The sequence below is a fragment of the Pan troglodytes genome, chromosome 3, assembly GCF_028858775.2.
Source record: "Pan troglodytes isolate AG18354 chromosome 3, NHGRI_mPanTro3-v2.0_pri, whole genome shotgun sequence".
Lineage (NCBI taxonomy): Eukaryota > Metazoa > Chordata > Mammalia > Primates > Hominidae > Pan > Pan troglodytes.
This window is the reverse complement of record NC_072401.2, coordinates 69,064,933-69,137,021: the sequence shown is the minus strand read 5'-3', so window position 1 is coordinate 69,137,021 and position 72,089 is coordinate 69,064,933.

The following is a 72,089-nucleotide window of genomic DNA, read 5'->3' as shown; positions in this document are numbered from 1 at the left end:
ACAGCGAATATTGCTGAACAGCAAATGTTGCTACCTGATCGTTCCACTGCAAGGTTCGTCTCAAGAGGGGTACTTGGCCATGTGAGGTGTCAGTCTGCCACTACTGGGGGATGCCTCTCAGTTAGGCTACTCGAGGATCAGGGACCCACTTGAGGAGGCAGTCTGTTTGTTCTCAGATCTCAAACTCCGTGCTGGGAGAACCACTACTCTTTTCAAAGCTGTCAGACACGGACATTTAAGTCTGCCTCTGGGGAATATTTTTTAATGTTGGAGAATACTTTAGCAATATCATTACAGGGAAAACAAAGAATAGTATCTATAAGAAAGCCCAAATAAAAATATACCAAAATTTTAGTAATAGTGTTTTCCTTTGCAAGGACATAAAGGGAAGTGAGTTGGTTATAGTTTTGTTCTTTGATTCTTAATCCTTGTATTCATTTTCCACTAAAAGCAATTATAATAAGGATAAAAACTAAAATTAGATGATTAAATATATTTTATTTATTTGTTTGTAACTTTGTAAAGGAAATTGCATTAAACGTACAGCTTTGAACTTTAACCTCTACGGTGAGTTTAAGAGCTGTCTCTTTTTTTTTTCTTTTAGATGGAGTTTTGCTCTTGTTGCTCAGGCTGGAGTGCAGTGGTGTGATCTTAGCTCACTGCAACCTCCGCCTCCCGGGTTCAAGCGATTCTTCTGCCTCAGCCCCCAAGTACCCGGAATTACATGTGTGTGCCACCATGCCCAGCTAATTTTGTATGTTTTAGTAGACGAGAGGTTTCACCATGTTGGTCAGGCTGGTCTGGAACTCCTGACCTCAAGTGATCCACCCACCTTGGCCTCCCAAAGTGCTGGGATTACAGGAGTGAGCCACCGTGCCCATTCAAGAGCTGTCTCTTGATTTATTTATGTACTTATATCATTTTATTCTGGCTCTTATTTCTCATTCATCTCACACGCCTTAGGCAACATTCTGAAGCATATTCTCTTATTTTACATGTAGTTCCTTTATCTAGGCATTGAACTGAACCTCATCACGGAGAATGTAATATTATACAACCATTAGAATATATGTTTCTAGGGAATATTTTTAAATGTTGGAGAATACTTAAGCAATATTATTATGAGGAAAACAAAGAATAACATCTAAAAGAAAGCTTAAATAAAAATATATAAAAATTTCAATAATAGTGTTTTCCTTTGCAACGAAGTAAAAGGAAGTGAGTTGGTTACACTTTTGTTCTTTGACTCTCAATCTTTTTATTCATTTTCCATTAAAAGCATACATATAAAGTATGGCTACATGTATATACAAGTATATAATCATACTTTATATTTTACCATACATAAAATGTGTTCATACTATGTATGTGTTTGTGTTTGCCTGTGTTTGTATTAACTTATATGTAAAATATTTTGTTTAGAAAAAGGTTAATTTTCATGTTTAATTCATCAGTATGCTTTCAACAACTAGCCGTGTTGTTTTGGTTACATCTTATTACTCATTCAAACTGTTGCATAATATTTGATGGTGTAATACCTTTATTATTTCACTTCTGTCAGTAATAGATTCCTAGGCTGCCTTCAAATCCCCAACAGCACAAACAAAACTGAAATGAAGATTCTCATTTCAGTGAGAATTTTACTAGAAAATGTGTATAGAAGCAGAATTCATGGATATATATGGATGGATGGATTAATAGGTAAATAGATAAATAGATAGATAGATAGAGAGATTTTGTTCCTGAAAAGCTGAAAAAGGCTATTTTCTCATCAGCTATACATGACGATTTTCCATACCCCTAAATTCTACCAGCACTTTCTGAAAATAATTTTTTCAAATGTTTACTAGTTGAAAGTGTGTAAAGGAGTGTTTTGGGGAACTTTTAAGATGACTGAAACAATGATATAGATATCTTTCTTTTAATTTTTCTGAAACTAGGGACAGTAACTAGGATACTAAAATGAACATATAATATGTACAGAGATGTCGATGACAATATATTACCATGAACTCAGTAGTATGTGTGAAGGGGGACAAACCACTGATCACTATAATACTTACATGGTAAATATGTAGGAGAAACAAATGAGAAAAAATAGCTCTTGTGAAAGATGTAGAAATTACAAAATTGTCGTTAGGTATGTATTAGTCAATGTTCTGCAGAGAAACAGAGAAACCAATAGTGTATGTGTTGTGTACTGTTGGTTCTGTTTCTCTGAAGAATCCTCATTAATGTGTGTGTGTGTATTTGTGTGTGTGTGTGTGAGAGAGAGAGAGAGAGAGAAAGATTGATTTATTATGGAAATTGGTTCACACGATTGAGGAAATTGAGAAATACCACCATCTGCCTTCTGCATGCAGGAGAACCAGAGACGCTGGTAGTATAATTTAGTATGAGTCCAAAGGCCTGAGAACAAGGAGCTACAATGTGTCAAGGCAAGAGCCAGAGAAAGCAAATTCGTCCTTCACTTGCTTTTTAGTTCTATCCAGACAGTTAAAGGATTGGATGATGCCTGTCCACACTGGTGAGCTCTGTGTCCTAATTTAAATGTGAATCTTTTTCTGAAATACCCTCATGAACATACAAAGAAATAATGCCTTACCGATTATTTCAATATCCGTTAACCCAGTCAGGTTGACACAGAAAGTTAACAAGTTACTCATTGTAAATCTCAGAGGGACAGTTTAAAATTAATAGTTGGAACTGGAGAGAATTTTATACCCTGCAACAGTAGATGAGTCTAAAACTAAAGCAGTAATATCTGTAGGATGCTGGAGCTTTCTGAGTCTCGGAATTCTCAAAACTAAAAAAGCTGCAGAGAAAAGAACAAAAAGTGAGCATCACAAGAACAATAGAAAAAAATGAAAGATGAGTTCCCCATAAAATTGAGAGAGGAGATCAGATCCAGAAGATTTTAAAAAGTAAGCTGCCATATTTATTTAAGTACATGAAAATAACGAAAGAGACAGCCAGGTTAAGCCAGAAAAGCTACCTTGAACTTTAATCTTCTGAACGCTGAGTAAAACCAAATTAATGTAAAAACTAATAGAAAAAGAAAAGGGTCAAGCCCGCAAAAAGTTATAATAAAAGAGAATAAGAAGCAAAATAACATATCTATAGATAACAAATTCATGCTAGGAAATCATGCCTATAGTTAAATTAAAATAATAGCTTATTATTTCAAAATAAAAAGTATCCATAAAAGTACAGGATTATGGAAAAATTACATAAATTTAAATTAAAAAATTAATAAAGAAGCGATATTATTCAAAGAGAAAACTAGAAAAAATGCCCACAGATGAAGAGAATGTTAAAAAGATTGCAAAGGTAAATAAACAGCGATTAGCGCCCTAAAACTAGAAAAAAAGAGTAATTTTAAAAATGAATAAAAGACATTAACTCAATTCAAAAAAAGAGGAAACATTTATGAAATAAATGACGTTTATTTAACAGAGATATAAGAGGGACTTTGAGAAAGAAAAGTAGTTTAATCCAAGAAAAAATGTCCTGAAGCTAATACAAAGATTCAGAATTACATCTTGAGAAAACACACTACATAAGCTGACTCTAAATGAACAATTACTTGACTTCAGGAAAAAATAAATCTACCTAAAGGAACAGGTCAAATGATTCATTTTATACTTTTGATATTAATGAGTGGTTCCAGAAGAAGATGACATAAACATTTTAGTATATTCAAGGAAAGAGATTGAAAGGTGAGGATTTTACACTCAGATTATACAACTTGCAAACAGTTGACAACAGGCAAGAACTCAGGTTAAATTAAGCTATAGGTTCTGCCTAAGGAATCTTCCAGGGAACAAGTTCTACACAATCAAAATAACGAGCCACATTGACAAAGTACTGGCAGAGAACATTAAATATATATTCTTCTGTATAACTAAGAGTATATGAGGTTAAACAGTATTATATAATGAGTATGCCTTAACAATATAGATCCCACAAAGACTTAAAGGAAAAATGATAAAAAGTTTGTGTTCTAACCACAGTAAAATTAAATTATAAATAATAGAAATATATAATTTCCAAAATATTTGGAAAGTAAACAATACATATTTAACTCAATGTTCAAAGAAAAAAATATTAAAAATTGGAAATTACTTTGAATTGAATGACAATAGAAATAGAACATAAAAATTATTTTTGTGTGATGTAGCTAAAGCATTAAATATCAAGCAATTGACAGCACTACACACCTAGACTGAAAAAGAAGTTTTCATTACAACAATCTAGGCTTCCATCTGAGGAGGAGAGAAAAAGAAGAGCAAATTCAACCCAATGAAAGCTGGACAAAGATAATTTAAGAGTAGAAATAAAATAAATGAAAGGCAAAATAGTAGACAAAATTAACAAGAGCAAAAGCTGTTTTTTTGAGGAGATAAATAAATAAAATGGATAATAGATGGATAACCCTTTAGCAGACTGATGAAAAGAGAATAAACATAAATTGCCAAGGTGAGGATAAAAGGGGGACACCATTAGAGATCCGGAAGCTACTGAAAGAATAATAAGGAAATATTTTTAAAAGTGTCATGACATTACATTTGGCAGCTTAGCTGAATAGAAAAAATTCCTTGAAAGTCTAAAATGACCAGAGTTCACTTAAGAGGAAATAGAAAACCTAAATAGACCTTGTCTATTAAAGAAATTATCTTGTAGTTAAAACCGTCCCTTAACACACACCACGCATGCACAGAAACACACACACGGTTTCACTATTGATTTTTACCAAACATTTAAGGAATGAGTCTGCAATCTATTTTTTTTCTCTGTTGCGTCAGTCTATCTATTTGTTGTTTCATCGATTCTGTGCTGTATTCATTAATGTGGCTTTGTAATGTGTCTTACCGTACACTCCCTTTCTCAGCATTAGCTTACCTTCACTAAGACCTTTATTTTTCATACTAATTTACATTTTTTTCAAATTTCTCAAATTTGAAATTACAGAATTGTAGAATTAGATAGCTACAAGTTAATTTTTATAATTTTAATTAATTTATATTTTTCTCCTCATTGATTTAAATTTTTCTTTTGCTCTATTTTTAAGATTTTTTTCATAAAAGACATTTTTTGTTGAGATCAATATTATTTTTATGAATGTTTGCATTAGTATCTTATTATTTATGATAATTTCTTGTCAGTTATTGCTACAGTAGGAAAATAAAATTTTGTAAGTGGTCTTACATATGACAACATTGAACTGCATCATTTCCATTTGATAGGACTAAACATTTTTCTACTTTTCAATACTTCTAAACATTTTCTGTAGTAAATTTACTACTTTATTGTTGGAAATAAAATAAAATATAAAAAACGTGTTCTAATGTAAACATTATCATACTTTACATACACTTGAATTCTGCTATCATTGTTTTTTATTAAAATAAGTAAGAGAACTATCAACTGCAGAACTAAAGAAAATCCCAGTTAACTAAGAGTCATATACTGCAATCCACACTGTCTTTAATATCTGGTGGAGTAATTATTCCAGTTTGTTTTCAGAATAGCTTTGAGGCCTTTAATATTATAGTACACTTCCCCTGCCCGGCATTCCACATCCCATTCACTCAGGGAACTGCATTGGAACTAATACTAAGCATTAGGGAAGAAAACATCTGTTGTTCTTCTAAAGTTTTTTTTCCTTGTAAAAGAATCTTCCATTACAGAAACTCTCCTAGCGTCTCGCCACCTATTTGCTCATTTCAGCAAAGAATTGACCTATCTGATTATCAAGTTTAGAAGAATGAGCTAGATGTACGATCAGGCTTCTCTTTATCTGAAATCTGCCTGGCAGCCAAAGTTCTGCTCTCTGTCCTTGGTCTCAAGTTCATTGCTAAATTTGATTAAATATAAAAGCTCTGACTATGGCTTTAGTTTTTCAGTAGTAAAATGTAGCTTCATTTACTCATCAGTGTCAGATTTTTCTTAATAAGAAGGAAACTTATAAGACTATCCTATCTACTTTTATTTAAGGAGATAAACAATGAAATGATTAGAAACCCAAAGGCTGACGAGGTTCTTACAAAGACCTGTGCTTGGAACTTCAGGCTCTGAGAATAATACTTGCTCAGAGAATCAAAGACAAATTGAAATGACTAGAAAAACTGCTTCAATTTTCCCATTAGGTAAGGAGCAGCAAAGAATCAAAACAAAAGAAAAGCTGACTATTTTAGGGAAAGAGATAGTTCCTCAAAAGGAATGTTAAATCTTAGGAAGAAATTAAAGAAGTTATAACTTACAAAATAAATTTTGGAAGGGCAGGACAGAGAGATAGACAAAGGGAAATGAAGTAGAAAGGGTATCTGAAAATAGAATGTTGTTTTAGTTGTTAACAGACCAGCTAGTACAACTAAAGCCTCAAATGTCAAGATCAAAGACTGGAATAACTTCCCAGGGGAGATTTAGGGTCCAGGGAAATACTAAGAAGTTATACAATAAAAAACAAGCAGCTAAGAATTGATACAGGTATCTCAGATAATTATATAAAACTGGTAGAGATCTTAGAGAAGACCAGAGAGACAATTGTAAGACACTGTAAGAGCTACTGGGTTAGTTCTAAGGGGACTTCTTCAAAATAGGTGGGATACAGGTATTACGTGTGCCCTGGGCCACCAGGCTGAAAAGTATATTAAATTAGGATTTAATAAAGAATCAAAGTTAGAGAAAACTTTAAGTAGGGCCCATGGCTATCTGATAGGCAAAATTTTGCCAACTGAAAACAAGTTGCTCTGTGCTTTGGGTAGACACACACCATGTAAGGGCACACAGCTCCACAACAGAGATACAGGTCGGATATCGTTTTTGTGTTGGTTTTTTTTTTTTTTTTTTTTTTTTGCAATTTACCACCTATAAAGCAAATATGGCTCCTGGGTGGGATTATCAAACTCAAGGTAAGAAGGAAGAATAAAATTTTTTAAACACTGGATATATTTGGCAGATCTATGGTTCTCACTAAGGGAAACTCCCAAGAAAAAAATCTATTAAAAAAAGTTAAAAACAAACAAAAAAGAATAATTACAGTGCAGAATGTGCAGAAATAGCACAACAAACTAGGCACTCAATTCCAGCAAACAATAAGCATATGTTGAAAAAAAAAATCAAAGAAGAGGGAGGTTAAAACATAAAGAAGAATAATTCAGTCATTTTTAAAAGAGCAGAAAAGTGCTTCTCAGCACATACTCATACCCCTAGGACATTTCAAAAAATAATTAAGGCTCCTGTCCTAGCTCATAGCTCTTGACTTTAAAACCATGGGGGGTGAGATTATTTTTAAAGAACTTCCTTCCTAATTCCTGTGTGCTGTCGGAGTTCAGAGGCATCACATTAGAGGCAGATTCTACTACTATATAATGATATGGATTGGAATGCTGCTGCACCAGATCCAAGTCATTCAGAGCTAGGTTAACAGAGTCTCCGGAAACAAGCATGGTAAAAGTATTGTACACTGCTAGGGCCCTAGTGGAAAAACTTTGGGCAGATTAAGAGTTCCTTCAATTTAGGAATCTTTGGAGGTAATTCTACAGCAGAAACAATTACAGGGACTGAGGACAAAGTTTCCCTAGGAGGCAAGTTTCACAGGCATAAGCAACAGCAAGAGGTAATAACAGCAGCCAACAGGCAGAGGACAGAAAATGCTTGATCATGAGACAATAGAAAAGCTATGTCACCAGGCAGAGTTCACACTGAATGCTGCACTAGCAAGACAGAGACATAGGGATTCAGGGAGAAATGAAAATTAGGCATCTTAAACCATTCTGGATTTAGATTTTGGGTTGAGGCTGCCAACATTGTACATTTCTAGCCAATTTCAGAAGACAGGAATGATTCAAATGTCACTCTCTAAGAAAGAATTAAGTAGAAATTATTTTATACATCACAAAACCAACTACTCTATTCCTGAAAATGGGGAACAATCAAAACAAAACGAAAACAGTAACATAAAAGTTCCAATTTTCCCTGTTTATGATGCAACTGCTTCTCTAATTTTTATGCATTGAAGAAATAAACCAGTAGGCTGGCTTTCTTTTCACTTAGATAAGTTATCTCTTTTCTGCCTCTAACACCTTTGCTTATACCTGCTCCAGAAACTTAAACTGCTGAAAGTCAGGATTCCATCCTTCTGATTCCTATGAACCTCATCTCCCCTCCACAGTAACTGAACCATTTCATCCTTTGGTGAGCCAGCAAATTCAAATTATCTTCAATTTGTTGTCCTTCACCAGGCTTTAGTTTTCTTCTCTCATTTGAAAATGCAGTAAAAGTCCTACGATAATGTGATATGTAAGATCTAAAAATTTAATCATTTTAAATGCTGGGTCACGTTGTTTTGAGGTTAATGACACGTCTTGAGTAAGCCTGTGCAGCTCCTTGATCAGGGAATCTGAGCCTGTGAGCCCCAACTCCATCCAAGGCCTGCCTGCAATCTGGTGCCACCTGGTGGCAGTTGTTCCCTCCAGCTTAAATAATAAATGGGGATGTTTCTGGGTCCAGTAGGAGGCTGGAACTTCTGGGACAGAAGCAGTGATTTCAGGAATGTACCTAGAAATGGACCCATTTTATTGGGCCAATCTGGAGTCATCAGCCTAGGAGAATAATGAGGATATGAAGACCCACATTCTCAAGATGTGATTGTCTGCTATTTTCCTACTTGGACTTGTCTTCGCTCCAAAAGAGAAACACTACTTCCATTTGAGAACACAGGTTGGTCACAGGCTGAGAGTTAATCACTAATTACATTATTTCAAAACTTGGATTAACCCTGCGTAGATTATTGCAGGGATTTGCTGTACTATTTTTCTGGCTCATGTCTTTTCCAATTTTAACTTTTAGCTTCCTTTACAAGAAGCTTCTACTAGATAATCACTGCAACCTTCAGTCTGTTTCTCCGAGTCTTCAAGATTCAGCTAAAATATGTTATCTTTTCCTAAATGCTTCTCAGTCTCCTTCCCCTGAACTTCTTGCCCTCCCTTACTCTGTGCCTCTTCAGGTCTGAATAAACATGGATGCAGAACACATCACCGTCTCATAATTTATTGATTACTTATCAGCCCTCTTGATCTTGAGCTGCTTTAGGATAATAACGTATCATCATTCTATTCCAAGAATTGACCACAGTGCCTAGAAAATTGTTGATGATTATCTAAGTATGACTTTATTTATTCCCACTATGTTACACACCCCTAACATTATAGATGATTTCTTTATTGGCCCTCTAGTTCCTTGAAGAATGCTTTATTCATAGTAGCAGAATCACAGCTAACTTGAGCTCATACTGAAAGCATCTTTGTCCAAAATTTTAACATTTACTTTATTTAATATAAAAGCTAAATTCAGACTGCATGATATTGCTTTCAGCATTACCACTGTCCACATAATGTTACTTTACCCCTTTATCTTATTTTCTCCTCCTTTTATTTTAAACCAATGTTAGCTTTTAATCTGAGAGTATTTTCTGTGACTCACTATAAACAAGACATGGTGCTGGCAATGTGAAAGTTAAAAAATAAATACCACGAGAGTGTGTTCTCAACCTCTTGAGCCCAAAACGTAAAGAACTAATGTTGATAATGTTGCAAATAATGATCTTTTAAAGAAAAGTGTCATGTTTTAAAAAGTAGACTACAATACTACGTATTACATTAATTATTTTATAATGACCTGAAACTGCATATATACTTCTCATACGTCATGGATGATGAATTAAAGGAGGTTTGGGAATATCAACAACCTGCCCAGGTATATAGAATGAGTAAATGTAGAATTAGCACGTGAACATTGACTCTTCAGTTCAATGACTCATGTGCTTAACCATGACATTATGCATCTACATGTGAAAAAGGCAATGCAGGCAATGTAGAAAATGCTGATATGCAAGATGAAGAGGAACAGATTACCTTCAAGTGGACTATTCAGAAAAAGTTTCACAAAGGAAGTAAGATGTGAGTTGGTTCTTGAAATATATGAAGAGGAAAGGACTGGCAGGGTGAATTATAAAATACATCTGGGAAAGAGGTGATTAGATATTCTATTAGTTCTTTCTCACACTTTTATAAAGAAATACCTGAAACTGGGAAATTTATACTGAAAAGAGGTTTAATTGGCTCACAGTTGTTTGGGCTATACAGGCTTCTGCTTCTGGGGAGGCCTCAGGAAACTTACAATCATGGAGGAAGGAAAAGAGAAGCAAGCATGTCTTCATATGGTCAGCAGGAGAGAGAGAGACAGAGAGTGAAGGAGGAAGTCCTACACACTTTCAAACAACCAAATCTCATGAGAACTCTGTCAGGAGACAGCACTGGGGGATAGTGCTACATCATTAGAAACCATCCACATGATTCAGTCACCTCTTACCAGGCCCCACCTTCAACTTTGAGAATGACAATTCAACATGAAATTTGGGTGTGGACACACAGCCAAACCATATTAGATATAAAGCTTCATACTGGGTAATTCTAAAGACAATCTTTCTTTCTTTGATTTCTCATAAATAAAGCTCTCATTTATTTTCTCTCAATATGGCATTCAAATTAATTTACTGTCCCAGTACAGATTTGAGTTCAAAGGGATTCATCTGTTAACTAACTTTTTGCCTGGAGCCTTTTACAGATACAAAAATAATGTAGAAAATAATGATTCTGGATTAGATCTAGTCTGTGATAAGGGACAGAGCAATGTAACTCTAGAGACCAAAAATAAACATCATTTTTACCAGGCTGACTTCAACCACTTACTGGTAAATTGTATAAGAAAATGTTGTGCACATATCTGTGCATCTTTTTACCTTACAATTACATAGTTTAAGAAGTAATAGAATTGTATATTTGAAATTAAGAAAGCAATAGTAATTTTTTGTGATCCTTAATATAGTGGCCAGCGAAGTTTTCTAGCTGCCTCAACCTTGTGCTAATAGGTCACAGAGACAAAAGAATGAGCAATATGAAAGCCCGTATTAATTATAAACTAACTGCAGAAGTAGTATAAGAATGAGTTTGAGAGTCATCATGTTTTGATATACATGTGAAATAGTTTGTTGCTAATAAAATATGCTTTATGGGAAGTAGGAAGCCTTAAGGGAACAGATATTTTCTCCTAAAAAAATACTTTCACTCAGACATCACAATATACAAGGTTCTACTTTTTGAGATTTGTTGGAGTAAGAGATGTTCAACGTACTTTCCAGCTAGTAGAGGTGACACAAAAAGTATTCAGGCAAAAGTTACAGATATACTTTTTATATTCTTGTATAATCTATTTGGTCAGTGTTAATTGCTGTTTACTAGCCCTGTGTTCTTACTTTGCAAGGGCAACATGTCCATAACCTTTCAGCAAAGTGAGCAACTCTTTCTGCTTCCTTTTCAGTTTATCTATTATCAGTATAACTTTTTAGTAGTCTGTCACCATATGACCATATCAAATGTACTGCTTGTGTGTGAAATATTTTTTAAATGAGGTGACAGATATAGAAGTACTTTGAAACAGAATGGTGATTGAAAATGAAATGGTATTGTCATTACTATTATTTATTATATTATCTTCTTATTGTACATACAAAACTTCCGCAAGATATCCAGTAATGATCCTTTCTCAAAAAAATAAAAATTGCTCAGGTGAATTCTCTCACTAAAAGCTCTGTTTGCTTAGAAATTTCTGTCTAGAATAAGTACATCCTGCCATTTCATTTTGCCCTCAAATGTGTCACAGACAAAAAAAGGCCACATTATATGTGAAAAGTTTGGCTGGAAAAAACAAAACTGGCTGGTCAAAATTTCACAATGCTAACAAAAATATTAAATTATTCTTCAGGTCTCTCAATTTTTTCTAAATATATTTTATAAAATATGTTCCTAGAATATTTTTTTTTTGGATGTTAATAGATATTATAAAAAATAAGGTTTTGTGGCTAAAAATGTGTTAGGTTCATGTAGTGATATAAGTATAGTGATAATAATTTTGATGAATATAATCTTTTGAATAGTTTCTAAGATATGTAATGCTTAGAAAATTTAGTATTTAGAAAAAAATTAACTTTAGAAGTATTATCTCAATCTTGACAAGAATCTCGCTAATTATGCCATTTTGTAGGTGAGGTATCAGAAATTTATTTAGAGCCATTAAGTAAACTGCAGAAAGTCACACAGTTTGTAGCAGAACCAAGATCTAAATCAAGGCTTTTCTACTCAGTTTGAAATTTCCTTTACATTAAAAGGTAAGGATGTTTTATTTTTTACTCCAGACTATTTTAGAGCTGCTAATATGTTAATGCGTTACATGCTATATTAGTTAGGATTCTTCATAAAAACAGAACCAGTGGGAGATTATATATATATATATATATATATATATATATATATATATATATATATGAAGATAGAGACAGAGTAAGAGAGAGATTATAGGGAATTGGCTCATATGATTACAAAGGCTGAGAAGTCTCAAGATTTGTAATCACAAGCTGGAGACCCAAAAGAGCAGATGGTGTAGATGCAGTCTGAATACAAAGGCTTGAGAACCAGGAGGGCCAATATGTAAGTTTCAATCTGAAAGTTAGGCAGGCTCAAGACCCAAGAAGAATGACTTTTCAGTTCAAATTTGAAGGCAGGAAAAAGACCAACGTCCCAGCTCTTCAGAAAAGCAGCAAGAATTACCAGTTTTTGTTGTATTCATTTCTTCATTTGATTGAATGATGCCCATCTACATTAGGGAGGGTATCTGCTTTACTCAGTCTACTGATTCAAGTATTTATTTCATCCAGAAACAGCCTCACAGACACAACCAAATAATGTTTGACCAAATGTCTGGGTACCCTATGAGCCAGTCAAATTGATACAAAAAACTAACCGGTATACATGTGTATATGTAAACCTTAGGGCTAAGGTGAGACAGGAAGATGGGTATTTTCCAAATACATTTGATGGCAAAATCTATCTTTTTGAAGAACAATTCTCAAGATCAATGCTCTATAGAACAGCTTTGAGATTTATCACTTAAGACTTTAGAAACTATTACATTACCTCACACTCTCTCCATAACCTTTGAAAGTTTTTACTCTTCCATTTCATTTTGAATCAATGTGCCCTCAGAAAGCAATAACTCTAATAGAACCCATCAGAACGGAGGGAATTTGTCTTTAAGTAACTACGGTATATTGTTCCAATTCTCAACTGAAAAATCACATGATGTATAAATTTAGAAAGGAAACTTTATTTCTTATAAAGAATTTTAGCCTCTACACTGTTTATCCTGACAGGCTGAGAAGCATAGCCTCTAGCAGAGACCATTAGCAGGTACTTTCAAGGAAGAGGAGTTGGCTCAGGGGATTTATGCTAAAAGAGTTGGCTGAATATACATATTCAACAGGTTATAGGAGCTATGCATATTCATTAAGGAGATCCTGATGCATGTGTACTGAACAAACATGCATGTTACATGCTTTACCTGTTCACTTTGGGGTGGAGGCTTAACATGTAAATGCATTACAATCAGACTTTATATGTCAAAAAGTAAAGCAGATACACGGAGGCACTCAGTGCCGAGCCTCTGTCAACCTGCCAGAATGAGTCCATTGTTGGTGATCTCTTCTCAGGTAAAGTTGCTCAGATCACTCTCTTGTCCAACAAACCTGCAGTTGTGGCTTATGGAAAAGGGGTCAGATAGTCAGTGTCTGGGGACAGATGAGATGCAACTGTTTTTATAATGTTTATCTTGAGACCAGTGCTTATTTAGCTGCTAGAGAATAGACAAACCTTGTGGCAGTCAGAACATAGTTTTTACTTTAAGTGTAGGGGTGCCTGACTTAACCTTTGCCTGCCATGGTCTTAGGTCCTGTTTATAATTTTATTGCTTACTGCCACAAAGAGTCTGTTCTATCAGTCTCATGACCTCTGTTTTTACATTAATGCTGGTCAGTTGTTATGTCTAAATTGAAAATGGAAGGGCTTATGATGAAGTGTGTCTGATCTCCCTTCCCATCATCGCTGGGAATTCTGTTTATAAGGTTTCTCTGGAATCCCCTTGGCCAAGAGACGGTCTGTTCAGTTGGTTGTGGGGCTTAGAATTTCAGTTTTAGTTCTCACACTAATGACATCAAGTTTGTTCACACTTCTCTGTACCATTGCCTTTGGGTAGTCCTCTTGTCCACTGACAATAGACTTGACCATGTCACTTTCTTTGATCAGTGAGACAAGCAAAGAATTGAAAAGTGATGGACCATTGGAACTTTTCTTCTTTTGTTGATTTTGGAAACCTGCTGGATAACAAAGACTGGCCCAGTTTACCCCTTCACCTCAGCTGACAGCCAGCCAGCCCTCGGAGCTGTGACACCTACTTGACTGCATCTGCTTGAGTAAGTCTGGTCATAATCAGCAAACTATCCATTCAGCTGAATCCAGCTCAACCTGCTGACCTGAGCCATCAACCATGTTGTTTTAAGCTCGTAAATCTGGGGAGACTTGTTACTAAGAATTTGGAATTAAAAAACCTGATTCTATGAAGTTTTGGCTGTGTGACTCAGCATCTGAAAACCTTAGCTCTTCCTCCTTAAAGTTAAGACAATAATAAAATGTACTTAAAATTGCTTTAATAAAGTAAATAATAAATGTGAAAAATATTTGATAAGCTAGAAACACTGTACATGTCAGTTATTATGTAACATCTTACGTATTATTATTTTTAGTTATCATAATGCTAGTTATCATGTGTATTGTTTGAATAATGTTATTTACTGCCCTATTAACCAAGTTCTCAATAGTTATACAGATTATCTTGTTCGTTGGCAAGACATATGTGGACCTGGTCCCTAGGCCAAGGCAAAGGGTTTAGAATGGACATGTAACCAGAATTTGTTATACCTTGTTCAATGAACCCCTTATGTTGTTCACACAGACCTTTGTTGGACATCTTCAGCAAGCTTCACACATGATAGAAACCCCTGCACAAAACAAAGAACTCCAAGGTCTGGCCCTACTAGTTAGTCTCTCTACTGCATGGGAGAAAGGAGAGGCCAATCTTAGTCATCTGAGGCCTCACAGTATGAAGCATAGCATCAAGCACTTTATTTCTTATGTTTCTTGATTTCTCTCTGCTTTCGTTTCTTGATCTACAAAACGTGGGAAAATAACAATAACTACAGCATAGTCTTGTGAGAAATAAATGAACTGATGCTTAGAAAGTGATCAGAACACTACCAAACAAGTTCTCAATAATATATATCATAAGTGCTCAAGAAGAAAAGAGCTGTCATTATTTTTACAATTTTTGTAACATCACAGTACAGTTGTACTGTTACTACTGTTTTATTGCATTATTTTTCTTTGGACTATGTAGTCTATAAAAAACTCTACTAGTTCTCTTGTTATTTTTGCCACATATAAGCTAACATGAATATACAAATATTTCAAACTGATCATCTAGGCAATTTTTAATATTATTTACAACATGTAGGTAAAACAATCCTTGATTATTTGACATATAAATTTAGATAGAAACTTATCAATACAGATTTTGAGAGGGAAAAAAGTATACTTAGTACACATAAATGATTATTTACAGACATAACAAAATATCCCTTAAAAAGCTGATGTCTAAGAGACATCAGCATTTTTGTTCATTGGCTTTTCTCTACTTAAAAACAATGGGAGGAAAATTTTTAACTGAACTGAATTATTTCAGAGGAGGGGAAGAGTCAGAATTTCTTTTTTTGTTTGTTAAATGCATAAGGACTTTTTTTTCTCATTTCTATTAAGTTCATGGCTTTTCAGATGTTCAGGAAATGTTATTTATGATAGAGCTTGATAAGAATATAGCTGCTGTGTTAGCAATAGACATATCACTGAAAACTCAACTTATTATTATAGAAAATACCATATCTACCAATCTTAAACTGCAGCCACTAGACAAGGGAATGAGGTCAAAGAAAATGGATGAAACAGTAAAATACAAAAACATAAGCAAGAACATTTTTATTTCATACCAGATATCCTGAATCCTTAGCTATCCACAGGATAATCATGTAAGAAGAGATAAATAGATGAAAAAGGGAGGCTAAAGCAAGTGAAACCCAAAGAATTCACCCCAAATCTGGAGGCCATACATTGTAAACATGGTTAATTCCCAGAAATCGGGCATTAACAAGAGGCAGAAAAGGAGTCCTTGAAGGTGTAGGAAGGGAAAGCCAAATGAGTCTATTCTACATTTTTGAATCTACGTTTAGAATTAGAGAAAAGAATCAAAAAGAAAAATGATAACTTGGGGAATACCTTTAGAGAAACAGAAATAAAAACAAAAATATTTAAAGTTATACAAGTACATTGTGCTAAATGTGTATTTTTTGAGTGGGAATATACTTAACATTTTTATTTACTGTAGTCAAAATATTACAGCAATTTACATGGTAAGATAGACATCTGTTCCTGTTTCTGGTTCTGGTTTCTTCTCTTCAAATATTAAGAACATGAAATAAAATTGAATGTATGGTAATCAAAAGTTTTTCCATAAGTTAATATTCATATTAAAGTAGTGTTACATAAGATATAAGTAAGCGTTACGTAAGATATAAATGAGAAGTAAAATATAACTCAAAATTTTTAGTAATTCTGACCAATTAAGAAGTTTCTTCTAATGTAATAGGAATAACAATATCAAGTTATTGGTTAACCAGGAACCCACAATATATGGATGTTTTCTATGGCAGAGTGTAGTATGACATTCTAACAGATTATTTTGATTAGTCGTAAAACAGGAACATTTTATTTTCTTCATTGTAAATATAATTAATCTCATTCTCAGTGACACCACATAAGGTGAAGACTCAAATTTTGAAAATTTTAAATTAGATTTTTGAAGATAGGAACAAATTCTGCCTAGTTTTTCAAAGCTAAACACATTAGATCATGGCTTCTCTTGAATATGAAAGCTAAAACTCAAGTTCTTCCAGGTGAAAATCACTGGAGGGCAGACCAAATAGACAAAGGGACAGGAAGAGGGAAGCAAAACAGCCAACAAACAGAACTCACATTTCAACACATACTTCCTCTGAAATTCTTTGCACTTTAAACTATTAATTTTTCACATATAGTTTTCAACTTGATTAATCCTACAGTGCTCAGATTTTATTCTATTTTTTTCTGTGGTGTTCTTTGCCATTTTACTTACCACTTTAGAATTTCTATTCATTATCTATTTTGCCTGCCCTTCATATATTAACTTGCATTTTTGTATGGTAAGTAAGTACACACAGATCAGTCATATTTCCTCTTCCTAAAATCAGAATTAGGCAAATAAAGACTCGGAAATACATAGAGGTCTTACGAGCAGTCACTCCCTACCTGCTACCAGCTAGTGTAAAAACTGATCATTTACTCTGCCTGGGTTTTGTGGTGCTATTGTATGCCTGCATGTTATGTACCTGGAGTAACCGCAGGAAAACCACACTCAGCTGAAGGTGTGAACCACACACACCGACACATGTTTTCTATACGTACATCGAGTGAATACACATTTTTTTTTTTTTTTGGTTTCAGACGGAGTCTTGCTCTGTCGCCCAGGCTGGAGTGCAGTGGCACGATCTTGGCTCACTGCAACTTCCGCCTCCCGAGTTCAAGCGATTCTCCTGCCTCAGCCTCTCGAGTAGCTGGGATTACAGGCATGCGCCAGCACCCCTGATAATTTTTGTATTTTTAGTAGAGACGGGTTCCTTCAAGTTGGCCAGGCCAGTCTTGAACTCCTGACCTCAGGTGATCTGCCTGCTTTGGCATCCAAAAGTGCTGGGATTACAGGCGTGAGCCACTGCGCCTGGACCACTTTTCTTTTTAAATAAGTTATAGAAATAAAAATAGAACTTAATTCTATTAAATTCTGAGTGCATTTCCACTAGGGCTAATATTAACAAAATATCAAAATACTTTTTCATTGGGCATTTTCTCCAGCTTTCATAATTTTTTTTACTGTTGTGTAACAAATTACCATAAACATAGAAGTATGAATTACATGTATTAATTACCTCACAGATGTGTTTTCTTTTGAAGCTTGAGGCTCTCTTTCAATCTTACTGGTTGTTGAAAAATTTCAGTTTAAGTGATTATAGGACTGAAATTCCCCTTTTCCTTCCATTTATTGGCCAGAAACTGCTCTCAGTCTTAAAGGCCACCCTCAATTTCTTGCCATGTAGCCCCCTCAACAGGCAATTCAAAAGAGCAATTTTACTTCTTCTAAGTCAGCAAGAGAAATCTCTCTTGCTTCAAATGGGTCTGACCTCTTTTAGTGGCTTACATGACTGAATTAGGCCGAATCAGGATAATTCTCTTTTGATTAACTCAGTTACTGACTGGGAACCTTAATTACATACTCAGAATCCCTTTTGCCATATAATATAACATCATCATGGGGGGGCATCTCACTGTATTCTAAGCCTCTTTCAAAGTGAGGTATATTACACAGGGTATGTACAACAGCATGGTGAGAATCCTGGGGGCTAATTCAGGATTCTGACTACCACAACTACAATCTGGATATTTTAAAATTTTAACTTGGATGTTTATGAGAGCTTTTAAACCACATAAAGCACCAGATTTTTTAGAACAAAAATTTAGCTTCTACATCAGCTCAGAAGTTGCCACACATCATGACCACATGTAATTTAATCGACCTCAGGAATCAAATATGGTTATTTGCTCTGATTACATAGAAAAAAATTATTAGCATCTTATAGAACTGTCTTAATAGCTACAGTGTTTATACTGAGAGTCTGGGTAAACATCTAGCCACATAAATCTTTAAATGAAAAATATGAGACTGCCTGTTTCAGCTTTGACATGTAAGAGATTGGAAGTCAACGCTTTCATTCTTACAACAAAAAAGACTAAACAAACTGAAAATCAATTACTTTTTCTTTTGACCCATCAGAGAACTGAGGTCTCAAGGCAAATTGTCACCTCAAAAGCTGGAGAGACAGAAAAATACAGCTGAGATCTGCTTAACTAGAACAGAAGTTGCTGGAACCACAGACTTGTAGAAACACTTAAGTGGTAATTTGCTCAACTGCTGGCTGCCGAGTGTAGACTAGCATGAGAGTGGAAACTGTGGCATCTTCAGTCTTAGGGAGCTCCTCACACTTTCACTGGTTTTACCTCTAGGTTCTATAAAAGGATCTCAGTGCAGATCCAAGAAAGATCTTGTGGCTTTGGCAAGAGGAAGAAAAGAGTAATTAGGAAATACGCGCAGACCCTCACCAGTACAAAGTCTTGCTCTCCTGGGGAAAGATTTTACCCAGTTTTATCCTAGTTTTAGAAAGGGGACTTTTCCTGCTACAGCCCCTATTAGCCTTCCTATCACATAAGCAGTGGGGGAGGAAGGGGGTGGGAAGTGGAATTGCTAGCAAGTGGAGAAACAATTGTAAGGGTCACAGCCTAGAGACACAAGCCCACAATAAGACTGAGATTTAATCAGAAAATTTTATAACACTTCTTTTCCTCAATAACATAGCACTACATTCACAGGATTATATTATAATAGAAGATTACAGTTGACTGAGCTGCAAGACATAGACTCTCTCTGAAGAGGAAGATTTAGGGAAGCCCAAACTGAAGAGTGAAGTAAAAAAAATAAAAAGGAATTACAAAGCCTCTGACACTTATGACACCTACACCTACAGGAAACAATAAACACAGCCCAGCTCCTAACCAGATTAGCATAAAACCACATATTATAGGTCTATTTACCTTAGTTTCAATTACCTGATACAACATATCCAGCTTTCAACAGAAAATTACATTCAGTAAGATAGAACATACTCGGACTGTGGGGAAAAATAAACAAAAACTAAATTTGTTTAAAGGAAAGAAATCACCTGAGGCAATGCTGACCTCATAAAACAGATTTGGAAGTGGTTCTTCTTCTGTTTTTTGGGGCAAAGTTTAAGAAAGATTCATGTTAATTCTTTTTTAATCAGTAATGCCATCTGGTCCTGGGCTTTCCTTTGGTGGGAGGTTATTGGTAAATGATTAAATCTCCTTATTCATTACTGTTTTTTTCAGGCTTTCTAGTTCTTCATGAGTCAGTCCTAGTAAATTTTAAGATTTTAGAAATTTATTCATTTTTTCTAAGTTATCCTAGTTTGCTAGTTTATTGTTCATAATAGCCTCTTGTGATCCTTCGTTATTTTTGTGGCATCAGTTGAGAAAAAACCACACATATACTGGATATAAACATGCAAAAGAATGAAATTAGACATTTATCTTAAGCAATACACAAAAATTATCTCACAATGGATGAAATATCTAAATATAAGACCTGTAACTGTAAAACTCCTAGAAGAAAACATAGCAGAAAATCTTCATGACATTGAACCTCACAATGATTTATTTGATGTGACACCAAAAGCAAAAGTAACAAAAGCAAAATTAGGCCAGTGGGACTACATCAAACTAAAAAGCTTCTGCACAGCAAATGAGGTAATCCACAAGATGAAAAGACAACCTACAGAATGGGAGAAAATACTTGCAAGCCATATATCTGATAAGCTATGGAAATCCAAAATGTATAAAAAACTCCAACAACTCAACATCAAAAAAACAAATAACAAGATTTAAAAATGGGTAAAGGTCTTGAATAGATATTTTTCCAAAAAAGACATATGATAAAATGCTAAACATCAATCATCAGAGAGTACAAATCAAAACCTCAATGAGATGGCACTTACAACCTTTCGAGGTTACTAAAACATACATGCACACACATACACACACACACGTGACAAGTATTGGCCATGATGTGGGGAAATCGGAACCTTTGTACACTGTTGGTAGAAAGGTAAAATGGTGCAATAACTAAAGAAAATTGTATGGAGATATCTCAAAAACTTAGAAATATTATATGATCCAGCAATCCACTTCTGAGTATATATCCAAAAGCATTGAAATCATAATCTCAAGAGGCTTAGCACTTCCATATTCATTACAGCATTATTTACAATAGTCAAAAGGCAGAAACAACCTAAATTCCATCAACGAATTACCTAATAAAGAACATGTGATATAATGCATTTGATTTTTAGCCTTAAAAACAAAGGAAATTATGCCATTTTGAACAACAAAGATGAACTTAAAGGACGTTATACCAAGTGAAATAAACCAGTTACAGAAGAATGAATGCTTCATGATTCCACTTAAATGAGGTATCTAAAATAGTCAGTTTCATAGAGAGTAGGACAGTGGTTTCCTGAAACTAGGGAGAGAAGAAAACAAAAGGTTGATGTTCAATGACATGAAGTTTTATTTATGCAGAAACAAAAGTTCTACAGATCTGCTGTGCCTATAGTTAAAAATACTGTGCTGTAAACAGTTAAAAAATGAGAGGGTATATCTCATGTTAAGCATTCTTACAAAAAATTAAAAGTAAATTAATTTTAAAAATTATAAATAAGAATAAAAAATTCACCTGGAAAATGCCCAACTATGTGAAGATCAAACAAAACACATCTAAATAAAATATGGAACCAAGAAGCAGTCTCAAAGGAAATATAAGAATTATTTTGGACTTAATAAAAATACAACCTGTCAAAACTTGTGTAATGCAGTGAAATCAGTGATTAGAAGAAAATTTATGCATGAAATGTATGTACTAAAAATAAGAAAGGTCTAAAATGAGTAACCTAAGATTTATCTTAGGAATTTAGAGAACGCAGGGCAATTTAGCCTAAAGCAAGCTGAAAAAATGAAAATGAAAGCACAATTCAGTAAAACTGAAGACAAAAATAATAGAGATAGTCAATGAAACTAAAGGTAATTCTTTGAAAGTATTTAAAAATTGATAAACTTATCTCCAGGCTATTTAAGAGACAGAGAGAGAATACAAACTACCAGTATCAGAAATGAAGCTCATACATTTATACAATAAAACATTTTTAGCAATAAGAAGAAATGAACTATCAGGCCACTAAAAGACATGGATGAATCATTAATCTACCCTGCAAAGGGGAAGAAGCCTGTGTGGGGAAAAACAACAACAGCAACACCAACAACACAGATTGGATAAGTTCCAGAAAATGCAAAGCTATAGAGATAGAAGACAGATTAATGGTTACTAGTGTTTGAATACGTAAAGTACAAGGGGATTTTATTTTTAGAAGGAAGAAACTATTCTGTGTGGTACTGTAATGACAGATGTATGACACTATGCCTGTATCAAAATCTATAGACCCTTACAGAATAAAAAGTGAACCTGAACGTATACAAAATTTTCAACAGGTCATTTAGGAGGTTGAAGAATCTTAATACAGAATTCAGAATGTGACAAAACAATGTAACTGCATTAAAAATGTATGGGACAACTTTACAGCCAGGAATAAGGGGAAAAACTGCTAAATTAAATAACTTTCAAAATCAATACAATCTATAAAATAAATGCAAAAAGAACTGTACATCGCATTGCACTTTAGTTGATAAAGTAGCTTCCCACAGAGGTGTGGCATAACAATTCTGATAGCTCTATATGTGTATGCTGGTATTTAACAATTAAGTAAATGAAGATGGGAGTGGGATTTCTCACTGTTGAAGTGCAAGATTACAGATAATCAAAGAGAGGAGGTTAAAGAGATCCATATGGAAATTTATTAGAGTTAGAGTTGTAAACATAAGTACGAAGTTTAATTAATGTAAATTAATATACATATATAGACATTTCTAGACATCTGTGTAGTATCTCACTGACAGGGCAGGAGCACCATCATCTTAGACAAACACTGCCACTTTAAGTTTCGGCTCCCTTTCTAGCTTCATGCATTTCAAGGAAATCACTTCTCTTCTAACTATAAGCAGCCAGAGAAAGCAGAGAGTAAAACACAGATAAGACAGCTCAGGCGCAGGGGAGGTGGGGGAAAAGTCTCTTGGGTAATTGCCAATCTTCACCCTCATACAATGAACCCCAATAAAACAGTGGGCCTTAATAAGCACATTTCTTTCCCTTCAAGTGCACTAAAATAGGAAAGCTAAAAGCAGACTCGGGGGTATGCCTGCAGCTGCAAAAAAAAATGTATAAAAAAAGACACACAACTCTCCCTCCCAGATAAGCACAACAAAAAAACACAGAAGCAGTCAAAGCCTCTAATAAACTCTCCCACTTTAAACGCTTAAAAACTCTTAGTCTGTAAAAAAGCGTGCCTCTAACCTAATGCAGCCAAATGCCCCTCTCAGGTTTGTTTTCTCTACAATAAACCTGTCTTGACTGTCAAGCCATCTTTCGTGTTTCTTTCCTCTTTCTTTAATTCTTATACTTACACATGCACATGTCTTTGCTCTGTCAGCTGAAAGGGCCTAGTAGCAACAACATCCTGGTAGCAATTAGCACACTTAACTCTCAGATCTTGGTTTCTAATACTATTCTCCAATAAAAAGAACCAATAAAATAGCTGATTCTAAGGCTGACATAGGAAACATACAATATGAACCCAGAACGTTTTGTAGTGGCAGAGAGTAATAAATTGCTCAAAACTTAAAAATTAAAAAAAAATAAAAACACCCACCAAAGAGACAGAGGAACCCAAATGAAAGAGCCCCTAGTGGCCAAAACTATAACAATTTGTGCAACAAAATAAAGTACTATTAGACTATAATCCAAAGTATGAAATGATTGTCCATGAGTACATACTGATATAAATAGTTACATAAAAGTATAGAAAAGACAAATGACCAGTGCAGAAGAATTCCAAGTAATTTATTTAGATACTTTGCCCTCAAGAAGGTGAAGTGCAACTCCCCACTTCTTAAGTATGAGCAGAGCGTTACATCATTTCAGAGAATGCAATATGGAAAGCGGGGACAAAGAGTAACTTCACAGTAGAGAAACCTGACAAGCATTACCTCAGCTAGGTGATCAAAATTAACACCAACGGCAATAAGTCATGTTGATAGCCTGTAACCTTGAGAAGATATGATAAAAATAGTAATTAATCTCTTTGGTCACTCTCCCCAAAAATACACAACTCCATTCCATTCATGAGATAAACATGAGAAAAATTCCAACCAATTATGTAAAATATCTAATCAAAACTCCTCAAAACTCTAAAGATCAACAAAAATGAAGGAAGCCTCTGAAGCTGTCACAGCCAAGAGGAGCCTAATGGCACATGACTGGTAAATGTAACATGATATTCTGAATATGACACTAGAGCCCACCCCCCAAAAAAAACAGAGAGAAGAAAAAGAAGAAAGACGGAAAGATAAAACGAGGTAAAAACTAAACAAAAAAAAGTATGAAAACTGATTCATTAATTATAACAAATGTGCTATACTAATGTAAGATGTTAACACTAGACTAAACTAAATATAGTTTAGGGCATAGTTTAGGGCATAGGGAACACTTAATACTAGCTTTACAATTTTTCTGTAAATGTAAACTCTTTCAAAGTAAGAGTTTATTTTTAAAGGGAAAATATTATTTGAACTGTCTGATATGGGCTGAATTTTGTCCCCACACAGTTCATATATTTAACCTCTAACCCCTAGTGTGATTATATTTGGAAATATGGCCTTAAATGAAGTAATTAAGGTTAAAAGAGTTCATAAGTGTGAGCCCTAATCCACTAGGACTGGTGTCTTCATAAGAAAAAACACCAGAAAACTCTCTCCACACCTGCACAGAGGAAAAGCCATATGAGGACACAGTGAAATGCGGACATCTACAAACCAATAATAGAGGCCTCACCAAAAAGGATACCTGCCAGCACCTTGATGTGAGACTTCTAGCCTCCAAAACTGCAAGCCAATGCATTTCTGTTGTTTCAGTATTTTGTTACGGCAGCTAAAAGACTAATAAACATTCATTAGCAGTGCTATCAACTTGAATACACTATGGTTTGAAAGAGATGCCCAAGAAAATTCCAGGCAACTTGAAAAATATTCATCTAATGTGAATATACTCTAAAGATATTAATGAATATGCTATTTGATTTACAGTTGAAATAAAAATACTATGCATGTTTGTACTGTCAGATAATCATGTTTGAAGGATGAACAAGCTTAGCAGTCAGAGAAAAAAGATTTGTGCTTAGGCAGCAAACGGAACTACTACACACTGACAGTCTAATACTTGTGTGTTTTTACCATTTCATAGAGTTAGAAAGTCAAGTTCGATATATGAGACCAAATAATTACCTCACTTGTGATTTAACTATTTCTTCAAAGTAAGAAACATTTGCATGTGCCTATTTCTTTGTATAAGCCTCCCTTTGTTCTGATGTTTTGGTCTAGACTAATATAGTCTTGAAATATGACATCCTCACCAACACCACCATTATGTGCTTTATTCACATTTCTCGATCATGAGAAGTTACACCCTAACTAGAGCAATAGCCAGAATAGTAAATTTATGCAAAATTAACACATAATAGCTTTGCTGGTTGCAAATTCAAATAATGATGCTTAGACATATAGTGCCCGTCCTAATTTAATGAGAACATTAAAAACATTAAATATCTGCTCTCTTTTTTTGACTTAATTCAACAAAATCATTGAAGTGATTTTCCATTTTACTTTAACGAATGGATTTTAGAAAGCATTTCCACCCACTTCAGAATCAACATTACATGGAGAGTTTGCAAATCAGAGTTTTAATTAAAGCTCTTCTCAAAGAATACTGAAATTACATGAAAAGTTTATTTGACTAGGAACAATAGAAACCTATTAACTCATTGGACTCTGCTCACTGAAGGCATGATTTTTAATAAACTTAGTTAAATATCAGAGCATTCTCTTATTAACTGTAATAGCCAGTAATTGGAGTTTGGAGTACTAAACTTATTCATAAAATTTTACACAAAAATGTCTGAAAAAGTAGTTGATGACTGGCCAGGTGTGGTGGGTCACACCTGTAATCCCAGCACTTTGGGTGACTGAGGCAGGCGGATCACGAGGTCAGGAGTTCAAGACGAGCCTGGCCAACATGGTGAAACCCTGTCTCCACTAAAAATACAAAAATCAGCCAGGCATGGTGGCAGGCACCTGTAATCCCAGCTACTCGGGAGGCTGAGGCAGGAGAATCGCTTGAACCTGGGAGGCAGAGGTTGCAGTGAGCCCAGGCTGCACCACTGCACTCTAGCCTGGGCAACAAAGCAAGATTTCATCTCAAAAAAAAAAAAAAAAGTAGGTAATGACTAATCATTCACAATTCTTCCTTGGGTAATGCTCTCCAGAAGTAGAACATAAGTTCTTTGAGGGTGACAACATTTGTTTCATTCTCTTCTCTATCCCCAGCATTGGAAAAGCACTGAAATATAATAGGTAGTCTATAAATATTTATTGAACCCATTACGACTTTCACAGAAAGCATGAACTCAAGAATTGCTTCTTTTTCCCTAAATAATACTGTAGAACCTATAACACTTGCAGATCCTATGTGAAGTGACTCTTGACAAAGTTTGAAGAAGACAAATTCTATAACGCAGAATACATTGATCTGCATTGCTATCTGTGCTACCTGGCTACTAAAAATTTTAAGCTGAAACAAAAACAAGATTATGTTCAGATCATAATATTTTAGTAGTCTTATTATTTTCTTTGGTAATCACAAAGTACCACCTTTCTAAGAAATGCAAAACCAAAGTTAAAGAATACAGTGAAGAATCCAGAAATTCTACCACATTACAATTTAGCTGTAAAGTTTTGAAGGATTATTAATAGAAGTAAATATAACTGTTTTTTTGCTCCAGAAGGTATAATTTATTTTGAAGGAAGTTTTGAAATCAGTATAAGGAATATGTAACCATTATAGCTGTTGATTTTTGAAGTGAATACTCTGGTAATGGGGGGTTCCCTATTACTTGAATATATTCAAGATATGTTTGACAAAGATTCTTGACACAATCAGAGACTTGAATATATATTAACTAAGGCTATTTGCAGCTTTGAAAGTCCACAAGACTATGTTTATTTTCATATATTTACAACTATCTATTTTACTACTGTATAGTCACAAAAGCACTAAACTTGGTTTATATGTCTTTAGTTCCAGTACTGACTGTGCAGACTATTTTTGGGAAATTGGATAGTCTCTGTTAGTCATTTGGAATTGACAAAAACATTCTTCAGAGAGTCATCAGTAAGGACTAAATATAACATAATATGCATTCTAAAATGTTATATAAATTAAGTATATCTATATATAATAAATCATTTATTGAGCACCTATATACCAATATCTTTCACTTACTTTTCCTTTAACTTATTAGGGCTACTGTTTACCAGGCAATAAGCTAGTCTCAAAGATGCAAAAGCAAACAAGTACAAAACATCCCTCATAGATCCAACAGATGTTTTCTCATGATCTAGGCATTCTAATTTACAGTTGAATGAAACAATGCTTCAGATTATGTAATAACTTGCCAAGGACTACACCACTATCTGTGGCACAACTAGATTGGAACCAGGTCTGTGTATATCAAGACCCTATAGGTAAGGTCTTTCATCCAAAGAATCCAGATATTTATGTACATTTGATTATTTATTTTGATACAATTAGTATAATATAGGGAGTTCTCTCTTTTCTTCTTCTTCTTCTTCTTCTTTTTTTTTTTTTTTTTTTTTTTTTTTTTTTTTTTTTTTTTTTTTTTGAGACCAGGACCAGGTCTCACTCTGTTACCCATGGTGGAATGCAGTGAGCTCACTGCAGCCTCGAACTCCTGGGGTCAATGATCCCCCACCTCAGCCTCCCAAGGAGATAAGACTACAGATGTATACCACCATGCCTGGCTAATATTTGTATTTTGTTTTTGTAGAGATGGATCTCACTATATTTCCAAAGCTGGTCTCAAACTTCTGGCCTCAGGCAGTCCTGTGTTTTTTGTGCCTGGCTGCTTTTGCTCTCTTTTATGTTTGTAAGATGTATTCCATTGTGTAATGCCACAATTTATCTTTATCCATCTATTCCTTATACATATTTTGCTATTTTCCAGTTTCTGTCAGTTACTAATATTGCTCATATGAACATGAGATTCATGCTTTCTGCTGAACATCTGTATGCATTTATGTCATGTAAATGCCTCGTAGTAGAATTCCTGGTTCTTAGAGTGTGTGTACATTCACCTTTGATAAGTACTGCCAAACAGTTTTCCAATGTAGTTGTAGCAATTTCCACCCTCACTAGCAATGTTGGTCTCTCTAATCCCTTTCAAACACTGTGGATTTTTCCCCTTCCATCTTTTTCATTTTAGGAAGTCCGGTGATTGAGGAGTTGTATTACTATTTAATATTTATATCTAGGATGTGTAATAAAGATGAGCTTGTTTTCATGTGTTGATTGGCCATTTGTATATCTATTGTGATGTGAATATTCCAGTCATTTGCCCATTATTCTATTGAATGTTTAATGTGCAGAGACCCAGGAATTTTGATCCTGGCAACCTTAATATTTGGTACTTGAAATCCATTAAATTTTAAATTCTATGAGATAAGCAATATTCGATTTTTTTCCTGTTTTCTTCAGTACTGTATTTCTGGCTCCTAGACTAATGCTTCAGTTATTGGATTTTCAGTAAATACCAAAATGATTAATATAAATCTTTTCATCATATTAATATATATATGACAGCATAGGTATATATCAAGCTATGATTTTAACATAGAGATCTACCTTAAAGCTTTAGTATTTTAAATAGTTGGCTTTTGCCAAAATCAGTTGGTTTTCCAGAAGTTGGAACAGGTTTATAGTAAGTGTATTATTTAATTATTTTCTATACACATAGGAAACCTCTGGGGTGCCATTTATACTTCCCATCATGATGCCCGATGCTACAGTTTTCTTCCACTTTAGGAAATCTCTTTATCTTCAACTTGTATATAATTGTCATATTCAATCATAGTATTAATCTCAACTGTTTTCTCCCTCCAGCTCTGTCTTTTCAGTGCAAGAAGTAGAAAAGAAAACACAGCTCCTTTCAGTTCAACACATCAGAGGAGGCTAGAAATCCAATTTCCTGGTTCCCAGCTCAGTTTTCTCTCTATTACAAACATAATACCACTGAGTGAACTTTAGCTACTATATCTACAGAAAGTTCTAACATTTGGAGTCACAAATCGACATGTGTACAATTTTCTTCAAATTCAGAGGGTGCACACAAAAGGGAAAAAGGGAAAAACAAAACAGTTATCAGGAAGGTATTTGGTTAGGGATTTGATTTATAAACTTTAAGTTTAATTTACTTTTGAACTCCACACATCCTGTTTTTTTGTGGTATTGTTACTTGAAGCTACCAGAGCATTTGACCCAGAGAGGACCAAAATAAACAGAAAAGAGGATTGCTGGTTAAGAAGAAGAGAATAGGCCTGATCATAAATAAAGTCAATGCCTGTGATAAAGGATTATCATTATGGATTCACACACCAACTACATATATAAAAATATCTAGATATAATATATAATAAAGATAATATGTTTTGAAGCACATCCTTAATAAATTAGAAACCTTACACTAGCAAACTTTTCTATCTGATAGTAAAATTAGAAATACTAAATCATCAAACCTCATCAAATATTCCTGTATATAAGGATGTTGTACTGAATTATACTGAAATTGTGGAGAATGCTGAACAGTACCTAAATATTACCAGCATTACTCACATAAACATTACAAAATAAAATGACACCCTAAAAACAAAGAAAGATATTTCCATAAAAGGAATAAATTTATCTTCAGTTGATAGTTCATGCCATCATTGTATTTTTTGTTGACTATAGTGCAAACTAAAAGCAGGGTTGTAACAGAGAACAAGTGAAATTACCACTAACAACAGGTTCTAAATTCCCTCTCCCATCACATCAACCACAGTACAAGAATGGTCAATAATAAAAATCAGGGCTTGGAGCCAAGATGGCCGAATAGGAACAGCTCCGGTCTACAGCTCCCAGCGTGAGCGACGCAGAAGACGGGTGATTTCTGCATCTCCATCTGAGGTACCGGGTTCATCTCACTAGGGAGTGCCAGACAGTGGGCGCAGGCCAGTGGGTGCACGCACCGTGCGTGAGCCAAAGCAGGGCGAGGCATTGCCTCACTTGGGAAGCAAAAGGGGTCAGGGAGTTCACTTTCCGAGTCAAAGAAAGGGGTGAGGGACGCACCTGGAAAATCGGGTCACTCCCACCCGAATATTGCGCTTTTCAGACCGACTGAAAAAACGGTGCACCACGAGATTATATCCCACACCTGGCTCGGAGGGTCCTACGCCCACGGAATCTCGCTGATTGCTAGCACAGCAGTCTGAGATCAAACTGCAAGGTGGCAGCGAGGCTGGGGGAGGGGCACCCGCCATTGCCCAGGCTTGCTTAGGTAAACAAAGCAGCCTGGAAGCTGAACCGGGTGGAGCCCACCACAGCTCAAGGAGGCCTGCCTGCCTCTGTAGGCTCCACCTCTGGGGGCAGGGCACAGACAAACAAAAAGACAGCAGTAACCTCTGCAGACTTAAATGTCCCTGTCTGACAGCTTTGAAGAGAGCAGTGGTTCTCCCAGTACCCAGCTGGAGATCTGAGAACCGGCAGACTGCCTCCTCAAGTGGGTCCCTGACCCCTGACCCCTGAGCAGCCTAACTGGGAGGCACCCCCCAGCAGGGGCACACTGACACCTCACACGGCAGGGTATTCCAACAGACCTGCAGCTGAGGGTCCTGTCTGTTAGAAGGAAAACTAACAAACAGAAAGGACATCCACACCAAAAACCCATCTGTACATCACCATCATCAAAGACCAAAAGTAGATAAAACCACAGAGATGGGGAAAAAACAGAACAGAAAAACTGGAAACTCTAAAACGCAGAGCACCTCTCCTCCTCCAAAGGAACGCAGTTCCTCACCAGCAACAGAACAAAGCTGGATGGAGAATGACTTTGACGAGGTGAGAGAAGAAGGCTTCAGACGATCAAATTACTCTGAGCTACGGGAGGACATTCAAACTAAAGGCAAAGAAGTTGAAAACTTTGAAAAAAATTTAGAAGAATGTATAACTAGAATAACCAATACAGAGAAGGGCTTAAAGGAGCTGATGGAGCTGAAAACCAAGGCTCGAGAACTACGTGAAGAATGCAGAAGCCTCAGGAGCTGATGCGATCAACTGGAAGAAAGGGTATCAGCAATGGAAGATGAAAGGAATGAAATGAAGCGAGAAGGGAACTTTAGAGAAAAAAGAATGAAAACAAATGAGCAAAGCCTCCAAGAAATATGGGACTATGTGAAAAGACCAAATCTACGTCTGATTGGTGTACCTGAAAGTGATGGGGAGAATGGAACCAAGTTGGAAAACACTCTGCAGGATATTATCCAGGAGAACTTCCCCAATCTAGCAAGGCAGGCCAACGTTCAGATTCAGGAAATACAGAGAACGCCACAAAGATACTCCTCGAGGAGAGCAACTCCAAGACACATAATTGTCAGATTCACCAAAGTTGAAATGAAGGAAAAAATGTTAAGGGCAGCCAGAGAGAAAGGTCGGGTTACCCTCAAAGGGCAGCCCATCAGACTAACAGCGGATCTCTCCGCAGAAATCCTACAAGCCAGAAGAGAGTGGGGGCCAATATTCAACATTCTTAAAGAAAAGAATTTTCAACCCAGAATTTCATATCCAGCCAAACTAAGCTTCATAAGTGAAGGAGAAATAAAATACTTTACAGACAAGCAAATGCTGAGAGATTTTGTCACCACCAGGCCTGCCCTAAAAGAGCTCCTGAAGGATGCGCTAAACATGGAAAGGAACAACCAGTACCAGCCGCTGCAAAATCATGCCAAAATGTAAAGACCATCGAGACTAGGAAGAAACTGCATCAACTAACGAGCAAAATCACCAGCTAACATCATAATGACAGGATCAAACTCACACATAACAATATTAACTTTAAATGTAAATGGACTAAATGCTCCAATTAAAAGACACAGACTGGCAAATTGGATAAAAAGTCAAGACCCATCAGTGTGCTGTATTCAGGAAACCCATTTCACGTGCAGAGACACACATAGGCTCAAAATAAAAGGATGGAGGAAGATCTACCAAGCAAATGGAAAACAAAAAAAGGCAGGGGTTGCAATCCTAGTCTCTGATAAAACAGACTTTAAACCAACAAAGATCAAAAGAGACAAAGAAGGCCATTATATAATGGTAAAGGGATCAATTCAACAAGAAGAGCTAACTATCCTAAATATATATGCACCCAACACAGGAGCACCCAGATTCATAAAGCAAGTCCTGAGTGACCTACAAAGAGACTTAGACTCCCACACATTAATAATGGGAGACTTTAACACCCCACTGTCAACATTAGACAGATCAACAAGACAGAAAGTCAACAAGGATACCCAGGAATTGAACTCAGCTCTGCACCAAGCAGACCTAATAGACATCTGCAGAACTCTCCACCCAAAATCAACAGAATATACATTTTTTTCAGCACCACAACACACAAAATTGACCACATACTTGGAAGTAAAGCTCTCCTCAGCAAATGTAAAAGAACAGAAATTAAACAAACTATCTCTCAGACCACAGTGCAATCAAACTAGAACTCAGGATTATGAATCTCACTCAAAGCCACTCAACTACATGGAAACTGAACAACCTGCTCCTGAACGACTACTGGGTACATAACGAAATGAAGGCAGAAATAAAGATGTTCTTTGAAACCAACGAGAACAAAGACACAACATACCAGAATCTCTGGGATGCATTCAAAGCAGTGTGTAGAGGGATATTTATAGCACTAAATGCCCACAAGAGAAAGCAGGAAAGATCCAAAATTGACACCCTAACATCACAATTAAAAGAACTAGAAAAGCAAGAGCAAACACATTCAAAAGCTAGCAGAAGGCAGGAGATAACTAAAATCAGAGCAGAACTGAAGGAAATAGGGACACAAAAAACCCTTCGAAAACTAATGAATCCAGGAGCTGGTTTTTTGAAAGGATCAACAAAATTGATAGACCACTAGCAAGACTAATAAAGAAAAAAAGAGAGAAGAATCAAATACACACAATAAAAAATGATAAAGGGGATATCACCACCGATCCCACAGAAATACAAAATACCATCAGAGAATACTACAAACACCTCTACACAAATAAACTAGAAAATCTAGAAGAAATGGATAAATTCCTCAACACATACACTCTTCCAAGACTAAACCAGGAAGAAGTTGAATCTCTGAATAGACCAATAACAGGAGCTGAAATTGTGGCAATAATCAATAGTTTACCAACCAAAGAGAGTCCAGGACCAGATGGATTCACAGCCAAATTCTACCAGAGGTACAAGGAGGAACTGGTACCATTCCTTCTGAAACTATTCCAATCAATAGAAAAAGAGGGAATGCTCCCTAACTCATTTTATGAGGCCAGCATCGTTCTGATACCAAAGCCGGGCAGAAACACAACCAAAAAAGATAATTTTAGACCAATATCCTTGATGAACATTGATGCAAAAATCCTCAATAAAATACTGGCAAAACACATCCAGCAGCACATCAAAAAGCTTATCCACCATGATCAAGTGGGCTTCATCCCTGGGATGCAAGGCTGGTTCAATATACGCAAATCAATCAATGTAATCCAGCATATAAACAGAGCCAAAGACAAAAACCACCTGATTATCTCAATAGATGCAGAAAAAGCCTTTGACAAAATTCAACAACCCTTCATGCTAAAAACTCTCAATAAATTAGGTATTGATGGGACGTATTTCAAAATAATAAGAGCTATCTATGACAAACCCACAGCCAATATCATACTGAATGGGCAAAAACTGGAAGCATTCCCTTTGAAAACTGGCACAAGACAGGGATGCCCTCTCTCACCATTCCTATTCAACATAGTGTTGGAAGTTTTGGCCAGGGCAATTAGTCAGGAGAAGGAAATAAAGGGTATTCAATTAGGAAAAGAGGAAGTCAAATTGTCCCTGTTTGCAGATGACATGATTGTATATCTAGAAAACCCCATTGTCTCAGCCCAAAATCTCCTTAAGCTGATAAGCAACTTCAGCAAAGTCTCAGGATACAAAATCAATGTACAAAAATCACAAGCATTCTTATACACCAACAACAGACAAACAGAGAGCCAAATCATGAGTGAACTCCCATTCACAATTGCTTCAAAGAGAATAAAATACCTAGGAATCCAACTTACAAGGGACGTGAAGGACCTCTTCAAGCAGAACTACAAACCACTGCTCAAGGATATAAAAGAGGATACAAACAAATAGAAGAACATTCCATGCTCATGGGTAGGAAGAATCAGTATCGTGAAAATGGCCATACTGCCCAAGGTTATTTACAGATTCAATGCCATCCCCATCAAGCTACCAATGACTTTCTTCACAGAATTGGAAAAAACTACTTTAAAGTTCATATGGAACCAAAAAAGAGCCCGCATCACCAAGGCAATCCTAAGCCAAAATAACAAAGCGGGAGGCATCACACTACCTGATTTCAAACTATACTACAAGGCTACAGTAACCAAAACAGCATGGTACTGGTACCAAAACAGAGATATAGATCAATGGAACAGAACAGAGCCCTCAGAAATAACACTGCATATCTACAACTATCTGATCTTTGACAAACCTGACAAAAACAAGCAATGGGGAAAGGATTCCCTATTTAATAAATGGTGCTGGGAAAACTGGCTAGCCATATGTAGAAAGCTGAAATTGGATCCCTTCCTTACACCTTATACAAAAATCAATTCAAGATGGATTAAAGATTTAAACGTTAGACCTAAAACCATAAAAACCCTAGAAGAAAACCTAGGCATTACCATTCAGGACATAGGCATGGGCAAGGACTTTATGTCCAAAACACCAAAAGCAATGGCAACAAAAGACAAAATTGACAAATGGGATCTAATTAAACTAAAGAGCTTCTGCACAGCAAAAGGAAACCATCAGAGTGAACAGGCAACCTACAAAATGGGAGAAAATTTTCGCAACCTACTCATCTGACAAAGGGCTAATATCCAGAATCTACAATGAACTCAAACAAATTTATAAGAAAAAAACAAACAACCCCATCAAAAATTGGGCGAAGGACATGAGCAGACACTTCTCAAAAGAAGACATTTATGCAGCCAAAAAACACATGAAGAAATGCTCATCATCACTGGCCATCAGAGAAATGCAAATCAAAACCACAATGAGATACCATCTCACACCAGTTAGAATGGCAATCATTAAAAAGTCAGGAAACAACAGGTGCTGGAGAGGATGTGGAGAAATAGGAACACTTTTACACTGTTGGTGGGACTGTCAACTAGTTCAACCATTGTGGAAGTCAGTGTGGCGATTCCTCAGGGATCTAGAACCAGAAATTCCATTTGACCCAGCCATCCCATTACTGGGTATATACCCAAATGACTATAAATCAGGCTGCTATAAAGACACATGCACACATATGTTTATTGCGGCATTATTCACAATAGCAAAGACTTGGAACCAACCCAAATGTCCAACAATGATAGACTGGATTAAGAAAATGTGGCACATATACACCATGGAATACTATGCAGCCATAAAAAATGATGAGTTCATGTCCTTTGTAGGGACATGGATGAAATTGAAAATCATCATTCTCAGTAAACTATCGCAAGAACAAAAAACCAAACACCGCATATTCTCACTCATAAGTGGGAATTGAACAATGAGGTCACATGGACACAGGAAGGGGAATATCACAATTCTGGGGACTGTGGTGGGGTGGGGGGGTGGGGGGAGGGGGGAGGGATAGCATTGGGAGATATACCTAATGCTAGATGACGAGTTAGTGGGTGCAGCGCACCAGCATGGCACAAGTATACATATGTAACTAACCTGCACAATGTGCACATGTACCCTAAAACTTAAAGTATAATAAAAAAAGAACCTTTTAATAATGATAAAAAATAATAATAATAATAATAATAAAAATCAAGATGGAATGCATTTTTTTACACTCAATGTATTTTTTTAATATAAACCTATGAAAGTGATAACATCAGTGCTCTTTTGTAATGTCTTTTTCTGTTTTATGGTAGCTTGGAAAATGAAAGCATTCTAATAAATAAAATGTATTAAAACTGAGTTTCCTATTGTAAAATTAACAAAACATTAATTCCAAAACATTTTAACATTTACGTAAGTAAATAGTCTACAGGCCAAATCATAAAATTTCCTTTTTAAAATTTTTTTAAATTTTTTTATTTTTAATTTTTGTGGGTACATAGGGGCTCTATATATTTATAGGTTACATAAGATATTTTGATACAGACATACAATGCACAGTAATCACATCAAGTTAAATGGGGTATACACCCCCTCAAGCGCTATCATTTATGTTACAAACAATCCAATTACATTTTTTTTTACTATAGTCACCCTGTTGTGCTAGAAAGTATTAGGTTTTATTCATTCTTTCTAACAATTTTTTCTACCCATCCCCACTTTCTCCCAACCTCCCACTACCCTTTCCAGCCTCTGCTAGCCATCCATTTTTATACTCTCTATCTCCATGAGTACAATTGTTTTAATTTTTTAGTTCCCACAAATAAGTGAGAACATGAGAAGTTTGTCTTTCTATACCTAGCTTAGTTTATTTAACATAATGACATCATGCTGTTGCAAATGACAAGATCTTATTGTTTTATGGTGAAATAGTACCCCATTGTGTACATGTACTAAATTTTCTTTATCCGTTAATATGTTGATGGACACTTAAGTTGTTTCCAAATCATGGCTATTAAGAATAGTGCTGCAATAAACATGGGAGTGCAGATATCTCCCACCAGCAGTTTATGAGGGTTACCTTCTCTCCACATCCTCACCAGCATTTGTTATTGACTGTCTTGGATAAAAGCCTTCTAACTGGGGTGAGATGATATCTCACTGTAGTTTTGATTTGCATTTCTCTGATAAGCAATGAGATTGAGCATGTTTTCAAATGCCTGTTTGCTATTCATAAGTCTTATTTTGAGAAATGTCTATTCAGATATTTTGCCCAACTTTAAAGCAGATTGTAAGATTTTTTCCTATCAGTTTGAACTCTTTATGTATTCTAGTTACTAATCCCTTGTCAGTTGGGTAGTTTGCTAATATTTTCTCCCATTCTGTGGGTTGTCTCTTTACTTTGTCAATTGTTTGCTTTGTTGTGCAGAAAGCTTTTTAACTTGATGTGATCCCATTTGCCCACTTTTGCTTTGATTGCCTGTCCTTGTGGAATGTTATTCAAGAAATCTTTGCCCAGGCCAATGTTCTGGATAGTTTCCTGAATGTTTTCTTGTAGTAGTTTCAGTTTGAGGTCTTAGATTTAAGTCTTTAAGCCACTTTGATTTGATTTTTGTATATGGCAAGAGATAGTGATCTGGATTCATTCTTCTGTATGTAGATATCCAGTTTTTCCAGTACCATTTATTGAAGGGACAGTCTTCTTTCAACACATGTTCTTCGCAGCTTTGTCAAAAATGAGTTCACTGTAGATGTACAGATTTGTTTCTCGGTTCTCTATTCTGTTCCATTGGTGTATGTATCCATTTTTATGCCAGTACCATGCGGTTCTTATTACTATGGCTATGTAGTATAGTTTGAAGTCAGGTAATATGATCCCTCCAGTTTTGTTCTTTTTGCTCAAAATAGCTTTGGATATTCTGAATCTTTCATGGTTCCTTATAAATTTTAGAATTGTCTTTTTATTTCTGTGAAAAATGTCATTGTTATTTTGATAGGGGTTGCATTGAATCTGTAGATTGCTTTGGGTAGTATAGACATTATAACAATATTCATTTTTTTCAACCTATGAACATGGAATAGCTTTCCATTTTCTTGTGTCCTCTTTAATTTCTTTCATCAGTGTTTTATAGTTTTCATTATAGAAATATTTCACTTCTTTGGATAAGTTAATTCCTTGGTATTTAATTTTATTCATGGCTATTATATAATTTCTTTTCCAGATTGATCAGTGTTGACATATAGAAATGCTACAGATTTTTGTATTTTGTGTCCTTCAACTTTGCAAAATTTGTCAGTTCTAATAGTTTTTTGGTAGAGTCTTTAGGTTTTGCAAAATATAAGATCATATCATCTACAAATGAGGATATTTGATTTATTCCTTTACAATTTGATGCCGTTTACTCCTTTTTTCATGTCTGATGACTTCATTTAGGACTCCCAGTACTATGTTGAATAATGGTGGTGAAAGTGGGCATCCTTGTCTTATTCTAAATCTTAATGGAAAGTTTTCCATTTGTCCCCCTTCACTATCATGCTAGCTGTGGGTCTGTCATTTATGGCTTTTATTATATTGAGGTATGTTTCTTCTACACCTAGGTTTTTAAGGTTTTTATCATGAAGGGATCTTCAATTTTATCAAATGCTTTTTCTGCATCAATTGAAATGAGCATATGGCTTTCGTCCTTCATTCTGTTGATCAATCATTCTGTTGATATGATGTATCACACTGATGGATTTGTGTATGTTGAACCATCCTTGCATCCCTGGGATAAAACGCACTTCATCATGATTTATTATCTTTTTAATGTATTGTTGAATTTGGTTTGCTTTTATCTTACTGAGCATTTTTGCATCAATGTTCATCAGAGATACTGGCCTGTAATTTGCTTTTTCTGACATCTCTTTGTCCGTTTTTGGTAACAGGGTATTACTGGCCTCACAGAATCAGTTTGGATGCATACCTCCTCTGCTATTTTTTCATAATAGTTTGAGTAAGATTGCTGTTAGCTCTTCTTTAAATGTTTGGTAGAATTCAGTAGTGGAGACAATGGGTCCCAGGCTTTACATTACTAGGAGACTTTTACTATGGCTTTGATTTTGTTACTTGTTATTGGTCTATTCAAGTTTTGGATGCCTTTATGGTTCAACCTTCATAGGTTGTATGTGTAGGAATTTTCCATTTCTTCTAGAATTTCCAATTGATTGTTATATTGTTGCTCATAGTAGCAAGTAATGATCCTTTAAATTTCTGTGGTATGACTTGTGATGTCTTCTTTTTTATCTCTGATTTTATTTGGGTCTTCTCTCTCTCTTTTTTATTAGTCTGGCTATAGCTTTGTTAATTTTGTTTATCTTTTCAAAAAACTGGCTTTTCATTTCATTGATTTTTTGTATTGTTTACTTTGTTTCAATTTCTTTTATTCCTGCTCTGATCTTTATTATTTCTTCTACTAATATTGGGTTTAGTTTGCTCTTGCTTTTCTAATTCTTTAACATTCATTATTAGTTTATTAATTTGTGGTTTTTCTTCATTTTTGATGTAGACACTTATAGCTATAAGTTTTCCTCTTAGTATTGCTTTTGATGTATTGCCATAGGTGTTGGTATGCAGTGTTTCCATTATCCTTTGTTTCAAGAAATTTTAACTTCCTTCTTAATTTTGTCACTGACTCACTGGTTATTCAGAAGCATTATCTTTAGTTTCCATGCATTTGTATAATTTCAAAAATTCCTGTTATTATTGATTTCTAGGCTTTTTTATTGCTGTCACAGAAGCTTGACATTATTTCAATTTTTTGAATATTTTAAGGCATTTTTGTGACCTAACATGTGGTTTATCCTTCAGCATGATCCATATGCTGAGGAGAAGAATGTGTATTCTGCAGCTGTAAGATGAAATGTTCTGTACATATCTATTTGGTCCTTTTGGTCTATAGTGCAAATTAAGTCCAATGTTTCTTTGTTGATTTTCTGTTTGAAAAATCTGCCCAATGCTGAAAGTAGGGTGTTGATGTCTCCAGCTATTATTGTGTTGAGGTCTATTTCTCTCTTTATTTGTAATATTTGCATTATATATCTGGGAGTTCCAGTGTTAGGTGCATATTTATTAACAATTGCTGTGTTCTCTTGCTGAATTATCCCCTTTAGAATTATATAGTGATCTTTTTTATCTCTTCTTACAGTCTTTGTCTTGAAATCTATTTTGTCTGATATAAATATAGCTACTCCTGTTCTTTTCTTGTTACCATTGGCATGGAATATTTTTTCCAATCCCTCATTTTCAGACTAAATGTATCCTTATAGGTGAAGTGTGTTTCTTGTAGGCAACAGATCATTTAGTCCTGTTTTTTTTTATCTATTCAGCTGTTTTATGTCTTTTGATTAGAATTTAGTCTATTTACATTCAACATTATTATTGATAAGTAAGGCCTTAATCCTGCTTTTTCTTATTGTTTTCTGATTGCTCTGTGGTCTTTTCTACCTTCTTTTCTTTCTTTGTGTCTTCTTATAGTGAAGGTAATTTTTTCTGGTGGTTTAATCTAATTTCATGCTCTTTATGTGTATGTGTTGTATTTTTTGGGGTTATGATGAGGCTTGCAAATATTATCTTGTAAGTCATTATTTCAAACTGATGATAACACTGATTGCATAAACAAACAAACAAATAAGCAAAAAAAAAAAAGTAATGAAAATTCTACACTTTAACTGTGTGGCCCAATTGTTTTTTTGAGATGGAGTCTCGCTCTGTCACCCAAGCTGGAGTGCAGTGGTGCAATCTCGGCTCACTGCAAGCTCCGCCTCCCGAGTTCACGCCATTCTCTTGCCTCAGCCTCCCGAGTAGCTGGGACTACAGGGGCCTGCCACCACTCCCGGCTAATTTCTTTGTATTTTTAGTAGAGACAGGTTTTCACCATGTTAGCCAGGATGGTCTCGATCTCCTGACCTCATGATCCACCCACCTCGGCCTCCCAAAGTGCTGGGATTACAGGCATGAGCCACCATGCCTGGCCTGTGCCCCACTTTTTAAGTTTGTGCTGTTTCTCTTTATGTCTTACTGTACTGTTTATGTCTTAAAAAGTTGCTGTAGTTATTATTTTTTATTGGTTCATTGTTTAGTCTTTCTACTTAAGAGAAGAGTAGTTTACACACCATAATTACAGTGTTATAATATTCTGTGTTTTTCTCTGTGATTACAATTACCTGTGAGTTTTGTACCTTTAAATGATTTCTTAGTGCTCACTAATGTCCTTTTCTTTCAGGTTAAATAACTCCTTTTAGCATTTCTTATAGGACAAGTCTGGTGTTGATGAAATCTCTCAGCTTCTGTTTGTCTGGGAAAGTCTTTATTTCTCTTTCATGCTTAAAGTATATTTTTGCCAGATAACTCTTCTAGAATAAAAGATGCTTTTTGTCTTTTGGGATTTTTTTTTTTTTACCTTTAGCAATTTAAATATGTTATGCCTCTCTCTCTGCTGGCCTGTAAGGTGTCCACTGAAAAGTCTGCTGCCAGACAAATTAGAGCTCCATTGTATGTTATTTGTTTCTTTCTTCTTGCTGCTTTTGGGATCCTTTCTTACTGTCATTTGGGAGTTCAATTATTAAATGTCTTAAGGTAGTTGTCTTTGGGTTAAATCTGCTTGGTGTTATAAACTTCTTGTACTTATATATTGGTATCTTTCTCTAGTTTTGATAAGTTCTTCATTGTTATCCCTTTGCATAAACTTTCTACCCCAACTCCTTCTCTACCTCTTCTTTAATATCAGTAACTATTAGATTTGCCCTTTTGAAGCTATTTTCTTGATCCTGTAGGCATGCTTCCTTTTTTTATTCTTTTTTCTTCTTTCTTCTCTACGTATTTTCAAATAGCTTGTATGCAGGCTTACTAATTCTTTCTTCTGCTTGATTAATTCTGCTATTAAAAGACTATGATACATTCTTCAGTATGTCAAGTGCATTTTTAACTCCAGGATTTCTGCTTGATACTTTTTAATTATTTTAATCTCTTTCTTAAATTTACCTGATAGAATTTGGAATTCCTTCTTTGTGTGATCTTTCATTTCTTTAAGTTTCCTCAAAACAGCTAGTTTGAATTCTCTGCCTGAAAGGTGACATATCTCTGCTTCTCTAGGATTGTTCCCTGGTGCCTAATTTAGCTCATTTGGTGAAGTCCTGTCTTCCTGGGTTGCCTTGATACTTGTAGATGTTTGTCTGTGTCTAGGCATTGAAGAGTTAGGGATTTAAGGTAGTCTTTGTAGCCTGGGCTTGTTTGTACCCATTTTCTCAGGAAGTATATTAGTCCATTTTCATGCTGCTGACAAAGACATACCCAGGCCACTGTGGTGGCTCATGACTGTAATCCCAGCACTTTGGGAGGCAGAGGCAGGCAGATCATGAGATCAGGAGTTCCAGACCAGCCTAGTCAACATAGTGAAACCACGTCACTACTAAACATACAAAAATTAGCTGGGTGTGGTGGCACACACCTGTTGTCCCAGCTACTTGAGAGGCTGAGGCAGGAGAATCACTTGAATCCAGGAGGCGGAGGTTGCAGTGAGCCAAGACCATGCCATTGCACTCCAGCCTGGGCAACATAGCAAGACTCCATCTCAGAAAAAACAAAACAAAACAAAACAAAAAAAAACAAGACATACCCAAGACTGGGCAATTTACAAAAGAAAGAGGTTTAATGGACTTACAGTTCCACATGGCTTGGGAAGCCTCACACTCATGGCAGAAGGCAAGGAGGGGCAAGTCACATCTTACATGAATGGCAGCAGGCAAAAACCGAGAGCTTGTGCAGGGAAATTCTTGTTTTAAAAACCGTTTGATCTCATGAGACTCATTCACTATCACGAGAACGGTGCAGGAAAGAACCACTCCCATAATTAAATCACCTCCCACCAGGTTCCTCCCATGACAGATGGGAATTGTGGGAGTTACATTTGAAGATGAGATTTGGGTTGGGGACATAGCCAAACCATATCAGGAAGGCTTTTCAGATATTCAAAAGGAGTTAGGTGTTGTGATCTAAGCCATATCTGCATTAGGGGCACCCCAAAGTCAGTAACACTTTGGTTCTTGCAGACTTGTAGAGGTACTGCCTTGCCGATCTTGGATAAGATCCAGAAGAGTTCTCTGGATTGCCAGGCCGAAACTCTTATTGACTTGTAGAGGTACTGCCTTGCCGATCTTGGATAAGATCCAGAAGAATTCTCAGGATTGCCAGGCAGAAACTCTTGTTCTCTTCAATTACTTTCTACCAAACAGAGCCTCTTTCTCTGTTCTGAGATACGTGAAGCTGGGAGTGGAGTGACACAAGCACCACTGTGGCCATCACCACTGGGACTGCTCTGGGTCAGACCTAAAGCCAGTACAGCACTGGGTTTTATCCAAGGCTTACTGTAACAACTGCGTGCCTACTGCGTATGTTTCTCCAAGGCCCTGGGGCACTACAGTCAGCACCTGGGGCTCTACAATCAGCAGGTTTCATAGCCAGCTAGGCTTGTGTTTTACCCTTCAGGGCAGTGAGTTCTCCCAAGATGCTAGGCAAGTCTAAAGGTAATTTCTGGGACTCAAGGACTGGAGTCAAAAGCCTTAGAACTCAAACTGGTGTTTTATCATACAGTGGATGAATTGGCAGTCAAACCACAAGATACATTCCTTCCCACTTTTCTCTCCCCTTTCCACAGGCAGAAAAGCTTCATCTCATGGCTACCATCATGACAGGCCCATAGGGAGTGCAGCCAGGCTGCCAACAATGTACACTTAAGACCCAAGGTCTCTTCAGTCAGCTTATGTTGAATGCTGACTGGCCTGGCACTAACCCTTCAAAGCAGAGCACTGGACTGCCTCTGTCCCAGGGCTGGTCCAGAAATGCCATCCAAGAACTTAGGCCTAGAATCAGAGACTGGAAGAGCCCGTTTGATTCTCTATCCCGCAGTGGCCAAGCTGGTACCTAAGATGCAAGGCCATGTTCAGAGTTCTCTTTACTTTTCCCTCTGCTTTTCTCAATCAGAGTCTCTTCATAGGCACCACTTCTGGGAATATGCTGAGTCTCATCTCAAGTCAGCATGTCTCAGAGTCTCACCAAAGGCTGATGACATATTACCTGAGTATCACTGCGGTTATTCCGGGCCCAAGGACTCTGTACTCATCAGGTGATGAGTTCTTCCAGGACTGAGTCCTTCTCTTCAAGGCAGCAGATTCCCTTCTGGCAGAGGATGTGTCTTTCTGGAAATGTTGTCTGGGAGACAGGGCCTAGAAAGGGGAGCCTCATGACTCTACCTGGTGCTCTATCCTACTGTGGCTAAGCTTGTATCCAATAAGCAAGACAAAGTCCTCTGTGCTCTTCCCTCTCCTTTCCTAAAGCAGAAAGAGGGTGTCTCTTTTGAAGCCGTGAGCTATGCCACCTGGGGTTGGGTGAGGGATGGCACAAGCACTGTCTTAGCCACCCCAGCTGCTGCCTCAGTAAGTTGCATGCCCCCCAGTCCACTGGCTTTGAGCCAACTTTAGCACTAGGAGTTACTTAGGAGTCGCAGTCATTATGGCCTAGTCTGCCTCTCTAGTTTATTTGGAGCCCAAGAGCCCTTTAGCCCACGGAAGTAAGGCTTGCCAGAACTCAAGTTCTGACCATTAGTATGGACAATTCCCCTCTGGTTAGAGCTAGTTTAAATGCTCTCTCAGTGGGCAAGTATCAGCTGAGTTCAGCACAGTTTTGCTTTCTGGTATGACAGGGCAGCAGTGAGATTAAGCAAAGTCTCACAATTGATGCACTCTCCCTCTTCCAAGCATACAGATTTTCTCTCTATGCCACAGCTACTGTGATGGGTTGGAGGAGGGGTGGCATCGGCAAATCAAAACTGTCTTTCCTAACTTCTTCAGTGCTTCCTTCAGTGATATAAAGTTAAAACCAGATACTGTGAGTGCTTACCTGATTTTTAGTTCTTATGAATGTACTTTTTTGTGTGTAGATTGTTGTTAAATTTTGTGTTCTTGTAGAGGGGATGACAGAGGGAGCCTTCTATTTTGGCCATCTTTCTCTACCTCTCTTGTCACATCACTGTCAGATGCAGAATTTATGTAACCTGGTCACATGGACAGCATCTATTGCATTGAAAATTAAAAAATAATTTGGTTTCTGAGTTATGAAATAAATGTGTAGGGAAATTTTTTTCAAATTCATTATTAATATCTTTCAAAACTCATAGTAAAATAAACCAGATTAAAACACAGCATATGAAAACAATGAACCAAAAAATCCAGTTATATACTATACATTCAACAGTATGAGTTAATAGTTTTTAGGTCAAGAAGTAAAGAATAATATTATTAAATAAGTACTTACCAAGAAATACATTTCGACTTTTTTCTGACATTATTGATAGTATAATTTCCCATGCATTACTAATCTAAATTATGTTTATTAATGAAATATTAATTTAATTATCTAAATTAATCTAATTTTTTCAGATATTTTGTACAAATAATCATTTTTATAACTGGAAATTATTTGTTTTTATGGCTAGTGTTGCATGAAACAAATTTGAATTAGAAATAAAGACACTGTAAGAAACATTCAAACACAATGGAATTACTATACATCAGCAGTAACTTGTGAGAAGATGGAATAAAAAACACTCATTAAGATTGCCCTTATGGATTTGACACTCACTTTCAATTTTGCAGATATTCCTAACCTAAAATCGACATTTACTTGACTAAATTGAAGCTAAACTCTCGGATGCAAAATAGATTTTAGTAATGAACGGTATTGCTGCCCAAATTTGAAAGACAGAAATTAAGCAGAAGCTCTCTTCCAGTGCCCTTCTGACAGCAAGCAATGTCATAACCACACCAATACTGAGAGACAGTTGCAGTGGCCATGATTCACATCTAGTGGCCAGCCAAAAATTCATGAATAGTTGCAGAGAAAGCAATGGTAGTTTTCTGATCTCTGGGTTACAGACATAGGAGTGTTCTCAAAATCAGTGAGGTACAGGTGTCCCCTGATTCTCCCTCCTTTTTTTTATTATTATACTTGAAGTTTTAGGGTACATGTGCACAATGTGCAGGTTAGTTACATATGTATACATGTGCCATGCTGGTGCGCTGCACCCACTAACTCATCATCTAGCATTAGGTATATCTCCCAATGCTATCCCTCCCTCCTCCACCCACCCCACAACAGTCCCCAGAGTGTGATGTTCCCCTTCCTGTGTCCATGTGTTCTCATTGTTCACTTCCCACCTATGAGTGAGAATATGTGGTGTTTGGTTTTTTGTTCTTGCGATGGTTTACTGAGAATGATGATTTCCAATTTCATCCATGTCCCTACAAAGGACATGAACTCATCATTTTTTATGGCTGCATAGTATTCCATGGTATATATGTGCCACATTTTCTTAATCCAGTCTATCATTGTTGGGCATTTGGGTTGGTTCCAAGTCTTTGCTATTGTGAATAGTGCCGCAATAAACATATGTGTGCATGTGTCTTTATAGCAGCATGATTTATAGTCCTTTGGGTATATACCCAGTAATGAGATGGCTGGGTCAAATGGTATTTCTAGTTCTAGGTCCCTGAGGAATCGCCACACTGACTTCCACAATGGTTGAACTAGTTTACGGTCCCACCAACAGTGTAAAAGTGTTCCTATTTCTCCACATCCTGTTGTTTCCTGACTTTTTAATGATTGCCATTCTAACTGGTGTGAGATGATATCTCATTGTGGTTTTGATTTGCATTTCTCTGATGGCCAGTGATGGTGAGCATTTTTTCATGTGTTTTTTGGCTGCATAAATGTCTTCTTTTGAGAAGTGTCTGTTCATATCCTTTGCCCACTTTTTGATGGGGTTGTTTGTTTTTTTCTTGTAAATTTGTTTGAGTTCATTGTAGATTCTGGATATTAGCCCTTTGTCAGATGAGTAGGTTGTGAATATTTTCTCCCATTTTGTGGGTTGCCTGTTCACTCTGATGGTAGTTTCTTTTGCTGTGCAGAAGCTCTTTAGTTTAATTAGATCGCATTTGTCAATTTTGTCTTTTGTTGCCATTGCTTTTGGTGTTTTAGACATGAAGCCCTTGCCCATGCCTATGTCCTGAATGGTAATGCCTAGGTTTTCTTCTAGGGTTTTTTATGGTTTTAGGTTTAATGTAGCCCTTCTAATCATGCTCTAAGCAACAAATATCGTGTTTAAAATTCCCTAAAATTTGAAATATCTAACGAGCAATAGTTTTGCTGTACTCCATGCTGACTGATATGAAAGAAAAATATGTGGGAAATTTAAAAAAGAAATGTAAATACATACATGTATGAATATATTTATATATATGAAGATACTACAGAAGATTCAAATGAACAGAGATACACTTCATGTTTCAGGAAAAGTATAATGTTTTTAATAATCTAATTTCACTGACATATAAGATTAAAATAAGTCAAATGAATATAATAAATGAATTATTATGGAGCTAATGAAACATGATTTTATCTGTAAATATAAATATATAGAAAATATTATAAAAATAAAAGTGATATAGATATATTAGATATTAGCTAAGATGTAGCTATAAAAATTAATTCACTATAGTGCTAGAAAAAAATCTGTAAATAGATCCCAAAAATACAAATAGCAGAAATACATGTTCTTATATATAAATAATTATACAATAAATAAATCATTAAAGTCAGTGAGGAAAATACAAATTAAGCAACAAATGATTTGGATAAAATAGGTATTTAAATTAAAACAAAGAAAAACACTAGTATTGCCTTGTACAATAATTCAAACCTAGTTCCCCATTAATTAAGAAACTTAAGTTACAAATTGTTATCATATACTCTAAAAGGATATTTACAAGTTTATTTAAATATTATGTAAATGATATAAGAATGGACATACTTTTTTGAACAAAAATACATTGCAAAAAATCACAAAGAAAAATAAATAATAAAAATAATTTCAGCATGTAAAGCAAATATTTTTATGCCAACAATCTCTTAAATGAGATTGAAAACAAAAGATCTAGAGAAATACTGGCAATGATTATGGGAGACAAAGAGTTAATTTTTAATTCAATTATAATACAGAGATTACAAAAAAACAATAAAGAAACTATGTCACTGGAAAAGTGGAGAAAGAAACTGAGTTATACTGATTAATAAACAAAAAAAAATTTAAATAAATGATTCTGTTTCACATTTTAAAAATAAACCTCAAGAATTTTTTCTTATTGAATAATTAGGGGTGCAGATAAACAATATGAAATAAAAGAACAGATTATAATGTTGTTTAAAATGATGAAAATTAGAAACAATATAAATTTGCACCATAAAGCAGCATTTGAATTAATTATGCTGTAAGTTGGATGATGATGAGTTATTAAAATCTTTCTTTTAATATTGAATAAAAAGATGCTCAAAACATAGGAGCAAGTGATGAAAATCAACATCTAATACCTTAGGTAAGAAATTAGTCATTTAAAAATGTCTATAAATTAATCTATTTATTTAAATACACCCTGGAAAGAAATGTATAAAAATATCAGTTAATTGCAGAATTAGGGGTGATTTTTATTTACTTTATATTTTTCTATATTTTTTCATTGTCTGTAATAAGCAAAAAAGTATTTTTAACACAGTACATTAATTGCATAACCCAACAAAATAAGAAATATTTTAATCTATAGTTTGGATATTTTTGTTTCCCACCTTGAATGAAAATATGATATCATACCAAAAACCAGATAGCTTTAATGAAAAATGAAGGGAATATTGTAAGTAGAAATCATAAAACATCATTATACAATTGTATTTTCTGTTTAAAACTACTTCATTATGACATGTTACTTTTGCTTAAATAATATGATTAGTGTGCCAAAAACAGCATTAAAACAACATGTAAATCTTAAAGAGTCCACATTGCAAGTAATAATTTAGAGAAAAATATCAGATTGATGGTAAATTATAAATTATACCTTTGATCAATGTAGAATATACGTGTTTATATAATCAGAAGTGACTACATCTATACATGCCTGTTCTCTTTCCTGATTTATATCACAAGTCCCCAGCATGAGGAACAGAAATGACATTTATATTTTCTGGACTTTATTCGGAATTTTCTCAGCCATAAATGGAAATTATGATGCCATGCCTATATTTTTTCAATAGGGCTCTTAGGATCATCAAAATGAACTGAAAATATAAGGCGGTGATAGCAAGAAGAAAACTGAGGACATAAGAATTTACAACAGGACAGAATATGCAAGTAATATTAAATAACAATTTTTATAGTATAAATGAGGTTAAGCTTGAGTATTCATTGGGATACCATTGAACACAAGTGACAGAATATTTAACCCATACCAGCTTAAGAAAAAAATATACTGGCTTGAGAAATAGAATTTTTTATGCCAGTATGAAGTTTTTCATCCAGGCTTGATTCTGGGACCTAAACAGTGTTGACAAAACCCAGATCCTCTAGTTTCTCACTTCTAATTTATGTGGGTTAACCATGTTAATCATTTTCAGGATGATCCATACATGTAATTTTCCAGAACTTTTGTCTATTTTGTTCATTTCTGTATTCTGAGTGCCTATGCTTGGCACATGGTAGATGTAGCAGAGATATTTGTTGAGTAAATAAATAAACAAAAGATGAAAGCAAGATGGCTATAGTAATTCCAGCTTCCCATCCTTTTAGCTTCAGTAGAAAGAAGTTTTTCACATATATGAGCAGCCCTGGTCTAAATCTCCGTGAGTCTCTTTAGTTCATCTTTGAACCAAACAATGGGTCTTTATCCAGATTTGGACAGAGGCCAATCCCAAAAGATAACTGTCCCATCTCAATCAAGATGGAGGAGAAATGAGTAGTTACACAGATGAAAATACCAAAAGAATATGGTATAATTTATAGGAACTCAAAAGATGGCAAAGAGTCATTATTGTGTATCTATGTTAGTAAAAAAATAGCCATGCATAATCCTAATATATAAGTTATGCCTATGGAGCAATGAATAGACTTTCCTCTATTAAGAAAGGTAAAATTTAAGAAACGTTGTATAAAATCATTCAGGGATAATGTTTTGCAAAATGCAGGTTTTGTTGATTGAGCCAAGATACTCCAAGTTTGCAGTTGGCTGCGTAAGGTGAAATCAATAAATGCCTTTCTTCTTAGAGAGGATCACATAGAAGAGAGCATAAGTCTGAAAGAAGACTAAAAAAGTGATGACCTGTTAAGACGAATTAGTTACCTTTTGTATTAGAAAGCAAAAACAAAGCACAAGAATGGATGACCCCACTCACGGAAGGCTTTTCCATTACAATTTTATCTTCAGTATTCTTCAATGGATTGGTAAAAATGTTTTTAGAATGGGTTTCAAGGCACGAATCCATTGATTTACTTAGAGACTCAGCTATCAATACAGCGTCTCCAGGCTGTCTGGCACACCAGTCACCTCCAGGCAGTGTTTTAAATGAAGAGTAGGTAAACTGCCTTCATGTTTATTGTAGACTTTCATCTATTGATTAAGAATTATACTAAATAATGAAATATGAAGAAAATTGCCCATTGCCTAATATTTCCATGTAATATGTTGATGATGTCATTCTCAATACAGTCTGGGCGACAGAGGGAGACTCGGTCTCAAAAAAATAAAATAAATTTAAAAAAACAGTGCATAAAGTGAAAAAAACAAGTAACTAAGGATGAACAGGTGGACTAGTATTTTTTTTAAGAAAATCATTACTTTCATGTAGAAATATTCAGGATTGATGATACGAAATGAGAAACACCTAAAGTTATGAGAACAGTAGCTTGTGATTACAGTCATAATTAAGGAAGATTTTATAACAATTCATATTTTTCCTTGCTGAATTTTCTGCTTTTCATACTCCATAATTCAGCAATACTACACCCCTTTTATATGCTGAACTTCCACTATTTTACATCTCTATACCTTTGTATGTATTGCTTCCTTAATTGTAGCACCACCTGATCCAGATGTCATCTTTTTTTTTAACTTGCTAACTTTCTGAAGGTTAACTATTTCATTACTCTACGACTGCACTGTGTATACGAGTCTGGCACTTAGCAGATATCTGATAAATATGTATTTAATTAATATACTTCTACTCTAGATTGCCTCATGAACTATATCTTTACTACAACACAGTGAACTCACTGAATACATTTGTTATGTGTCACCCAGCTTTGAATCATCACCTTGTCACACACACAGTAATGATGTTTATCAAAGTAAATTGACATGTGGTATGGGTTAGCGTGATGAGAAAATAGAAGTAGAGAAACTCTTCATAAATGTACCAAATTTTCATCCTTAAAGCAGCACCGTATAGTTATTTCAAACTCACTATTCAGGTTATTAGATTAACAAAAATGCTATATATTACTGAATTAGTCACTAATACAATATAAATGAGTTTGGGATGCCACAGGGCTTTTGTAAAAGCATGATGCTCTTTGGATTAATGCCTTTAAATCGTGGTGAGACTAAAGCTGATGGACTCTCAGCAAACTTAGTGGTATCACAGCAAAATAGGTGGAGATACCAACAGCTCTGTTTTGTAGGTAATCATTCACTAAGTCCAAGATGATATAATTTAAAATATATTATTAATAAAACTTACAAAATGATGTAAGGTGCAGTGATATTGTAATGTTTTTGGAGATGCATGAACCAGATTTGATAAGAAGAAATTCTGTGAGGGATTCAATTTACTTGACCAGCTATCCCCGTCCATTAGAACCTTAACTGTAAATGTCAGGTTTGTCTTTTTGTCTTGTTAAAAAAATATTCGAGTTATGTTTTCTTAGTTCATAAGTTGGAATTAATAAAATCATTGTAACTCAATTTTCTAAGTAACAAATCTTAATGTTAGTATATGGTTATATAAAGAGACCACAATATGCATGATATAAAATGCTTTGTTCTTAGATATTAGTAAAACTTACAGGCATGAGCCATTAGGGAACTGCCCATCTTTTCTCTTGCCACTTAGCTTAACTTAGATTGAACGCATCCTTGTAACACAACCGACATAGCAATTTCAGAGACATCTCAAGCTACAGAAAGTCCAGTCCTTAATATATAGTCTTTATTATGTGTTCTCCTATAACTCTGATATTTTATTCATGTTATTATTATTCTGCAGAGATCTTTTAAATACTATGGTTGTATATGACTGCCAGGGAATGACTTCTATGCTGGTATCAAAGAAAATGTACAGTTTTTGTCGACTTCTGATAAGAGTAAAACAACTTCCACATAGAGTGTCATACAAGATGTTTCTTCCATTCTTTAAGGGCTTTGCTATCTATAATTTTGTTTTCTGTGTTGAATCTTTATTTCCCCAAGTATCGATAAGTAAAACTGTATAAAATTACTCACTATTTGTTGCTTTGATTTTACATTTTTTGTTTTATACTCTGTTAATTTGGTTTGCATAATGATAAAATGCAATAAAATAAAATAAAATAAATAATGTTTATGACCAAATCCTATAAATACTATATAAATCTATAAGAAATGTGTGAAATAAGTAAAAGCACCAGCTCTGGAGCCACTGAAAGTGGTTGCAATCTCAGCTGTACCATGTGACCTTGGGAAAGTCACAAATGCTCCAAGACTACATTTCCTCATCTTTAAAATGGGAAAAATAATAAAGCCTGCCTCCCAGGATCACTGTTAGGATTAAATGAATGAATAATATACAAAACTTTTAGAAGTGAAGCACCATAAAATGTTTGCTTTAGAAATATACAATGATTTGGTTCTTAGACTATATTGAAATGAATGGAAAGCCTGAGTAAGAGAATTTTTAACAATATTATGTGATTACCACAAAAGCATGTAGCTGTTTAAAACATTGAATCAAAACCACTACAAACTTAATTTCATTTGGGTCATTAATACTCCCTAGGAAACTTTCCTTCAGCTGTTTCTTCTAATGATTTCCCTTAATAGATATCCCTAAATTTTCAAATGTCTTCTCACAGCTCCTATATTACTCATGCTTCGGCCTCAACACACGGCTGTGCTTCCCACTTTTCTGAGTAAATTAGGAACATCAGCAAAGAACCCTTTGCACTTCCTTTCAGGGCAATAACAAAGCTATTAGGACTCACATTTTTCCCTTTCTTTCTTTCCTCCTCCTACAATGAGAGAATGTTCACCAGGTGTGTCCTTTATTCTATCCTTATTCCCGTTATCAAGGACTTTGTGCTAACAATCATCAATTCTGTATTAGAACAACTCTCTTCGGGATTCTATATGTACCTCAAATTCAGCATATCCAAAATTGAATTTGATTACCCAGCTCACTCTTTATAAACTAATATTCTTCCTGTCTTCCCTATGTTGGTGAATGGGACCACTCCCCAGCCTGATATCCAAGGTTATAGTCACTTCGCATCTTTCCACTCCCTAATTCACCACATTCAGTGTAAATCTCTTTTTCCTTTAGACAAAAAACTTCCTTCCCCATCCTCATTAGAATTCCATCAGTTTGTTCATCTTCATCCATATTTTAATGTTTGAATTATGGCAACAGCCTTCTACCAGGATGACCTGCCCCTGGACTTGATGTATGAAAAAGCAAAGGGTAACACCAAAAGAAATCTGCTCTCTAACCAGTGGTATATGAAGCCAGTTCCTGCTGGTTCATGAGAACCAATTGTTAAATGCTCAGTGATTTTTTGAGTGGATTTTCAAACTACAGGTCACTTAAAATCACCCATGGGGAAAATATCTATACTACAAAAAGCAGCAAACACTCAACAGATCTACCAGCACATGACAGGTCTCCACTCTAAAGCAAGACTAATTTTTATGATTTCATTTCAAGAATAATTTTTATGATTTCTTCAAGAATAATTTTTATGATTTCATTTTCGTGTTTAAAATTGGTTAGTGGTCTCATCTTCTTCCTGCTCAACCATGGTGGTTAGAGTGGAACAACAGCACTTCTCAACCTCCACACCTCTGCTGTTTTTCTACTTGGTAAAGCCTACTGTTCTTGCCAGCAGATATATTGCCCTTGTGCCTGTCTCAGCTAAAAAGAATCACGAACCTCAAAAACTGTAGAATGACTTGTCATCTGCATCTTCCTATTATTTTGTCTTTTAGTGGCTTTTTGTCCTGTATATTGAGAAATGTTGCTACATGGATCTGGTCCCAGACATCCCTTATAATCAGGACCATCTTCCCCTCCCATACCTTCTTTTCCTTCTACCGTGGATAGGGTAAGTTCAAAAAGCTGACATTATTTCTCTAGTTTCATTCAAACACTGGGGACAAGGGAGGCACTAGGTCATCACCTTTCATTAGGAACCAGGGAATAAAAATGCAAAGTCTGACAAATGTAGGTTTTTACTGTACTTTTTACAGAGTCATGAGCTAGAGTTTTACTACCTGGAGAGTTTGTATATGCAGGGAAAAAAATCAAAAGATTAAATAGCTGCTTCAGCAGAATATGGCTAATTTTCTCATCCTCACCATCATAAGCACACAAGAAAAATTATCAAAGTATTGAGGATTACTGAAGGGAATTTAAACAGTCCCAACCAATATAACCTAAAAGATGAAGAAAAGAAACTTAAGACCTTTCCACAGCAACATTACTAGTAGTCACTGTGCTAAATAGAGATCTGATTATAGAAGAAAGAGTCTTTGCCAAAGTCTTCACCATTCTGTTATCAGTGATTGTGAGACATGCATCTCACTAAGTGACCTTAGTGTCATCTTCTAGCACCTGACTTTCAGTATTAGAAGCTTTACTTCAGTAACAATTGCTACCTAATTCTAACCACTTGTTGTCACATACTTGGTGACATCAACAAAGAGAATGGCAGGTATAGTCTAAGGCTTCCCAGCTACCTTCTTTGCACACCTAAGGTAAAACACTGAAAGAATGGATACTCTGAGGTCAGATGAGTTTTCATCACATATTTGATATCCAGGCCATAAAGAGAAATGTGACAGTTTACAATGTCCCTGTCTTTTAAGTAACCACACTTGAGTGAAAGTCATATGCCATAATAAAGCATTAAAACATCATCTATAAATGTTTATTTCTGAATTTAAAAAAATCTATAAACTCCATGAGGAAAAAAACTTTCTCTGTTTTGCTCACTACTCACCTTTACCATCTAGGATGCTGCTTGGCATTTTCTAAGGTTTTAAAAAATATTTATTGGTTTAATGAATATATGGTGATATGAATGTGTTATTAAAAGAAAGGAGCACAGAAGAAGAAGTTAATAATTCCATTTCAGAAGCTCCAGGCACTAGTCTATTCCCCATGATATAGAATAAAACAGCAGTCCTGCCTTCCAGGTACTATCTGTCTGAAGAAGACCCTGAAACACTGAATAAGAACTTAGTTTTGTCTTCTTCTGAATGTGCAATGTAGAACTCAAGTGTCTATGTTTCCAATCAATGTTTTAATTTTAAAAAGCAAAGACACTCAGAACCCAAAGACACTATTGTTCCCAAAGTAGTTTGTATAAAATGTGAAGTGATTTTACAGATGTTCTGGAATATACACATAACTACAATAAATGCACTGTGGCTACTGGCCAGTCACCAGGTCTCTGTGTGTTGATCGGCCACAGACGAGGGCTCTGTAGCTGGTGATAAAGCTCAGAGTGGAGGGCATTGCAGGAAGGCAGAAAGTGACATCACTCTGGCTTAATCCATGATGCCTTGATTCCAACAGGCTTGTTGCCAACATAGACATAATTGAAGAACTCTAGACATTTAAAAGGTCATATTACCTCTTACAATTTTTCCCACAGAGTGGATGTAAAGGATCAAAAACAATGAGCAATGTGGAGATCAACATAATTGGATAAAACCTAACCAGGTCATCATGTAGCCTATAGAAAGGGCCACTCTATAATCAAGCAAAAATGCCAAACCAGTTTTCCTAGTGATGACCCATCTTTTGAACCTGGAACTGTAGACATAGATTGGGGATCATGAGGCTTTGGAATATGGCTCTTACGTTCTTTTGATTCTCTCTCCAAGGGATCTTATATCTTTCAGCTAAATTTAAAAGATGAAACATAATCTTATAGCTCTAGCATGAATAAATCACATGTTAAATGTTCTATAATGTTGTGTTTACAATAAAGACTAATAAATATCAATTATTGAGCATGCCATTCTATTTTTAGATGTCTCCAGGTACGTGACAACAGTAAGTTCAAATCAGAGAACAGTTGTCACTGAAATACAGCTTCTAACAGTGAAGGTCAAGTACTAGAAGGTGATCTTCAGGTCATCTGCTGAAATGTATGTCTCCAGAGGCTTTTAAGACCTGCAGAGTTTTCCAGCTTTTCATCTCAGTCACTATAATTAATCATTAATTTTGTTTGAACTAATCTGAAAAGTTATGTCAACATTTTTAAATTGCACAAAGTTTACAAGGTAGGAAGTTGGCCAGAAATGAGGAAATATTATTTAAAAGATGAAAAAATTAGAAATAATTAGTGAAAGAATGAGCAAAATGTATGAATCATGAAGAGTTGCAAATGACCTTTACATATGCCAAAATCGTCAATGTGAAAAACCAAATCCTGTGATGAAATATTGATTTTTCAATCAAAGTGTCATTTTATATATACTCTGAAGCTGACCAATATGCTTTTGGCCAAATTATTTTTAGCCAAATCACCTAGTGTTAACAAATGGGCAATTACAACATGTTGGGAAATATGCCGAGAGCTGGATAAGTGTAAGACACCGTGGAAGCACATAACTCCATCTGCCTGCAAGGTATGAGTCAAAGGAGGCATCCCAGAGTAAGGAACCCATAGGTGGAACCTGGAAGGGCAAACAGTATTAAACAAGGTTAAAGTAGAGAAGAAGAACAAAAGAAAGAGTCTACTACACATGGAAAACTCCGGCATGATAGGAAGCAAGCACATTTCTCTTTGGCTGGAACAGAGAAGACAAGAAATTTATTGTCAGCACATAGCACAATATCTGATATGTATTAAGCACACTGTAAAATCTGTGAATAAGTTATTTTATCTTGCTTATCTGTAACTTCTATAATGAGTATATATTCCTTTTGCACTGAAGAAAAACACACGCACATTTATCAAAAAAGGAGATTATAATAGTACTTTTTTAACAAATTCCATGATGCTCCAAAATTAAGTATTTGCAAAACAGGTGACTGAGGTTGTTCATTTACACCCAACTAGTGGATTCAATCAAATGTGTCAAGTGCATCAATTTCCAATTATATTCTTTGAGCAAAGATGTCTTGTTCACTGTTGTCTCATCAGCAACTAGCTCAGTACATACGGCACACTGCACATATTTAATAACTCCAGACTGAATGTGAATATGCTGTTTCCAACCCTTGTGGACTTAGTTTGGAATTCTCTATTGATCTTCATATTCAATACCTCTTGGACATTTCACTTGGATGTCTCATAAGCAACTCAACACAAAATTTCAAAATATGTGCCTTTTTCTGCATTCCTTATGCTAGTAAATGGCACAACTACATGTGATATTGTTAACTATTAACTTTTTTCTCAATTACTGACTGACTTCATCAATTACTAAGACCTATCCATTCTCTTTCTAAATCTTTTGAAATCCTTTCACTTTTGCTATGTCTTCTGCCATTCTCCAAGCTCTCATCCCTTATTAACTGGATTATAGTCATATCCTCCTAATTCTACTGACTTCTACCTTAGTGTTATCACAATGATCTTTCTAAAATGCAAATTTGATTAATTTTTACCCTTTAAAAATCCTTTAATATCATTGGGATACCATTCAGGATAAATTTTATACACTTCTTTAAGTTAGTCTTTCTAATAATCTTTGAGATTAAGACTACCTAGCTCTACAAAGAATTTAGAGGTCCCAAAAGAACTTATAAATTGTATCAAAATGTTTCTATAAAATATAAGGTATCCACTATCTATAAAATGTAAATGTCATGAGTTATTTACTAAAAATGAAATATAGGATACTTTTTCATGATTTTAATCTAATCAGATCACTCCCTATTATAATTTTACAAACAACCCACACATTTTTCACAGGTTTATTGCTCACCCTTCTTTAATTTTCCTATGCCTGATTTTGACACTCAGAGACGCACAGATTTTTAGCCAAGGTGACATGACCCCTCAGCATTTTGTGCAATAAAATAATTCAGAGATACAAGGAAGGATTAATAATAATCCTTCGTACATTTTACTAATTATTTTATCACTTTTCTCTCCCTATTTTCCAAGAAGTTTCCCTGCCTCTTTAAGTATTTAAGCCACAGGGGAGTCAATATTCATGCCTTGTTTTGTTATTTGTTATACTTGCTCATGTCTCTTAACTGCAAGCTTTCTGCGACAGCAAACTATTTGTCTAGGATTGGTTCACCATGTATATTTCCTGTCTTAAACAGTAAATAAGAAGAACCAGCTGGTACCTGTAATGTAAAAGAACAGCAAGAATACAGCAACAAAGCAAATCATGATTCAGAATGTCACAATCATCTTGGATCTTCACACTTGCATCAGAATGGTAGAATGTCCAATTGTCTTCTCCTCCTCATCTAAAATAGCACCTTTATTGAACTGATATCTCTGCACTATGCTATATAGACTGTTTTTTCTTCTGCATACTAAAATCTTTTCTTCTACTTTGCTAATTCACAGTTTGTGTGGGTATTTTATTCCTTTCTGTGTATTTTCTGCCAATAACCTTTGATTTGTTTTTATCAGTTCACATTATTGATTTTATGTAGTGAAGCTTCAATTTAAACAGAAAAGCAGTTAACTTTATTTAACTTTTTTACCCGTTCTTCCTATGGATGTCATATTACTGGTGTTTCTTTTTAAATGTAATCAAAATAAACTATCAAGCACTCATTTTCAATTGACCCAAAGACTAAATTTTTCTTTTTAAAATATCATTATGTTTTCTTATGCTATCTCTTGCACACTATAGACTAAAACACAGAGAAACTTTCATTTGAATGCCTATGTCAGAGGTGTTTGAACCAGAGCAACTCCATCTTGACTAGGGGCTTGGTAAAATAAGGCTAAGATTTTCTGGGCTGCATTCCCAGGAGGTTAGACATCCTCAGTTACAGAATGAGATAGGAGATTGGCACAAAGTACAGGTCATAAGGATGCAGATAAAACAGGCTGCAGTAAAGAAGCTAGCCAAAACCCACCAAAATCAAGATGGCGACATGAGTAACATCTGGTCATCCTCACTGCTACACTCCCACCAGTGCCATGACAGTTTACGAATGTCATGTCAATGTCAGGAAGTTACCCTACATGTTCTAAAAAGGGGAAGCGTGAAAAATCCACCCCTTGTTTAGCATCCACTCCTTGTTTAATAAAGAAATAACCATAAAAATAGGCAACCAGCAGCCCTCAGGAGTAGCCACTCTCTTATTCCTTTACTTTCTTAATAAACTTGCTTTCAATTTACTCTGTGGACTCACCTCAAATGTTTTCTTGCGAGAAATCCAAGAACCCTCTTTTGGGGTCTGGATTGGGACTCCTTTTCGTTAACACCCACAACTACAAACAAATGCCCAGTATAATAAAGCTACATTTGGATTTCAGCTGATTACTGTAGAAACAAAACATTGTTGATATTTACGAATAATTTTATCAGTAATTTTATGAAAAGAGAGCTTTCTATCATGCCTAATAATGTATTAATCAATTACCAAAAAAAAAATGGCCACAAATTCCTCTCTTCCTCAATGCATGTACCCTTGCAATATGACTTTGCTATTAGGAGGTGAGATCTATCTCTCTGCTTATTGCTTCTGTATTAGATTCCATAACTAATTGGACATTAGCAAGCAGTAGTAAGCAGAGGCTTGAAAACTACTTATACAATCTTAATCTATTCCCTTTTACAGTTGGGGATCTTTTTATCTTCATGTAAAGAAGTCCTGGCTAGCTTAATGTAGGAACCACCTGCAGCAGAAACAAGCCATCCCAATGGAGGATCCCTAATGCCAAACACGAAAGTTGCAACCATCCTAATCTCTTCAGCCCCAGTCAAATCACCAGCCCCAGTCACATCACCAGCTGATGGTAGAAATCAAACATGCTAACCCAAACCAGAGGAATAACCCAGCAGCTGACCCAAGAGTGGCAAACTAATAAAATGGTGGTTGTTATAAGTTTTGGCTTAGTTTGTTATGCAACAATGGATAAAATAGATAAGGGTTTGCTCTCTGTATCACAGCCAGATAAAAATGACAAAGGTGCAATGGGAAGCTGCAACTTAGCTGGTTCTGTCTTGTTTCCTGCCACCAAGAAGTAATTATCCTTTAATTTCCTTTACTCCTTAGGGGTTTTTTTTTTCTAATCTCAATCATCAAAAAAAATATTATCCAAAATCCCAAGCCACCCAAGAAAACACAATGACTCAAAGGGACAGTTAAAAACCTAGAAAAGAGTTTATTTGTACATTTTAACAGCTGCAATTTTCCTTGTTCCACTATAAATCTGATCATAATACCTGCATTTATTACTGAAGCCTCAGAAAGCAAAGGTGGCTTATAGAATCATACTAATTTTAAACAATATTCATGATTTAAAAAAGGAACTGGCTATCTCATAAGGTTTGTTAGAATTTAACAACATAAAAAATTACATTTAGATAACCTTATCATTTAAAATCCTTTTAGCTTTTGTTAGTCAGATAAATATTGAAAAATGATGTCTCTAAATTCTCCTCTGTGATAAAATACATATTTAGTCTTTGTTTTTGATTCCTGTTGTAGAGCTCCTAAAACCATTGGAATTTACTGATTGATAGGAGCATCTGTTGTTATTCATAATCAGTCACTTTTGATCACACCTGTGTTCATGCTAATGCAGTGACTTAGGTTGGAGCCCCTAGATAGCCTCAGGATTGTGCTGGTCAACAGAAAGGCCTATTGATTAGAGGGTTAACACTTTCAGCCCCACCTTCTGACAGCTGAGGAGCAGAGGGAGACTAGAGAATAAGCTCTATAAAAACTCTTGAACAAGGATATTTGATGAGCTTTGTTGTTGCTGAACAGGGGGTTTACTGGGAGGATGGTATACCCAGAGCAGGCCTACAAGCTCTGCAACACCACCGCCCAGCCCTCCCCCATATCTTGCCCTATGCTTCTCTTCCATCTGGCTCTTCCTGAGTTGTATGCTTTATAATAAACCAACACATCTAAGTTAAGTGTTTCCCTGAGTTCTGCAAACCATTCTAGCAAATTACTGAATCTAAGAAGGGAGTAGTGGAAACTTCTGACTTACAGGTGGTCAGTCATAAGTAATAGGGGACTGGACCTGGCACTTGGCATCTGAAGTGGGGCCAGTCTTATGAGACTGAGCCCTTATCCTGTGAAATCTGATGCTAAATGTAGGTAGACAGATAGTATCAAAATTGGATTAAACTCTAGGGCACCCAGCTGGTGTCCATAGAGTTGGAGAATCGCTTGGTGTGGAAAATACCCACACATCTTGTGTCAGAAGTGTTGTGTGAACGCGTAGAAAAACAGTGTGTTTTTTGTAATCTATCTACTCTGTCATGAATGAATGATACAGTATATATTTATTTATACATATTGTCAGTTATATATTTAGATAATTGTGTTGAACACAACTTTATTCAAGAGGCCTTACAGATTTTCCTGTTTTTTCCCACTAGTCAGTGTGTTTACAAAGAATAAATTTAAGAATATTTAATAAGAGATAGCCAGATATAAGAACTATAGTTTGGCAATCAAGATCCACTATAGCTGAAAGTTTTATGGATTTTATAAATTATTATACCATGTTACACATGGAAGGATATTTATCAATTATTATAAACCATGCTGTAAACTATATCTATGTTACGTACTAATGGGCTGGATTGTTGTGGGTTTTTTTGTTGTTAGTAGCTTTTTTTCATTAAGCTCTTTATTTTGAAATAATTACAGATTCACAAGAAGTTGTGAAGGTTGTTACATTTCTGTGTTCCTAATGTCTCCTGTACAAAATCTGTAATATATGAGACAAAAAGAAAACCCAGGGATTCCTCAATGTTTCAGGACTCAAGGTCTCCTCTGCTTTCTTTCCTCCATCTTCTATAGTTTTCTTATTTTTGTTTTGTATACAATAGTCAAGTTCCTTAGCTATACTTAAAATAATAAGGAAAATACTTTTCTTTATTCTCACAAGCAAAAGTCATTAGGGGAAACTCCAGTAAATTATGTAAGAAGTATGTGGGAGTTGTATTTAGACATCATTGAAGAAAAGAATGATATAGTTCAAAATATTATCTGAGTTATGTTGATGTTCTTTTTGCTACTTTTTAAGTAAAGCTTTCAAAATAATCTCTATGGCTATCTGTATTCTAAAAGCTTTCTCTGTTCCTACTCATTCAATCAGTTCTATAGAGAATTATTGAGAGCATAAATTTATTAAAGGAACCTTATGGATTTTCCTACTTTTGCTGCGATTTATTGTTTAGTATGTTTGTAGGAAATAAATGTAAGAAAATTTGATAAAATCCAGAAAAAAATAGCTACAGTACCACATTCAAGTCCCATTGTAGCTCAAGTTTTTATAAATTTTTAAAAACGCCGCAGCACATTCATCATGGAAAGATGTTGCTCAGTTACTATAAACCATGATGTGAGCCATATACATAATACATAATGGTAATTTCATATTATTATAATGGCTCATAGTCACAAGTACCAAGGGGGGGGTCTCAAAAAATTTCAAGAAGTTCTCCAAGGTCCTACAGTGACTCTCTCAGAGAAAACAATCAAAATCTCTTCTTTATAGAGCAACTCAGAGTATCCAATTCTAAGTATTTTAGACATTAAGCAAACTATAATAGTCTTTTGTTTCAAGAAATATCTAGTGTCTTTTTCCCTGGAGAAAATTATTCACCTGTACCATAGGAATTCATTGCCTATAAAAGCATTGTTTTAGTTTCAAATGGAAAAACCCCAGAAAATAAATATCTAGATAATAGCGTTTTTACACCTCTATTCAGAAGGGTTTGCTTTATTTTCTGTTTGTTTTATCATACATATGCTTGTAGTATTCTATGAGCCAGACTGCCTTAGGCCAGATCATAGTATTAAGAAATAGAATATAGAACTAAGTAACATTGTCAAGGCAAGAATGACAATGATTTTACTGGTAATAGGGGAGACCTTTGACTATAATTTAGTCCCATCCTTAGGCTAATAAAAATATCCTGTCTTTGTAGTCTCTAACATAATGTATTTATTATTCTGTAAGGGCTTCTTTGACCACCAGACTTGGAATGTACCTTCAGGAGAAATAAGACAGGCAGTGAAGCTGTTCCTGCAGGTGAATGTTGACCTCTCTTACTGTTTTTTTACTTGTTTAGTAGTAAATCTAAATGCAAGAACTTCAACCAAGCATGCATTGTCATCCTAAAGGGTCTTATAACCTGGACAAAATCACCTTCACCTAGCAAAATGGGTCATCACGTGCTACTTTAAAGCTACTTTGCAACTTCTTCAATCAGTTGGGCTTTGTGCTTCCTAGTATGCTTCCATGACATGACTATAACCAAAGCAAGCATATTAATAGCATTATCTGCCTCGGAAATGCACTCCAATACAGCATTGCAGCATCAGAGCATTTTCTGCTTCTCCCTTTTCGAAATAATAATAATTTAAAACTCTTAATGCATACTCTCTATTTTCTGTGTCTATGAAAATTAATTGGGGCTGAAGTATAATGTATTATTTACATTGCTCCTAGAATTTAAGCCCTTTGGTCCTTCAGAGTATTGCAATTTATAAAATTATCTTCTCCCAATATCCTGTGACAAATAGGTCACCACAATCCTTCTCCTAAATTTATTAATGTGAAAAATGAAACAAGACAGTAAAAAGACCTGAGACTTATGAGAACAATACTGGGAGGGGAATGTACAAGTCTTGTACTCTAAAGTTTGCAGTCTACCAGGCCTTGAGTTGAATATTGGTTTTGTATGAGCAGCTTAAAGGCTGTGAAATTTACATGGAAAATAAGCACATGTAAGAACAATAATTAACAACAGTGACTTAAAAAAAACCACAGCAAGTGCTCAAGATATACTGGAAACTTTGTACATGAGCAAGACAGCGCAAAACTAAATCAAGGACATATGATAAACTACTTGTTGAAAATAAGCTCTAGATTTAGCTTTTGTTTCTCCTGGCAGCCAGGGAAATACCGATTTTATTATTAGAAAAATAAAAACACAGAAGTGTATTTTGAAAGCAAAAACATTATTTGCACTAAAGTCTGGGAAGTACCTACCTGGTACTCCCCAATATAAGGTTATTATAGTAGGACACAGTGTTTTCAGATATATCTTTGTAAAGTTATACAATCATTCTTCAAAAGACCATGTCTTATAAAAATCATAAGCCTTGGTAGATAAAGCCTGGGAAGCGAAACTAAATGACAACACATGAGAGCCTTCCTATAAGCAACTAAAATAATAGCATCCATAATATTATCCAGGTCGCCATGGACTGAACTGTTTACTATCACCCTACCCCCACCTCCCCCCGACTCCCCGGAAAAATACACGTATTAAACTGCAGGAGTCCCCAGCCCTAGGACCGCGGACTGGTACCCGTCCATGGCCTGCTAGAAACTGGACCACACAGCAGGAAGTGAGCGGCAGGCAAGCGAGCATTACTGCCCAAACTCTGCCTCTTGTCAGAGCAGCTGCGGCATTAGATTCTGGTAGGAGGGCGAACCTTATTGTAAATTGCACATGAGAGGCGTCTAGGTTGCCCGCTCCTTGTGAGAGTTTAACTAATGCCTGATGATCTCAGGCGGATCAGTTTCATCCCAAATTATTACGGTTCAAACGTTGGGGACTGCTGAATTAAAGCCTTATCCCCCAATGTGATATTTGGAGATAGGGCCTTTGGAAGATAATTAAGCTTAGATTAATTTATAAGGGTGGCGCTCTCATGATAGGAGAGCCTTTATAAATAAAGGAAGAGAGCAAGAGAGCTCTCGCTTTCTGCGTGTGCACGAAGGGATCATGTGAGCACACAGTGAGATGATGGCCACCTATAAGCCAAGAAAACCTCAGAATTACATTTACCTTGACAGCACCTTGACCTTGGACTTCCAGCTTCCAGAATTGTGAGAAATAAATTTCTGTTGTTTAAGCCACCCAGTCTATGGTATTTTGTTATGGCAACCGGAGCAGATTTATACATAGGTATTTCCTTTTATCTTGCTCTAACATAATACAGTTGATATGTTTGGGAAAACTACTCACTAAAGAGAACAACATAGTTAGCCTGTTCCTTAGACTGTATGTTTTAGTTACCAGATGTTTGCACAGAGATTGTTGGCAAGGGCTGGATTCCATATAATTCAAGGTTCAATTTTCTGTTTCTATAAAATCAATCCTGTGAAATGGTTAAAAGAAATACACCTTATATTTTTATAGCTGTTTAAGTTTTCCAACTTTTCTTTAAAAATATCTTCTCATCTTACCCCAACAAAACCCTGGGTTACAGACATATTTTTTTTCCATTTTACAGATAAGAAAACTGAGGCCTTTAGAGAAAAGTGAATTGCTTGAGATCAGTTTATTTATTCAATTGACATTAAATATGTATTTAATGCCTTCTTTTGTTTTCATTCCAGGCACTGCGCTTGCAAGGTGAATGTGTTGATAAGTGATGCAAAGCCAGATGGGGTCTCTAGACTCTCCATAAAATCTCTCTTTCTTCAACCAAGTTATCTTACTTCTATCTGCAAGGCCCAGCACAACCATCATCTGTCAGGCAAGCCCAAACTTCTACAGAGATATCTCAGATACAATATCAAGTAACATTTACTGAAAGTTTGTCTATATTTTTTATTCAAGATCAGGAAAATGTCAGTCTTTTCTATTGGTAAGGAACAATCCTGTTTTACACTTTATTTCCTCACATAAGTGTGAATGTGTACAGCAAAATTTCCAGAGGTAGAGTAATATTCAAGTCCGCGGTCAGCCACTTGCCAAGTTTGCAAAGTACGGATATATTATTTTATATACCCAAGAATCAAATGTTCTCAACTGTAAAAAGTATATATTACTAATTTCTATCTAATGGATTTTTGTGAGCATCATGTTATTTTCAAACACTTAAAACACCTGACATACAATAAATGCTCACTAAAACTAAATACTTATTAATAAGTGCCTCTCAGTATCACAGCGGCACATGTGAATCTCAGCTCACATTATAAGTTAGTATTCTCTAACTTAGCTTAATTGCCTACTCCAAATCCATTCTGCTTAGATTGATAAACACATAACCTAAGTTATCACCTCTACATCACAGTTATGCTAGAGGCCTGAAACCACCTATGGTGGCAAGCTCTTGATAAGAAAGGAGGTTGGGGACATAAGGTCCTTTGTCATTGGCCAGCTCTGTTAACCGCTATTATTTTTCGCGCTACCCTATGGCAGGGAAACTGTGGCCATGCCGCCTTGAATTCTCTCTGCTGAGATGTTTTCTGTCACCATCGCTTTCTTGGGCCTTGCTACATCTCTATTCTAGGACCCATATATTTTTACGCACTTTGTCTTCCATTTTTTTACTGTTCAAAGTAGTCTCTTTCAAGAAAAGAAAAATATTCTTTATCTCTTGTTTTGGTCTGTTTTCTGTTGCTTATAAAACAACACCTGCAACTGGGTAATTTATAAAGAAAAAGAATTACTTTATTATGGGGAGCCTGAAAATTTCAAAGTTGAGGAGCTGCATCTAGCAAGGGCCTTCTTGCTAGTGGGGACCATGCAGCATCCCAAGTGCTACAGGGTATCACATGGTGAGAGGGTTGAGTGTGCTTACATGCTAACACACTCAAGTCTTTCTTACTCTTTTTACAAAGCCACTAGCCACACTCTCAAGATAACCTATTAATCCATTAACACATTAATCAATAAATTAATCCATTCATAAGGGGAGAGCCCTCATGACCCAATCATCTCTCACTACTGCCACATTAGGGATTAAATTTCAACTTGAGTTTTGGAGGGGACAGACACTGAAAACAAAGCATCTCTCATCACATTAGTTTTAAATCATCTTCCCACTTTAGTGTTTAATTTTTTAAAAGAAAAAAATCCACAAAATATGTTATACGTTTCTCTTCCCTGAGCCATCTTCCAAATAAATGAAAGAGGGAAAGATATTATCTAATGGCCCCAAATACTATTTCCACTCAAAATTCTGGTTCTTCAATTCTGGGACCTTGTGTCTGAGAGTACCGCCATCTGTGGGTAGGTTTCCCTGGTGCCTCTGCATGCTTCACCTCAGTGTAGAAGTAACATTGATTCCCAACCATCTGCCATGTCCCTCTGCCTGCCTTACAGGAACATTCCATTCCTCTCATCTCTGAAATGTCTGGCTCCAGCCAAAATCTTATGTATGATTTTTGAGACTTAACCATAAACAATTACAAAGACTTTCTCCTGCAGGCCTCACAGAGGAACACTGTCCTCCCCACAGCAGACTTGGAGCACAGAGAGTAAACTGTAGTCTCTGAAAGGAGTTGCAGTCAAGGACACAGGCCCTCCTGTGTTAACACCCAACTGCTTCCCTATCTCAGGTGCCTCCATTTAGAGGCCTTATTTATTTATTTATTTATTTATTTATTTATTTATTTATTGAGATAGAGTCTCACACTGTCACCCAGGCTTGAGTGCAATGGCAATCTCGGTTCACTGCAATCTCCACCTCCCAGGTTCAAACAATTCTCCTGCCTCAGCCTCCCAAGTAGCTGGGATTATAGGCGCCTGCCACCGCACCTGGCTCATTTTGTATCTTTAGTAGAGATGGGGTTTCCCCATGTTGGCCAGGCCAGTCTTGAACTCCTGACCTCAAGTGATCCACCCACCTTGGCCTCCCAAAGTGCTGAGATTACAGGCATGAGCCATCGTGCACAGCCCAGAGGCCTCTTTATAGGCCTCTTTATAGGAGCTGAGGCCTCCCCCAGGTGCCTCTGCTGCTAAAACCTACTTTTGGGGATTGGGGTGAATCTTGAGGTCACTTTCTCCATTCTTAGTACTCAGCACTTTTCCACCATGAGCTCTTCCTTTCCTCCTTTTTGTCAACCCACTGGTCCATGAAATGGAAGAGCCTTTGGTTCAAGGCTTCTTTGGGAGTGAGACAATTCCCACATGGGTGCTGATCCACTGGCCTGGAGCCATTACAGGGCGGGAGGGTGCGGGGTGGGGCGGGAATGAAACGATGGAGAGCTGGCACTTGTTCCCATTTTATATCTTGCTTAGACTATCACAGTGCTTAAAGGTGTGACTGCTGCTTTCATTTTAGCTGGTTGCCTTAATCGGCTCTCTCCAGCTGAGCCCAGCTCTTGACAACATCCAATGCTTAAAACAGATCTAGACTTCAGTCTATTCTGTACTCCTTAGAACTTTCTTCCTACTACCTCATACACATTCCTTACACCTGATACTGTTTCTATGGCCTCTTCTCCATCCTCTGTATACGAATTTGAATTCACGTACCCAAATAGTTGGCCCTGCTCCTCTACAGCTAACAGGGACCACACTAGTGCTGCCATGAGACTATAATATGTGGTAAATATTTTTCTCCCAACTACACCATTTTTCATTTATGAAAAAAATACATATGCCTTAGATACTGTAAAATTCCATTTATGTTTTGGAAACATAAGAACCAAATTATATGGGCCTATTATCTGTAGGTAGTAACAGCTTCAATTTTTTTCTCCAAGGAATTTCTCTTGCAGTGGTTGTGATGAAATTTGTATTTGCTTTAGAATCAAAGAAACATGGGTTCTTAGCTCAGCTCCTCCACTTTCAGCTTTAAGTACCCTGATTCTCAATTTTCTTAAATGTAAAAATGATTATTAATACTCCCCACAGGGTTGTTAGTAAGTAAAATCAGATGGCATATGTAATGTGCTTAGGGATGCACTCACCCAAAGGTATCCACTCAACAAATGTTAATAACATTTTGTTCCCTTAAATTGAGAGTAAATAAATATGCATGAGAGATTATTAAAATATTTTAATAAAGAAAGGTGGAGACGTTTTATTAATTTATTATCTTATTCATAAAATAACCTATTGTCTATTGATTTTCAATGACACTCTATCCTAAGATGCTCATCAAGTTCAATTAATCATAAATACATTCTCAAATGGCATTTTAAATGATGTTCTAGGTAGATTATCAGTAATGTTTATTTAGCTGTTGAAGAATAACTGTTCAAAAAACTTTTTTTAGTAGAGTAGTTACGAAAATGTTCTCTCTGATACTAATTGGATGACAGCTACAGCCACATTTTAAGCCAAATTTAGTTCTTAATAATAAAAAGCATGTCATTACTGTACAGTGGGATTCATACCTTTCTATGTACAATGATATAGATAAATCATTTTGGTTCCTTTGGTACCAAAGTTTATCAGAACTTGCATAGGTCAGCAAAAAGAGAGCATGAGGAATCACCCAGTTATATACCTTGCTAAATTAAAACTGAAAGTCTCAAAGACATTTTTTCCACTCTGAAACTTGATACTATTTGGGTACTGCATTTGAAAAATAATGCAGCGTTAGCAAGATGGTAGAGCTTAACCAAAAGATATTCCCCATGTATGGAACTGATGAAATGTTAATGACTGTTTTCGATAATCTTATCAGCTCTCTCATTGAAATGAGGCAAAGTATAGCAGTCATTCTTAGTAGAATTCCACCTAAAATTTGCTTGTAACCAACAAAAATTTAATAAAATTTTAACTAAAAATAACTTGCTAAGCAAAATAATATCTGAATGGCTATACATTAAAATGATTCTAGAATTTAATGTAATTAGAAATTAGCTTTTAGTTCTCAAACCCACACTAGGTCTCCAGCTCCACGGAGAGAATGGGCTTTCATAATTACTGATCTCTGGATTATACCTCCTTCTCACTTTTATTCTTCCAGCAATAGATACAGGAGAGGCTTCCTGTAATTTGAAGTCTAATTAAAGCCACTTTCTCCCTTTCGTTTCTCAAACTCCTCCAACATTTTTATAACTAACTCCTTGCAATATATTATCTGTTTGAATATCTACTGTAGTTTCTGTTTCTTGCCTGGATGAGGGCAAATATATTTTAGTAAACAATAGGTGATATTTGCCATGACTTGGTCTGTATCTACCATTCAGATTACATCTAAGAAGTGAGGAATAATGTTTGTTGAAATTAAATTAAATTAATTTAATCTTGTTAGTTGACAAAGTAATTCTCCAAACATTGTTTTATTTCATTTTTACAGTGATTAAAATGTAATAACATAAAAATATGTTTGAATATGCAAATATATATGTATAGGACTTGAGATTAATTGATCTGTTTATAATCATACAGCTAACTTATTTATGGAATAACTAAGATATCAGGAATATCTTTAGCTGAAATGAATTTGAGTATTCTAAGCATAAAATAGTTATTAAAATAATATTGGGTAACTCATAGAATTATTGTAAAACTCTGGTACCAGGCTTGGAAGATAAGCAGTGGCAAAGGGAAGCTGGACAGAAAATCGGATAAACACTTACATACCAAAGCCATACTATCTGGGTTTGTATCCCAACTCTGCCACTTAATTACTGCCTTGTTTGGAACAATTTGCTTCTCTTTTCTATTCCTTATTACTTCATGTGTGCGATGGGGATAAAAATAGTGCTTACCTCAGATAATTTTTATAAAGAATACATAAGATTAATCAATGCACAGTGTTTTAGAACAATACTGGGGCTACAGAGAGATCTCAATAAATATTAAATGAATAAATGAAAAATCTTACCATTCTGGGGAAAACAAACAGACTCTGAACTAGTTTCTACACTTTTCACCACCAGACATTGGATGCTGCTACCGCACAGCTCTGTATGAAACTGGAAACGACATGTGACTTTCCCTCCATCACCATGATGAATGCCCACTGTCTCTGCCTACATTACCAAGTCCTGATTGCTGACAACAAGGCACATATTCATGCTTCAACTGCTATAAATGTCCAAAGGTCTTGCTTAGGTTCTATAATGGTAGGTAGATTCTAGCTAACCAAGGTCCACAGAGTAGATAATTACTCAAACATAAGAAAGGGCTTCGTATGCTAGTCAGGAAAAAAAAGGAAGAGAAAAAGAAATAGACAAATGTTCTCTAAAGCTACTTAATATCAAAGGCTGGGTTTTTTAATCTGAGGATAAAAAGAAAAGTAATCCATCATTATTACATAACAATACACATATTGGAGATGGGAATAACACTTTACTCATCTCCTTTGCATTATCGAACAATATAAATTTACTAGCAGTCCATAGTTAAAAATTTCTTTAGAATTCATATGCAGGTTCTATTATTTTACATGTCTACAAACTCCGAACAGATTAGACTGTATTTTTCTTCTTTGTTGTCTCTTTTTGTCTAACTCTACTCCTTTCCCATGTTTCTGGGCAATTTTTTTTTTTTAAAGCTGATAGACATAGTGAGTCAAAATAGAGAACTTTTTGTAATATGCTAACCAGTAAACACAGTGAATCAGGTATAATCACTGAGTAACATATTATTCTTGCCTGGAAGATTGTTTCTTTACCTCAAAGTTTGTAGCCTAGTTGAATTTTATTGCACATAAGCAGGACTTAACACCTCTCTCTTTGTTCATTCTCTTTTTTCATCTCCTCTCCCAATACATGAGATAGGTAGTATCTTACAATAATAGCACAAGAGCACAAAATGTGACTCCAGAAGGGTAAGACTGATATATTTACAAATATACCAGTACATAAATACGAAAATAGGTACACTAACAACCATCTCTTTTGAAATCTATGCATTACTTTAATGATGATATTGGTGTTTGATCACATCTGGAACTTCTCTTCCAATAATTGCTTCTTAATCAGTTTAGAGCCTACAAATACTTTTTTTTCTAAATTACATTTTATTATACTAAGGATGCAAAGATATTACTAATAATAATACAACTTGATTATATTATTTATTAGATTTGGTTTTGAATAATTTTTTTTTCAGTTAAAAAATCCAATCCATGCAACAAAAATATTTTTCCACTAAAAAGGATTTTATTTTTTGCTTGGGAAATAATTCCTGAGTATATATTTTGTTATGTGACTTTTTAAAATCAGCCTTATTTGACTATACCATATTTTGTGGTGGCATTATTCACAATATATGAAATTAATCTATTTGCTTTAGCACACATATGATTTGAAACTAACTTGTTTAAGGTCATAAACATCCTGTCTAATTGATTCTGTTAGTCCTAGTTC